Source organism: Carettochelys insculpta, chromosome 1, assembly GCF_033958435.1.
Source record: "Carettochelys insculpta isolate YL-2023 chromosome 1, ASM3395843v1, whole genome shotgun sequence".
Lineage (NCBI taxonomy): Eukaryota > Metazoa > Chordata > Testudines > Carettochelyidae > Carettochelys > Carettochelys insculpta.
The window spans coordinates 125,165,004-125,236,859 of record NC_134137.1 but is presented as its reverse complement, the minus strand read 5'-3'; the positions used below and the strand labels follow the sequence as shown (position 1 = coordinate 125,236,859).

General features: G+C 46.7%; 1 protein-coding gene and 1 long non-coding RNA gene across 5 annotated transcripts; both read left to right on the top strand.

The window, feature by feature from the left end:
• Positions 1-912: 912 nt before the first annotated feature.
• POU3F3 (POU class 3 homeobox 3) lies at positions 913-5,834 on the top strand. The gene is made up of 2 exons (XM_074991332.1): positions 913-2,891; positions 4,132-5,834. Exons 1-2 carry the CDS (start codon positions 1,851-1,853, stop codon positions 4,192-4,194), a joined length of 1,104 nt encoding a protein of 367 aa, XP_074847433.1. The 5' UTR covers positions 913-1,850; the 3' UTR covers positions 4,195-5,834.
• Positions 5,835-18,439: 12,605 nt separating this feature from the next.
• LOC142011579 (uncharacterized) lies at positions 18,440-30,459 on the top strand. Of its 4 annotated transcripts, XR_012645134.1 has the most exons (4): positions 18,632-19,075; positions 20,109-20,213; positions 29,122-29,350; positions 29,956-30,459. It is a non-coding gene; the product is annotated as an uncharacterized LOC142011579 (long non-coding RNA). The 4 variants fall into 4 exon arrangements; XR_012645135.1 differs by lacking the exons at positions 18,632-19,075; positions 20,109-20,213 and adding an exon at positions 18,440-18,502 and having other exon boundaries at positions 29,061-29,350; XR_012645138.1 differs by lacking the exon at positions 20,109-20,213 and having other exon boundaries at positions 29,061-29,350.
• Positions 30,460-71,856: the final 41,397 nt, after the last annotated feature.

Sequence of the window (71,856 nt, the reverse complement as noted above, 5' to 3'; positions counted from 1 at the left end):
GCCTGTAATTAAGGGAATAACTTGCCACGTTAGCTTCCAGTCTAAGATCTGGTAAGGGATCATAACGGTGGAGATTGGGCAAAAACCTTGGTCCGTTTTAAAAGAGATCAGCTCACCCCCTTTGCCTTTCTGACATATGCAGAGCGAGAGAAATGGAACCCAAAACTTTGAAACCGAACAGGACGCTTCCCTCTCTGGGTGCTGACTATTTGATTTATGTAGCCTGTAGCCTGTGTACAATGGCTGCTTACTGATGATGGGAATTATTCGCCCATCAGGAGCCTCGTGCGCATGCAAGTAAAATAAATGCATTATTAGATCGTGTTTTTGTCTCTTCCCCTCATCTTTCTTTTCATGCATCCCCCCTCTTCACTTGCCCCCCCCCCAGTTTTTATTCTCCCACCCCCCACCCCTCCAAGCCGAGTTGCTCTGCGCTGGGAGCATGCAAAGATCCATCCGCTGGGCGTTAAGAGTTAAGCTGTGGAGGGGAGAAGAAGGGGCGGGGCCGGGAGGAGAGCTGAGCCGGGGAGGGGACACGCGCGGGGAGGGCGGAGGGAGGGGGGCAGATTTCCAGCTTCTACGCCACTTTGCCTAAATTAAAAAGCAACCAATCGGAACGGCCGGAAGGGGGGGCCTCGCGCCCAGAGCCCGTCCTTCTGCCTGTGTCAATCACGCAGCGGGTCTCCAATCAGCGGGGGCGCCGGCGCTCGACTTCCTCGTACTTGGGCAAGTGTGGTGGTGGTGGTGCGCGCGCTCGGCGGAGGGTAAACATTCGGCAGTCCCCGCGCGGCGAGGGAGGGACGGGGAGCGCGAGCTGTCAGGGCGAGCGAGCGCCGCGGTGGGGAGGAGGAGGAGGAGGAGGAGGAGAAGAAGGGGGGGGGAGGGGACGAGCCGCGCCGCTCTCCTCCCAGCACCACCAGGGCACGCTCTGCCCGCCGCCAACTTCCCCCGCCGGAGTTAGTGCACCCAGGAGCCCCTGGATGCGCACACACAGCCGCACGCCGCTCTGCCCGGGCGCGCCTCCTCCCGCAGCCGGCGGCTGGAATTAAGCACCACGCTTGCCGGGGAAGGAGGCCGGCGTTGCAACCTCTCTCTAGCGCTTTTTTCCCCCGCTCCTCGTTTTATTTCTTTTTTCCTACCCGCCGCCTGAGCGAGGGGCGGCGGGGAGGGGGGGGGCGGGAAGATGTCTCCTCCAGCCCGCCACTCCTGCCAGCAGGCTCCGGAGGGACCGGCGTTACAAAGTGCAGCTCCGGCGGGAGCCCAACTTTGAGACATGCGGCAGCCGCAGCAGCAGCAGCAGCAGCTTCCCCAGCCGCGCCGCCACCGTCCTCAGCCCGGGAAGTTTTCCTAGGACCCCGATCCAACTTGGCGAGAGAGGAGGAGGAGGAGGAGGAGGCGGCGGCGAGCCGGAGCGAGCGAGGAGAGGGCGAGAGAGGGGAGAGCCGCCCGCCCGCCCGCGCGCACAAAGCCTCGGCAGGCAAAAGTTTCCCTCTCGCCGGAGAAGGCAACGAGGGCGCAATGTGCTCCTAGGGAGCCGCCGGGAGACGGGGGCTGGTTCTCGTGCCCCCCCGCACCCACCCACCCACCCACCCCACCCCAGTCGCCGAGTTGGAGCTTTGATTGTGCCCCACCCCCGCTCCCCGCCTGCCCAGAGCGGCAGAAGAGGCGGTAACAGGTGAAGGGAGCTCCCGGGAGATCGGGGCCGCCGGGCAGAGCCCGGGGAGGAGCCGAGCCCCGGGTGCGGCGGAGCAGCGCGACTCCCCGAGAGAGGGGGCTTGACAAAGGGAGCCGAGGAGCCCCCGGTGGTGCGGCTTGGTGGCACGCCAGCCGGCAGGGGGTGGGGGAGCGCCATGGCCACCGCGGCTTCTAACCCTTACCTCCCCGGCAACAGCATCCTGGCGGCCGGCTCCATCGTGCACTCGGACTCGGGCGGCGGGGGCATGCAGCCGGGCAGCGTGGCCGTCACCTCGGTGTCCGGCGGCTACCGGGGCGACCCCTCGGTCAAAATGGTCCAAAGTGACTTCATGCAGGGAGCCATGGCTGCGAGCAACGGCGGCCATATGCTGAGCCATGCCCACCAGTGGGTGACAGCCCTGCCTCACGCCGCCGCCGCCGCCGCCGCAGCCGCCGCCGCCGCCGCGGAAGCCGGCTCGCCCTGGTCCAGCAGCCCGGTGGGGATGACCGGCAGCCCCCAGCAGCAGCAGGCGCAGCAGCAGCCCGACGTGAAAGGCAACGCCGGCCGAGACGACCTGCACGCCGGCACGGCGCTGCATCACAGGCCACCCCACCTGGGGCCCCCGCACCAGGGCCACCCGGGCGCGTGGGGAGCCACCACCGCCGCCCACCTCCCGTCCATGGCCGGGGGACAGCAGCAGCAGTCGCTCATCTATTCCCAGCCGGGGGGGTTCACGGTGAACGGCATGCTGAGCCCTCCCCCTGGCAGCCAGAGCCTAGTGCACCCGGGACTGGTGAGGGGAGACACGCCGGAGCTGGGCGACCACCCCAGCCACCACCACCACCATCACCACCAGCATCAGCACCACCAGCAGCACCACGGCGGGGTCAACAGCCACGACCCCCACTCGGACGAGGACACGCCGACCTCGGATGACCTGGAGCAGTTCGCCAAGCAGTTCAAGCAGCGGCGGATAAAGCTGGGCTTCACGCAGGCAGATGTGGGCTTGGCCCTGGGCACCCTCTACGGGAACGTCTTCTCCCAGACCACCATCTGCAGGTTTGAGGCTCTGCAGCTCAGCTTCAAGAACATGTGCAAGCTCAAGCCTTTGTTGAACAAGTGGCTGGAGGAAGCCGACTCCTCCACGGGCAGCCCCACTAGCATCGACAAGATCGCAGCCCAGGGCAGGAAGAGGAAGAAGCGGACCTCCATCGAGGTGAGTGTCAAGGGGGCCTTGGAGAGTCACTTTCTGAAATGCCCCAAGCCCTCCGCCCAGGAGATTACGAACCTAGCGGACAGTCTGCAGCTGGAAAAGGAGGTGGTCAGGGTTTGGTTTTGCAATCGGAGGCAAAAAGAGAAAAGGATGACCCCCCCGGGGATCCAGCAGCAAACCCCCGATGATGTCTACTCCCAGGTCGGCAACGTGAACTCCGACACGCCGCCCCCACATCACGGACTGCAGACGAGCGTGCAGTGAGAGTCACAACAGTAAGGGAAAGGAAGAGAGGGGAGAAATGGAAAGGGGAAGGGGGGACCGACAATAACACCGCACACAAAAATCCATATATATATATGGACACTATATATATGTATGTGTGTGTATATATATATATAGTGTCCACATATATATATATATATATATATGGAAGGGAAAGGTCTATTCCAGCGCTAGCATGTATACTGTATGTGGGGAGGTGGTAGAGATGCATAATGCACCAAAACTGCAGATGTTTCCTTCCCCCCCCCCTTTTTTTTTTGGTAAACATTTCTGCATTATCCCCTCTTGCAGCGATGAACAGCACCCACCTCTTCTGCCCCCTTACACACCCGCCCCCTAAGTATGGCCCCCTCAAAGGGCTCTCTAGAACGAATCACGGAAACTTTTTTTCTCTCCCCCCTCCCCCCACTTTTTCCCCCCGAAAAACAACAACAACAAAAAAAAGGGCAGCAGACGCAAAATCATCTCCCCCTTAGAGGATGCCTGCTGTGTCCCAGGACCCTGTTTTTCTTGGTCAAACCACAGCATTTTGGTGCCAGATACTCATTCTGGGGAGAAAGCTATTTTGCAAGCTAAAAAGGGTCACTTTCTCATGGGGGAAAAAGGGAAATATGCACACTGCACTAAAAGAAGCAGAGTGGAGAGGGAAGCAGACAGGGATATGTATAGATAGAGAACAAAAATATGGGAATAAATACCCGCATACCGAAAGCTGACGCTGAAAAGGGAGGGGGGAAGACAGACGCCAGGAATAAAAAGAGGAGAGGTTGTTGGTCCCGAAAGTTGGAGCTCTATAGGACTTTGCATGAATTAAGGGAAACAACCAGAGAAAGGGAAATCATTTAGGCCTGTCAAAGTCGTGCTCCTGACGGCTGCCAATCATCCTGGAAGATTCCTTTAAAAATCCACTGCTAATATTTTTATTAATATTTTTATTTTTATTTCTGGACTGATTCAGATAAAGGGATTTAGAAGGACTGAGCATCTGCAGCTGCACTTATCTGAACTTCTCCTCTCCTAAATCCGTTGCCAACTTTGATTGAATGGGTGCTGTGGATGTGATTATATAATACTGCCATTTCCAAGCAGTGTTTTTGGTAGGTTTTAATAAACAGACTTTTCAAAAAGGCGGCAATATAGAATTGTTAGATCCGTTGTTGATCTAAAAAATATTTGCTTTATATTTTCATTAAATGACTTCTTTTAATATTTTATTCAGAATACCTATGAACTGCTGCAAAACGGTAATTTATTTTTCCCCAGATCTTGTATTACGTGTTTTTTTCAGACGAGCACAAATCAAAATGAAATGAAAATATGGACAGTTGTTAGGTAATAAGGGTATCTTTTGATGTGATAATTTGATTGTAATTTAATTTGAGTAGTGATTCCGTAAGAGCTGATTGAGAAAATAAATTTGTTAGAATGAAATAGTCTGTGTCTGATGCATAAACACTGTGTCGAAAAAGTTCTCTTGAGGAAATATTGCAAATATTTAAGTGATAGAATTAAGGATAACCTGCTTTTCTGTACGCTACTTCAGGTATCTGGAAATGCAGAGTTCCAGTATTCATTCTGTTAGCATTTTAGTACAGGACTCATTGCTTATAAATACGTATACAGAGCCAATTTCCATGGAGTTTTTCATAAATATCCCCGTGTAATGGGATAGTAAGGCAAGATTAAAGAATAAAAGGCCACATTCTTTAAAATGATTGTTTTATTTTACGATTAAACTTCAGTGCAGTAGATGTCTATGTGTATCAAGTGGTAATGGCTAATACTGAAAGCAGTTTTGTTTTTAAAAGTTTAGTCTCTTTTCTCTCTTTTCAAACTAAAAAAGCGAAGGCTAGGAGCTGTTTAAGTATAATTTATTTTGTCACATTTTATGTCTGTATAATATTGTATTTAATTTATCCGTATAATTTAAAGAAAGTTACTTTTTCAAAAAAATGTAGAGATGATGCTTTCGAAATCCTACCTACAGTCCGCATAGTTTACCATTGTTGTTGTTGTTGGTTGTTTGTTTGGTTGTTTGTTTTAGGCTTTTTTGTAGGAGGTGTGAAGTGGTGTAGTGCAGTTTTTCCTTCCTTCCTTCAACACACAACAAATGTGTGTGCAAGAATTTTAAAGATGCCAATAGGTGCAGTAGGTAGGCTGTCATATTTATCTGCTAAACATATTGCAATATACAAACACGTGAATGAATATTTCAACTCTTAATTTTGACCTGGTAATGTCGTGGAAGCTACAGATCTAAATTTAACCCTTGTAGGTACCCCTTGCAAACGTATTCTGGAGAAATATTTTATTTTTGTATTGATATAAGCTTTCAATAGTCTCTGGGTTCCCCGGTTCCCTTCTTCCCTCCCTTCTTTCTCGCTGTGTGATATTGATGCAGGGGTTAAACTCCCAGAAAACTACTGTAGAAATTACATACCTTTATTTCTTTCGGTTAGGCCTTGTGTCATTTTCATAAATCAAATCCAACCAAATAGCCGTGCACTGAGGTGCATTATTTTAGCACCAGATCGAAGTAAATATTCCACTCGTTTTGATTTGTGAAATCCGAAAAGGCCATGTGAGAAAAAGGAAAAAATGAAAGGATAAGAGACAATTTCATGTCTTCTCTTTGTTTAGTTTAAGAGCTTCCCAGTATTTTTTTGGGAGGGGGAGGGTCGGGGGGAAGAAGGAGGGAGGGAAGGAAGGAGAGGAGAAATCATGAATTTTGCTACGTACAAGGGAAATGAGAGAACGGACTTCCAGTTTGGAAGCGGTGGGTTTGTTTTTATGTGGTGGATACTATTAACACGTGAGGTGGAATCCTATTTTTCACACATGAAGGGTGGTGGCTTATTAGACATGGAGTAGGTCTATTTAAATTTCTTAGTGGTATTTGGTTACTGGATTTGGATGACAACAAAGAGCTAACGTTAGGCTTCACACTGGTTTCTATTAAAAGGCAACCTTTGCGGATTTCTGCATAAGAAGGGCTCATTTCTAGACTACAGGAATAACATTCGGTAGTAGGAACGTGCAAAATCCGTCCAGTCTATGCTCTTATTATCCGCAAAAAGTGAGGCCATGTTTCCCCTCCCCCCATAAGAAATGTAATCCTTTGAATGTACTTAGGAACTTCAGGGTTGTGACTCTAAAGGGTAATAACAGGTAGATAATAAGTGAGAGGTTTTGTGTTAAGGGTTATATTATTACTCATGTAAATAATGAAAATATTGTTATATATCGCCAGATCTCTGAATGAATTTAGTAATTGTATTCATTTATAATATCAGTGTTCTGTGTTTGGTAACTGAGTCTTCATCATTTTCATTATTATTATTATTATTATTATTACTATTATTATTACTATTATTTTTCTACCGAAAGGAAAGCCAAATGTTCTACAAGCTCTGTTTGATCAGTCTGGGTAATCCCGAGATGTGATTATTTTTAGTTTACATTTTCCTCTTCTGCAGTGCTCTACTGCGCTCTAGTTTTCTCACTGATATCCCATCTTTTCCCAGGCTAGTCTGTATACTATAAATCTTTTTCAGGTGTATTTAAAATAGTCAACTCACTGCTTTTGATCCACACATTTTCCGAGCGTAGCAAAGAACTATTCTTTGGTTTAAAAATAAAACGTTTCATATTTCTGAAATGATCTTTCAAGATTCCTTATGCTTTAATGTAGTGACTGGTGTTTGCACATTACAATGCTCAGAATTTGTTTTGTACGAATGGTTTGAAATGGAACTTTTAGAGAATAATGGGTTCTCATATGAAATGCAGTATATACTATTGATAATTTTATCAATAAGTGTAATATTTTAAATAATTTTAACAATTAAATTTGTTTTTAAATTATATATTTGTAAAATATTTATCCTGTTGAAAACAACAATATATTGTTGTATTTATTCGTTTATTTTTGTAATAAATGATCAACATCTTCAAGCTAAAGACAAAATGACACTTCTATATATTTATATAGGTATCCTTTTAAGATACAGCTCTACTTGTTCCAATTTGGATGTAACTATAGAAGAAAAAACATCTACAACTGGCAACTTTCAGGACCAAATTGTAGAGACTTTCTTGTCACATGCAGTTTAGTTTGCCAAAGTTCCACGGTAATTAATCAGACTCTAAAAGAGATGCAACAAGTATTGGCCTTGGATGCAGGCTTAAAATTTTGTAGGCTATCGACTGAGCTGTATAAACCCAGGAATACAGATACCGCAAGGAAATTGGTCTGCTTTACTATGATGGATGGTTAAAATGAACCGATGGGCTGGAGAGGTCATATGCGCACATATCCGCAGTTGTAGCCTGAAGTATTTGAGTGAGTAGTGTTTCCAGACCTTGCTAGCAGCGACAAACCAGTAGGAAGCTTCTCGGCTGGCAGCCTTTTTGCTAACTAAAAAGCTAGCATGAGCGAAGAATTATGAGAACCCCCCTTCTTCCTTAAAGCCTAAGTGACGCTAAGGGACTATATGTGGAGTGGCAGGATGGTCACGCTGAGGGGAGACAGAAAACGCCAGATACGACTCTGACAGAGCGGGCAAAACTCTCGTTGAAGTCAATGGGATCTTGGCCTAAGCGAAGCCTGCAGCGTTTGGCTCCAAGAGAGCGTGTAGCCTTGCGGGACACTTGGCCCTGTCTGCCCCTTGAGGCTGTTGTTAACCTGCGGCTGAAGGTCACTCCCGTGACGTCATGGCCAGCAGTTCTGCGCCAGGGGGCTGACCTTGGCTTTCCTAGGGAAATAAGGGGACTTCACCTGGCCTGTCGCCCTGGGGAAGGACAAGCCCTAGGGGGATAGGCTGCTTTCACCGGGCACTTCTGCTACGCTGAGCTCAGGGTAGGTCATGTGCAATAGGTTATTGTATGGATGAGCGCACGTGGTGTCTCCCAAACTCTCCGCGGAGTTCCCCGCTCCCCCAGCCAGCATTTCAGCGGCAGGCTGTCGGGGCTGGGTGTCTCGCACTAGGTCCGGTGTCTCAGCAGAAGTGAGGATCTGCACTGTCCCCCCGTGAGTTTGCTGCTAGAGCAGATGCCGTTCTGGGAGTGAGAGAGAAACACGAGGAATGTGTTGGATGGGGCGGCCGGGGGCGGGGGGGGCCAGAGGCGAGGGAACAACCTCGCCCAGTGCCCGGCCAGTTTGACTTCTGTGCGATCAGTTTCAGGGGCTCACGTGAAGTGCACGGCTCGGGCCGAGCTAGGCCTTCGCACGCGGTGACCCGAGCGGGGCGGCGGGCAGGAGGATGCAGCTGCCGAGTGTGTGGGCGCGCCAGCTGCGCGCTACGCAGGAGGGGTGTTTCAGAGCAGACTGAGCTACCTCAGGTCGTGGACGGCGAGACCTGCGGGGAGGATGGGCTCCTGCTCTGATCCCGGCTGTCGGCCAGGGCCGCTCCTCAGTGGCAGCTGCAGCGGATCCCACAAGTTGTTTTTCCTCGTGGCGACCATTCAGCAAAACACACGATCCTCTCTCAAAGATTTAAATTTCGCGGATGAATTACCATACACCGGTTGCTAAGCAACTAAATTCAAGCCGGGCTAAGAATATGCAAGCTTTTTGTATTCTCATTAATAAAAATGCCACTCTGACACAGCAACCTGACTTTGGATCACTGCAACTTCTGCAAAAGCCATGGGAGAATACAACCCGACTCCTCCATTTAATTACAGATCAGAGTGGCTTGAAATGGGATGTTTTCTTAATCTATCTTCCTAAAAGCGATGTAAAAAATAACGGCTTTTGAAGAGCAGTGGAAAACTACTCTTTTTTTTTTTAATGGAGCTGTCTGTTGGTGTTACTGATAGCTATAAACTGAAACCTTTTTGAGGCACATATTCAAGTTTTTTTCACCCATTTTTTTAGTTCCCTGGAATCAGAAAACATTAAGACATTTGCAACCACAGAAATTAAAGTGCAGTTGAGGCAGAGTTATGGGGAAGAAAACATCTCTCCCGAGATGGAAAAAAAAATCAGTTAAACGAAAATAATAAAAAAAATGAAACTCTACAAAGTTGGGGTTTTCTTTTTCTTTGAAAGTTGTGCTTTTTAGCATAAGTACCAAAGGAAAAAAATGGTCGTTATCGATCTTAATGGCACTTGGTTGAATGTTTGCCTCAAGAACTCCATTTCCACTCCTGTTAAAATTTAGGGTTTTTTTGTAATTTTTACAACTATGGCTGTGCAACAAGACGCGCGTGTGCCTCTATCTATAGCTAGGTGTGTATTTGTTTCGCATTGCCAAAAAGATTCCTGTCACACTCAGTTTTACCGTCCATGGAAACTACACAGCATCTTAGAACGGCCCCCTTTCCAGGGAAGGGCAGTCCAGGCCCTAATAATCTGTGACTAGTAGTTAGCATGCGAAGACATTGATGATAACTCGGACTTCCTCTTTTTTTTGGTTTTCTATTTTGTACATATGCATTGAGTCTCGTTGCGGGGGAAGGATAGTTGGGAACCAGAGTTGGTTGGTTGGTTCGGTTTTGTTCTTGTTGGTTTTGTTTTTGCTTTGCTTTGTGTTATTCAGCAAATTGTTGAATAAACTTTTTGCAATGGACGTGGCTACCATGAAGAATTAACAGGAAAAGAGGCAACGTAAAAACTGATGAGGGCTAGGACAGTATTTTTAGGTCAGGTGTGTTTAAGGAAAGGAAGGGAGACTTCGAATGCTTTCAGAATACCCCTCTGAGAACTCCCCAGTCATTCTTCACTGAAGAACCAGATATTTATGGTTGTTGTTGTTGTAATTTATTATTGTTGTTGTTATTATAGCGGGTACTTGTAATAGGGGAGTCACCTTAGTCAAAAACATTTCCACTGTGGATGTGAATGAAGAGATTTCTGTCCTTCAATACGACTTAGTTTCCCTTCACTTCAAAACAAACAGACAACGTATGAGAGGTGTCTGGGTAGGAGAAGCAGTGAGGTGAGAAGCTGAGTTTTATGTAAAGACTGTATCCTAATGAAACCCACAACCACCCAAGCCCTTGATCCATTGCTTTGCTTCTTTTTTTAGCCATAATAGGGTGAGCATCAGTTGAAATAATCACATTTCCTCCCAGTTTACACCGACGGCTAATAAAAACTGAAAGTAGAAGCCAGCATTCAGAAGCAGACCTTGCACGACCATTGAAAAGTGTGCCAGACTATATTGTCCTAGGTGCTGAAAACTCTTAACTCCAAAATAGGTTTGTTCAATGGGGGAATGGGCTATAGGTGTATGGGATGTTTAGTTTTTGTTTCTTTTTGCCAAAAGGGAAAGTTTAACAACTTTTCAGGACAGTTCTATGGCATGTTTTCAGTGAGAGGGAAAGATACCACCACGTCAATTCTTACATTTCAAACACAAAACCGGTAGCTTTAACAAGACAAGCTCACCGACAAGACAATAAACCAGCATAAATGTTTATTTCAGGTCCAGGTGATTTGAAATCAACTTCATTTTGGTACTGAATGCCTATATAAAGTATTAGGCCTGGAAATAATTTTCATTAGAGTATTATTAAAAACATTCATATTAGGAACATATTTCTGGATTGCTCAAGTGTCCACATGTCGTATTCTTAGGAGCTTTGTAATGCACATGCAATGGAGAAAGAGTTTCATTTACAGCTTGCATGGTTTGGGATCCTACTACCCCACCACGTTCGCAGAAGTCCAATCAGAGCTCACGCGCAGAGTTAATTCTCCCTTCTCCTTTCAAAGAATGCTGTTAAAAAGTAGCGAGCCGCCTTATAAAGATTGTTACACTGCTTTGACCATTTCTTTAAAACAACGGCAGGCTGTCAAGAAGCTGGTTCGAGACGACCTCGCCCAACGCTGTGTCTCTCTAAGGTGCATGTTTAGGGTTAGAAAGCTAAACGATTGTTGATTGTGACTTGTGTCTGGGGCCTTCCTTTTAAATTGAAATGAATTGATTAAAAAAGCGGGAACTGGGATGGGGGAACCGCATGGCTGCTATATTTATGTGCGCGAAACCGAAGTTTAAACAACTTGCGGCAGTTTGGGAGGTATAAACGTTTTATATATAGTAACCTTTTTGTTATTAGTTTTGGACGTGCTTGGTGGGGCTTTCCTGCCAGAGCGCCAGAGCTCACTCTATACAGCATTCAGTGTACATCACAGCAGAGAGCAAACTACGAGCTCCACAATCCCGAGCCTCTTTTCCAACTCAAGTACTAATGCAAACTGTGACTCAGCTGCCTCAATCCCGATAGCTTTCTGTAGACCGCTTCTTTAGCGAGCAAAGGTGCAAAACTCACGGTCCCCGTTTTCTGTGTGAATTACATGTAGAGCGGGCAAGAACCAGGGGACAGGAGGGGGATTAAATTGTACTTTCTGGGGGCTTTTTCGAGTTCCAGCCATAAAGAAAGTTTATAAAGTACGAAAGGAAGGAGAACTGCGGAGCATGTTTCATTACAGCCCTAAACCGCCAGAGAACAGGCCCAGAAAAAGCAGAGCTGAACTAATCTTTTTCAAAAGGGGGGAGGGGAGAAAGAGGGGGAAGAAAGGCTTGGTAGAGAATTGCGCTGGAATAACATACATTTGTTTTGTCCTCTAGGACTCTCATTCAAAAGAGAGGCCCATCCAAGCGCCTGGGACATTGCTCAAAGAACCCTAATAGATACGCGTTTCAGAGTGCACACTCACAGGCCCAGATGAAATGTAAGGTGGCAGACGCTTCCTCCCCCCCGTCTTGCACACGCACACAAGCGTGGATGCATACACTTCAGTTGATTTACAAGGAGTTAAAAGGTGCACACACAAATCCTGACGGCCTTCGATAGATAGTTTTTAAATCTAGCTAGCTAGCTAACCTCCACGTGCATGTATCTCCTACCAGGGACATTACATTAAGCATGCAGTTCTATGGAATGCTGAGGATCACCTACTATATCAGTACCTCCCAAGAAAATAAATAGGCATTCAGTTTCCGGATGCGCTCACCAACTTACACGGTTGTGCTTAAAACAGGTTGTTTGTTCATGTCTTTGTTTATTGGCTCAACCAAAGGGTACTTGAAAATATTGCCTTTGTCCTTTCTTCATCGGAAACTGAAAGCAGAGCGGATCTAATGATAATTCGTAGCTGAAATGGCGTTTTCACTGCTGTACCTGTCTTTGCGCGTTAGGCGAAAGGAGAACTGGCATTCGACGTAGAACACGGGACCCTTTCCCTGGAGTACATGTTGGTGGCTTTTATTTTTCATTTGTTTTTTAAATTGTCGAGTAACTCTAAGTCAGTGGAGGGGCCAACTCCTGCGGAGCAGAGTTCCATTAACGCCCCAAGGAGAAGCAAAACAGAGGGGCCATCATTTCCTTGCTAGTCTGTGCCCGCTTTGTTCCTGAGCCTTGAACTTTACCTGAGAGCCCACATTGGAAAGCGATGCCCTGGGGAATGAACAAGCCGCTCCGAACCGGGGTCAGGAGTCGTCCCCCCTCCCCCAGAAAACCCCGCGCTCTAAAGATGTCCTGAGTGATTGTGACCTGGCCTAGATTGTGGCGCCCGTATTTTAACCTGCCCTTTCCTAACCAGGGGATGTTTTAGCCGAGAGCTTCCCCGTTCCCGTTCCAGAGCTGAGCCCTTCTCAGCAGCGAGCCGGGGGACCCCTCTCTCACGCGGCGAGGGAAGAAAACGTGCGCCCGGCGGGGCGAGGGAGGGAGGCTTCTGCAGGGGTCGCGCGTCCTCGCTCTGAGACGCGCCCCCGCGGGTGGGCAGCAGGCGTGCGGAGCCCCCGCGAGCGCACGAGGGCGCCCTTGCAGCGGGGCAGGGCGCGGGCCAGCCTGCCGCTTCCTCTGAAGGCGTTCAGGAGGCCCGGCTTATCTGGGGCATCAGGCTGGATTTCAGTCAAGCCAGAGGTCCCCTCCCGCGTGCCTTTGCTGGCAGCCACCTCGCCAGGTAGCCTGGCACAATAGCCCCCCCCCCGCAGGAAATCGGTGCTCGCTCACACCTTCAGGCAGGGAGCCCAGGGCCCCGCTTCCTGCGTCTCTGGCAACCTCCTCCCGGAGCAGGATCTGGCGGGAGGCCGTGAAGGCTGGGCCACGGCCCGCGGCCTCGTGCAGTCTGACAATGGCCGAAAGGTGGGGCTGGGGGTTGCCCTCTGCTGGTCGCAGGCGAGCGGGGCTCCCGGCACCCAGACCCACCCAGGGCCAGGGCCGGTCCCTCCGGGGACACGACCCCGGGGTGATGGCGGGGGTCGCGCTTTTTCACGCGCTAGCTCTTCCTAAGACCTCTTCTCCGCCGCCCCCGCTTGTGCAGCCCCCCGAGCAAGACAGCGCACGGGTGTGAGCCCGGCGCTCAGTAAGAACGGGCCCCAAAGCCCCAGGCCGGGTGCAGCGCCGAGCACTGGGGGATGCTGGGCCCAGAATGGCACCTCCCCGGTGCGTGCCATGGACTTTGAGCACTCGGGGCCCAGTGCCCGCAGATAAACCACCCGCGGTTCTCCGCCCGCCCCCAGCCCCGGCAGCCTGCAGCGGATCGTTCACTTTTCCCAGCCAAAGCCTCCCGGTGGCTTCTGCGCCCCCTCGCTTCCCTGCCGTTGCCCGGCGGGGCTCGCCGCCCGAGAGCTCCCAGCTCGCAAGTTTCCCGGTCGCTCAGCTGGCTCCTTCCGCGCAAAGGGAGAGGCGCCCTGCAAAACAAAGCGGGACAAGGGGCCAACCTCGGCTCCTGGCCCGGCCGGACACCCAGCCTGAGCCAGCCGCCGGGCCCCAGCTCTGCCGACGATCGAGAGCCCACCTTGCTGGTTCCCCTGACCCTCGCCTGGGAGAGCGGCGAGGAGCTCCGGAGCACAGCCCCGGGGGCGGGCAGCGCCGGGTTGGGGCAGGGCGCGGTGGAGGAGGCGCTGGGAGCCCAGGCCCGGCAGCAGAGGTTCGGGGCTTGCTCCTCCCGCCTCGGCCGCGGCTCGCGAGGGCGGAGAGGAGAAGGCCCCAGCAAGGCCGGGCACCTGAACGCGCGGGCAGCGGCGAGCGTGGGGACCCGCCCCCTGGCGCTTTGCGCGGCAGATTTGCAGCAGGAGCCGCCGCGATGGGTTGTGTTGCCCTGGGGGGCACAGGCTCCCGAGCCGGCAGCGCCCCTCTGCCCCAGGGAGCCGACAGAAACGAGCGCCGCCTGCTTGCCGCAGAGCTCCGGGCCCCACACCTGCGGCAGGCTCAAGGTCCCACGCCGGACGCTGCAGCCCGCTGGGCGAGACCTCGCTCCTGGCTACAGAACCGTGGCCAAGCACCGACTGACCCCCGGGGGAAAGAGTGGGGGTCGCCCTGCCCCCCTTCCTCCCGCCCACAACCCCCCACTTGTGGGAGCAGCTTCCCTGGACCCCCGCTTTGAAGCGCTCTGCAGTTCCCACCCCGAGGTCAATAAGACTACCTGCGTGCCAAGGGGGGGGGGCTCCCTGTGGGGTGACCCACACACCAGGTGGGGGGTGCAGCTGTACACAGATCTTCGCCAGCTGCACAAGGTGCGTTGTCCAGGCGGGGTGGTGCCCCTCTGCCCATTGAACGGTATTTCCCCCGCAGCTCGGCTCCCGGGGTCTCGCACCTAGAAAGGACAAGCAGTCGGTTAAGAAGCATGTTTAACTAAAGCCCTTCGCACGTCATGGTTTGGTACCAGCCCAGCCAAGCCAGGCGGTCAATTTCTGTCCCGGGATCAGGACAAGACCACTGACGCCAAATGGCCTTGGCCAAAGGCGTTCCACGCGAGGTGGACAACATCCTGGTTCCTCCAAACAAACCAGCGGCCCTGTAGCACTTGAAAGAGCAGGACAATGATTGATTAGGTGATGAGCTTGGGTGGGGCAGACCCAGTTCTGAAGGTACATTAACTAGATAGAAAGAATCTTTAGATTCTGCAGACGGATCTGACGAAGTGGGTCTGGACCACCCAAGCTCATCACCTAATCAATTGCTTTACTGGGCTTCAAAGTGCTGCCTGGCTGCTGGGTTTTGTTAGGACACAGAATAACACGGCTACCCCTCTGGTACTATACGTGCTCCTCCTGTCCTTCGGGCCCCACCGACCTCTTTCTTCTACCTCCGCCCCCGCCCTCAAATGAAATTGAAACCCTCTGGCTTGCGGTCCCGCTGGGCTGCGACCCGCTCTGGCACAGATAGGGGTTTAACGGCGTACGGTATCTGCCTTTCCAGAGAAAAGTTCATTTTTACAGGGGGTCTTCGTCGTGCTCACAAGAAACCTCGCTCGCTTGGTTTTGCAGCAGTCCAGCCTCTTTCACCGAAATGAGCGTGCGAAGGGACAAACAGGGAACACACGCCCAAGCGAAAGGTGCTTCTCCCGGCAGGGGAAATGGGTACTTGGGGCCTCACCTGCTTGGTTATAGCGGAAGGACGAAGTCTATCGCAGAGGGAAAAGGCTTTGGGCTTCTCACCTGCCGAAGAGTAACGCGTTCAAACTAGCAGCCCTTCAAACACGCGAAGCCCCCTGTCCTTTTCCCACCGCTTAGCGCAGGGGGTTGATTACCGGGGACATACCGGCCCTATGCACGCAGAGAGAGGGCATGCAATGGTGACCGCAGCATTACTGGACTCCAGGGTCCCTACGATTTCATGCATCACAAGCGAGTGGCCAGGCCGGGCGCTGGGTGAGCCAAGCAACAGCCGTAAAAGGAGACCCCGCGCTCCCCGCCGTCTCCATTTGGGATTACATTTCCAGCCCCCGCGTTTCCAGAAATGGGGTGGCCTGGGGCCAATTTGTTCCCGACGTTGGGGGGCGCGGGGGCGGGAGGCTCTCCGGAGGGCACCGCACTCTGCAACCCAGAAAAGGGAGAAAGCACTAGAGTTGAAGACTTTTTTTTAAACCAAATCCCCAAAGAGCCCAGTGTGCCCCCACGTGGAGTGTGATTCTCACACCTTGCTGGAAGAGTAACGGCTGTTATTTTGGCTGAGGGCTGGCTCTTTGCTCCACGGGTAGAAACCCGGCGTGTGGACGCACACCGGCGCTCTACCAAGTGCGCCAGAGGACAATGGTTAGCTCGATTTTCACACCCAAAAGTGACTTTGGTGGTAAGTGAGAACATTCAGGAGTACACAGCTCACCCTCGCCCTGGAGACGTTCTCATGTGGTGCTGGCATTTTACTGTCCCAAGTACACAGGCCACTGCGTGTTAATAGCCCTTCTGGACATCATCACAGCCCCGTCGCTGCAGCTTTGGCCGTGGGAGAATTTCCCAGAGTTTGGCCAACTTTTCCCAGTGCTTGCCAAGTCTCTGGGGTTGCGCCCTGGCCTCGTGCGTTTTTACGTGTCAGCCTGGCCCGCCGCGGCCCGGTAAACACCCAAACGACAATCAGACGCCCCGCGGTGTCTGTCTCTGGTGCAGAAGAGCCGGAAAGAGCAGAACTGTGAACGCGGAACTGCCCCTCCCGCGGCCGGGGCCCTGAGAAGCCCGTTGGGAAGTGCTAAAATATAGGATGAGGTGCAGAGGTGACCTCCCCCCCGCCCCGGATCTTTCGGCTTCTTGTCTGATCGCGCGTTTCGCCCAGTGCTTGTTTCCGAGTGACTTACTGCAGGCCTCTGGGAGCGGCCTCTCTCGCTGGCTGGCACTCCAGAGTCCAGCACTAACCCAGCTCCTGCTCTGATACACACACCCCACTTCCCGCCGCCAGGTCTGGACTTCAGCCTGGGGACGAGGGAGGGGAGTCAGCTCTGCTCAGATCAGGCTGCAAAGCACACTTGGGCGAAGTTCCCACTGATGCCTCTTTGTCTTTCGAAGACAACGCACCGCCAAACTCAGCTGGGCCGTTCCCAGGAGCGAAAAAAATGCATTGCCAAGCCAGCTCCTCAGGGCTCCCAGGTGGACAGAGGCAAGACTGGTTTACTGAAAGCCTGAAGTTCGCAGAGTAGGAAGGAGAAACACAAGTTGGGTCACTGACAGCTTTGTGTGACCCGACACCGGCCCGGCAGCAGATAAGTTTCGTGGCTTTATGCAGAGTAACCGCAAACTTCTCGAAAACTTGACAGTCCCGGCTATTCCGAGCAGTGACTCGGAACACCTCTGGGAATTCATCTCCTCCCCTTCACCCCCGGATCTAAAACATCCGCTGGAAAGAAACTAATTGCCCCCGACCCAGAAGCCCCCAAAACACTTTCCCTCACTCCAGCATCCCTATTAAGAGTGAATACGTCAATCAGTAAAAGGGAAGCTGCCTCACCGGTTCCTTGGACAGCTGTGGTGAAAATTACCATGCGGGCAGTGTTAAAAATAAAGCCGTGTGCATGCAACTTTGCACCCGCAGGGAGAGCACTTAGCTTCTGTTGGGGGACAGGTCTCCCCCGCCCCGCCCCTTTTTCCAACTAGAATAAGCCTTGCAGCTCTAGGCTTTTATTTTGCCCAGATGGAATCTCAAAGTACCCCCCCCCCGTGCTATAAAGTTGCCCCCCCATAAAGTTGGGGACACGCGTCTGCTATCCCCATCTAGGACCGCAGAGCCACAGAGGAGGAAGGCAGAACTACTGACCCGCATTTCAAACCGCACCCTCCAGCCAGCAAGAACTTTAGAGCCAGGGAGCCGCTAAGAGCACGGCGGAAGTTTCTCCCTCCCACGTGCAGATCTACGAGCGAAGGCTTCAGGTCTCTCCCCCCACGCAGGAGCACTTCGCCAAGTCGCTGAGTTTTACAACCCCCTCGTGCTCCAGTCCGAGCCTCGCTTTACAGCATCTTTACATTCAACACGCTCTGCCAGACCCTAGCACAAGCGGGGCCAAGGGGCCTTCTGATGAAAAGCTGATGATGTTCCCCTTATCATCCCCCCACCGCACCCCGCCCCGCCACCATTCACTTACCCGGCGGTGCTCCTCCTCTCCACGCGGCACACACAGGAAATCGGCCCCCTCTAAAAGAAAATCTGAAGCCAACGTGTTATCAGCACAAGATAAAAGAGCCCCCCCCCGCCCCCGCGCAGCTCGGAGCCCTGAGTCTGGATGGAGCCGAGGTGGGGGGAGAAAGGCACAAGAACCCCGCGGGCAGCTGCATTAGCAGGGCGGGCGTGGAGAGCCCCGCGCATCCCCGCGCCCAGGCGCCACCCCCCATTTGATTTACGCGCCCTTTTCAGTAGCAGCAAGTGACTCACACCCCGGCGGCGGGGGAGGGGGGTGGTGGTGGTTTGCTCCACCACCACCATTCAGGTCCTGCAGGCGAACGTCCAGCCCAGCGTCAGGCGGCTCCTGCAGGCCAACGGCGGTAATTATGCCCCGGGAAGCGTCACGCTCTTAAAGGAGAACTCCCCCCGCTGGAGCGTTCGCTGCATTTCCACCTGCGCAGCGCCGAGCCCCCGCGCGGGAGCTCCTGGAAAGAGGCGCACCCCGAGCGGTAGGGCTCCCCTTCCTTTCTGCCGCTCATTCATGGAGCCCGAGTTGGGGGGGGGGGAACCCAATCAGAATGAAATTAGGATTTTCATTTCATTTAATGTAGCGACAGGGAGCCCCTGGGATACTGAGAATGGCCTGAGAGGGGCCTGGGACTAGCCAGCTAAACTGCTGCTGTGCCGTTAATTGTTTGCACATACCAGGTTTCCAAAACGTCGGATCCGAAAGGAGAGCAACAGGGCACGTTACAGGGGGCGGGGGGATCCGCACATGTGCACGCTTTGCTTTGCAGCTTCTGGAAAGGCCACCTCACGGATGAATCGGGCTTGACTGTTTGTTGGGCCCAGCTTTGGAGCGTGGTGCGCTCTCTCTCTCTCTCTCTCTCTCACACACACACACACGTTAATATTAGCCAAGCCATACTTCAAAAAAAACAAAGAAAGGCGAAAGGAAATGGAGGGGCAGCACCTCTAGGACAGCCGGAAGTTTCTTCCGCGAGGAGCAGGTTTGCATTCATCTGGAGCCCCATATTCACACGTGCGTCGACTCGGAGCACGATCCAGGAGTCCTTACTCAGGTTCGGAAGTCAGTAGCGGGGTTGGCTGAATAAGGAGGGTGGGTGCACGCTTCCCGTTTGGTCCTCACGCCCCATGTTGCAAACCCACTGCCATAAAGTGACCTCGCTAGACAATTTCAACCGAAAAGGTGCTGATATGAGCAAGTCCCTCCACCAGCCATGAAGGCTGCTTGAGAGAGGTCCGATCATCCCTCCCACTCATGTTCATGTCTAAGAGGGGTAGCCGTGTTAATAGGCTGTTATCCGCAAAAACAAGGAGGCAGGACCTTTGGGAAGGTAGAGCCTAACACGGCTATTCCTCAGAGACCACTAGCACCTGAAAGCCTAACAGATTTATTTGAGCATAAGCTTTCCTGTGTTAAAACCACTGCCTCAGATGCATGGGCTCGTGTTCATCTTTTTCTTCAGCCCTCCCAAGCTACTTTGTATGGTGGGATATTTTTTTCTGTCTTTTTAGGTGTCCTGTCTTTTTGTTTCGGACAATAACCCATTTTTACAAGTGGTTGTAAAGTCTTTAGCGCCATCTAACGGGAGCAACAAGTCTTTCTGCTCCGCAGAGACTAAACGGCTAATTAATAAACAGTTTCTTCCTTTCTCCCCCCACCCCCCAATTCTCGAATTGTCAACTGCAGCTTTGTTTAACTAAAAATGATGGTGTGCTGTCAGAATGCCCTGTATGGAATTGCAAACTGCTCCAGAGACAGCCGACAGGAGTCGAGTGTTCCAAACTCCACCTGTTCCAGTCGATTTTTTTGAGCTTCTCTCCCTTTGCCTAAAAGACACCTGCTTCTACTTTTAGAGAGCTCTGAGTGCAGAAAATTAGCTACAATCTTCCACCTCTCTGGAAGAAAAACATAGGCGCAAGTCTTAATGATAGCCTGATTTCTTTAAAGCATTTGGGGGCGTGGGATGTGATCAACATTTGTTATGAACATGGTACATCTGTTTTTCTTAAATTCAACAGGTATATTATAAAGTCATTAAGTGTAAAACTTTCTTCTTTTTCTTCCCTCCCCCTTTTAATCTGACTCAGAAGCAGAAAATTGAGCTGTGTGGTACAATAGTGAGACGTATGTAGGGAAGAGGTGTTAGATTTTCTAACTGCAAGAAATGGCTTTCAGGATCCTTTTGGGACCAGGTAAACATGTTGGAATCACTGTTACTTGAAAAGATTTTATAGCAACATTCTCAACACGGAACGGGGGTATCTGTAGGAACAGAAAGGGATTTAAGCCTCTGTACAATATCTACTCCCAGGTCCAACTGTGTTTTGTAACCTATCAGGGGCTTTAAACCCCAGGCATTACCAGCAGACTATACAGGAACTTCAGCTTTTTTTCCTCCTCCCAACTGCAGCTGTGAGGAGCTGGCTGATTAGCTTCTTAGCTAAGGAATAAAAAAGAGGAATGAACAAGTACCACAATGGGCTGAATGACTGCTGGTGTTTCTGGTCAAGTGATATGTTGGACACAGAAAAAGACAACCACAGGGCCTTTTGGTTTTAGATGTGAGTCAGCCCCAGACATTTTCAACCAATAATAAGTAGCAGAGATTGAGCATGGGAGTTTCCCAAGCATTCACTGTTAGCCTAACTTGGTTCCCAGTGGAGTGAACAGTTAGGTCAATACTAAACATCCCTGAAAATCCCACCTTTAACGTAGACAAAGATCTAATGTCACCCATCATGGAAGACAGACTAACTGCAGCATTCCCTCTATCTGCTGCACATGTGCATAGAGTCCCAAAGGAAGGCAGAAAGTAGTCAGTTTCTACATCGGGGTATTTTACTCCATGACCCATAACAGTACCATAACAAGTATCAAGACTTGTACTTACATCAGTTAATTCTTCGCGTCCTATTTAGAGTCCATCCCTGAACTTTTGAGATAGTTGGCAGCAGATCTCTGTGAAATTCTTGTCTGTTATGTCATGTAAAGTGAAAACATTTCACATCCACATTATTGAACTGATACAGGAAAGTATAACAGAATGCTCCTTTAGATAAGCTACTAAAAAGGGAAATGATCAACAGTGCATCTCTTCTGGTGTTAACCCTCCATGCTGCACTGTATTAGGCAGACTGTTCTTCATCCTCACAAATGCTCAACCAAACCATTTTGTGTTCCACTGCCAAATTTTATGCAAGGTTTTGCATTGTCAGTGGCATAGGAGTGATTTATAACAACCGTGCCTCTGTGGGGACTTCTGATATTTTATGAACATTACTGACTAATAATGAAGCATATACCCTACCCCTCTCCTCCCACCATCTTGGTGAACCTTGCAAAAATAAGTGATGTTTCTGAGCCCGAAATTAAGGTCGGGGTTATTATTTACTCCAATTTTATACATGGAAAATTTGACCCAGAGCCCTACATTTGAAAAGTGACTAGTGACTTTTATGCTAGGGTTTGTAGATACCCTAGCTGAGATTCCTTAAAGAAGCCTGATTTTCAAAAAGCACTCAAGAGCCACCCTCTGAAAGTCAAGATGTCCCAAGGTGTCTTTGAGTAGGCACCAAAAAATGAGACTCCCCAAAATTACAGTTTCAGTGAAAAGTTAAGCCAAAGGTTAGTAACCAATCCAAAGCCACATAGTGAATCTATGCAGAATGAGGACTAGAAGGCGGTCCAGGCTTTTACCTATGCATTATAACCTATGCATTAGACAACAGGTGATGTTCCTGGTATTTTATATGGTGATTGAATTATCATAAGCTAAACCACAATTCACCTTTATTTTGAAATGAGCATGCTACTTTTTTATCCTTTATCATGGGCTTAAAAGTTCATGTCTTGGCAGAATCCAATATTAGGAAACAAAAGTTTACTCCCAAAGATCCAGGCCAGTCTTTAAAAAGGTATCAACTTTACTATGAAATATACAGTGTATAACATCTCTCAACTGATGTTATCTTTTACATGGTAGAAACAAAACCACCATTTGATTTCTTAAATGAGGAATATATATGAGAAAATCTGTCTGGAAATATTCTACCCACATATTGTTTAAATCAAATATTTCTGAGGATTATCTTTCAATTGTCCCCATTTCAAGAGTCCAAATCCAGGAGGATGGCTATTGGCATGGACCTCTGTCATAGTTTCCAGTTTACTAAGAACTTAGTGCAGGAGAGATACTTTTAGTTGGAAAGCAGCCATCCAGGGAGAATTTTGTTTTAATCAGATAGGATGTAAAAACTGCAGCTTGACCTAAAGTATTTGATCCCATAATCTGATGTACTTTAGGGTTTTCTTTTTTATTTTACAAATATAAGTGGCAGCTCTGAAATTCTTTCAGCATACCCAGAAGGTAAGTGCAACTCCTAAGGAAAACTGGAGGCAGAGTCACAGTCTGTCGAAGAAGGGGCACAAACAGGATGAGCTGTGGGAAGTGAAAGACACCTTACATTGTTATGATCCTCCAGTTAGACCATCTGAAAGCTCTGATCCTGAATCCACTGATGTTGAGGATATCAGACTTATATTCTAAGTTCTTTTACTGAGCCCATAACTGAAGTATCTAATTGACCCTTATGCTTTTTTTTTTTTTCCCCTGGAGCTCATTTAATATTTGGGTGAAGAAATAAAATGTCAACCTCCACAGACTTTCTTTATCCCTTTTGCCTGCCTGCCTGCTTGTGAAAAGATTAGGGGTCAGGTTCTCCTCAGTTTAATTTCTTGGTAACACCCTTGGAGACAAAGGAGACTCTGAATTCCATGGCTACTATTGCTAAACCTAGGTCCACGCAGTTAGGCAATCAGAACGTGGGCAACTGAATAACAATTTTCAGGGGTCTTAAAGATGCGCAGCAGCAAGTGATGCAACAAGAGTGGTGGGTGCGTTAGTGCCTCTGAAAATCAGGCTCTTTTTATTCAGATCTCAATGTATGGATTTAACTGAGTAACAAATGCTACATACAGAAGTTTGAAAATTTTGGCCCATGTGGTCTGTTTCCTGAGGGCACTCTAAATCCCAAACCTTTACCATAGAAAAATCTTAATGATTTCAGTGCTCCACCTTGCTAGCAATATGGTTTGAATCAGATACACTGCACAAAGACTGTCCTGGTTTTATAAAAGAACAACCTTCTGTTTTTTTTTCCCCCTTTGGGTATGAAAACGAAAACTGGTGGAGCCTGCCTTTAGAGCTTGTCTACCTTGATAGTCGTTCAACAGACAGCATGTACATTGTGATATGGATGCACTGATGTCTGTTTTCCTTCATTTTAAATATAACCTGGCAGTTAAAACAGCCATGCTGAAGAATCACATTCATTTAGCAATCATATAATTTCACAGTAAATATTGATATCACATTTTAGAACTACCCATTTGGGAAAATACAGCAGTAAGCAATAGTAAAAGAAGGCTGAATAATAAGAGTTTGTGAAATTAGTTACAGAAGCAAAGGTTGCTGTTTTCTCTTAAAGCCTCTGTATTCATTTGGAAATTTTAACATCTTTCCACATGATCCAGTGCTGACTATGACTTTCCGGTCAATGTAGACAAGGACAAGTTGTGTTCAGCATGATGTCACATAGCTAGGGCAAGGTTCCATCATAACTAGCTGTCATGAAGTTGAACATGATTTGTCCTTGTCAACACTGAACGCAAATTTGTGGTCAGCATCATGTCAAGTAACTCAAATTTATTAAATGTACGGCACAGCCAATCCTGCGCCACCAAAAATCTCTAGTCAGCCCCACAACATTCTGAGATCAGATTAAAAAGCATTAGATTTAAAAATAATAAATTGGGGTTCTGTCATTTACTTTCTAGTTTCCAAACCTTCAAGGGGCAGTTGGAGTTTAGGCTTTTCTTCAAGATTGTGAGGGCTAGAAACTTCTTTTGTGTAAAAAATGAAAGTTGAGGTTTTTGCATATTCAAATGCAGAAGTGAAAAAAGTACTCAATGAGTTACTTGAATAAAAGTGTGGCTGCTTTCACTTTTGGATACTTGAGTGCAATGTAGATGTGACGTGTATGTGCACGTGCGTGTGTGTGTACTTTTTCTCTAGGGCTGGGTCTACATGCCCCCCTTCCTTTCAAAAGGGGCATGTTAATGAGCAGGTTTGAAATATGCTAATGAGGCGCTGCAATGAATATGCAGCGCCTCATTAGCATAATGATGGCCACGGTGATTCGAAAGTGCGGCTTGTTGAATCGTGCGCCGCCCGTGGAGACGGGACCTTCTGAAAGGACCCCCCCCCAGTTTCTGAAAGCCCTTCTTCCAATCACAGATAGGAAATTCACCCTGTCCAGAGGGGCCAGAACAAAGCTTATGGAGAAATGTATTTGCACAAGTTCAGAGAAAACCAGAATAACCAGTCATTAGATTGGTTAACAATACCTGTCTTAGAACTTTGTCACCTCTGTACTTTGCAGCAAATTTTCCTTCATGGTATTTCAGCATCCTATGGAAAAAGCAAAGGGAACCGGATTCCATGAACCAAAGGGAAGCTAGTTGATTATTGCTCAAGAAAATGCCCACCTACTCAGCTTTGAGGAAGATCTGGGTCAGTGTTCAGTCTAATTTTTTCTACCCATGGGCAGAATTAACTTTGTAATGCGCACTAAAGCATATGCAGTTGTGCACCATCAGTAAAAACACATCCTGCTGGCTGTGGGCATTATGGGCCCTCTGCTAATCAGCTGAGCGGCACTTGAATCTCTCCAGGGCAGCTGCCCAAATGCTCAGCTTAAGGGAAGATGATCTTGGTCACGTCTATTCCCTATTAGATACACTTCTTTCCTGACTGTCAATGACAAATTTCCTATTGTTTTCCACAGAAACAGTTGCAAGGCCTTATCTCATGAATTAGAGTCGCAGCTCCAGTCATTGGCAGAAGTTAGCACTGCACTAGTACAAAATAATTTTTAAATACCTACAAATTAGTTATTTTCACTCTGCGTGTGTGTGTGTGCAGGGGAACGGGCCAGCGGGGGATTACTGGAAGAGCCTATTTCTCCAGGTATGGCTTCTTCAGTCTTAATATTTCAAATGATAAAGTACAGCTGCTATCAAGCTACGTGTGAGCAAAACAATGTGGTAAATTGTGTTTAAAAGTGGACCATCTTTGTCTTTCCATTACTCACAAACTGATGGATGGAGTTAGCTCAAACTTTAAAAGAAGTTCTCACCCTCTGGCTCCAAGATGGCAGTGGCTACACTAGCCGCTGCCTTTCGAAAGGAGTATGCTAATGAGCCACTTTGCCAGATGCTAATGAGGTGCTTCCATGAATGTGCAGTGCCTTATTAGCATAATGGCAGGTGTGTGCGTTTCAAAAGTGCCGCTTTCGAAATGCATGCTGCTCATGTAGACGGGCCTTTCGAAAGGACCCCTGGACTTCAAAAGCCCCTTCTTCCCGTTTGGTTCATGGCAGCGCCTCATTAGCATCTGCTGAAGTGGCTCATTAGCATCCCCCTTTCGAAAGGCGGTGGCTAGTGTAGCCACGGCCGAAGAGAAATTTCAACTGGAGAATATTTAGGAAAGTTCTGAGCACATGGAAGCAAGAGGAAGTTGTGGCCTCTTCTTACTTATTGCAAGAGCTAGAATATGCTCTTAGGCTACGTCTTCACTAGAAGCATCTGTCTACAGAAGTTACTGTCGGAAGAGATGTTCCGACAAAAGTTCTGTTGACAGATCGCATCTACACATAAAAGCGGATCGATCTTTTGATCCACTCTGTTAACAAAAGGACTCCCCCGCCCAGCATCTACACAGCTGTTTTGTTGACAGTTTCTGTCAACAAAATCCATTTTGTGTGCAGATGCTCTGTGAGTTTTGTTGACAAAATCCCAGTTTTGGCTACATAACTCTATAGTGTAAACATAGCATACAGGTATGTCTGCACTATGGGAAGATCGATGTGCTGGTGGTTGATGTTCCAGAGTTCGATTTAATGTGTGTAGTTAGGGCACACTAAATCTAACTGTAACAGCGCCACCATCAACCCCTGTACTCCTGGCAGTCACAAAGAGCAAAACCACTGCAACGCATTATTAAAGACCTACAACCTATCCTTAATCAGGATGCCAAACTCCAGAATGCCTTAGGTGACAGGCCTGTTCTCTCCTACAGACAACCTCCCAGCCTTATGAGCACTCTCACCAACAACCACAGGCTATACTGCAGGAACGCTCGTCCTGGAACTTTTCCTTGCAACCAAACCCATTGCCAACTTTGTCCACATATCTATTCTGGAGATACCATCACTGGACCTAACCAGGTTATTCACAAAATCACAGTCACATTCTCATGTTCCTCAACTAACATCATATATGCCATCATGTGCCAACAATGCCCAGATGCTTTGTATATTGGACAGACTTCAAACTCTCTTAGACAAAGAATTAATGGGCACAAAACAGACATAAAAACATTCCTGATCCACAAACTGATCAGTCAGCATTTTAATGGAGTGGGCCATTCTGTTAATGACCTAAAGGTCTGCATCTTACTGAAGAGGAATTTTCACAACAGATTGGAAAGAGAGGCTGCTGAACTCTCTTTTATATTCAAATTCGACATGTTAACATGTGGTTTGAACCGGGCTGGGAATTTTTTTAGGTCATTATAGGGGTTCTTTTGCAAACTTGGCTTAATCTAATTCTTGATCCCACCCCCCTTCTGCCCCTCTGCTCTCTGATTTGCTCCCCTTGATAATATTTTTCTGATTTGTCAACCTTGATTACTATTTTTGGTTCTCTGTGCCTTAAATATTGAGTCTGTTCTGGTATGGCTGTGGTCTGAAGAAGTGGGTCTGTCCCATGAAAGCTCATCACCTAATACATGATTTTGTTTGTCTTTAAAGTGCTACTGGACTGCTTTTTTGTTTTGATCTCCCACTGTGTGGGCAGTGGCAAAAATTGACTTTAGATGAGTTGACTCCAGGTATGCAATTCTTGTACCTGGATTTGCATATCTAAAATTGATTTTTTTCCTCCTAGTGTATGGCAGACCCTACTCTGTTTTCAGTTTCAAATCATAACAGAAACAGAGGCCAATATTTGGAAAGTGGCTACTGAAATTAGTTTGCCTCAGTCTTGAAATTCTGAGAGCCCACGGCTCAAATTAAATCTTTGGGAGCTGCAGGTATTCAGAACCTCTAGAAGTGAGGGGCAATGTGTTTCAGATTGGGAACTGTACTCCTCCCACATACTATCCTTTGTTGTTGTTGTTGTTGTTGTTATTGTGTTACCAGCGTGCCTATGAGCCCCAGTCATAGGTCTGGACCTCCACTGTACTAGGCCATGCACACGCACACAGAGGACAAAAAGACTGTATCTGAGCACACATTCAAAGATCAGGTCTACACTAATGGCAGTGTCAAACTAGGGCACACAACTTCAACTATGTGAATAGAGTAGCTGGAGTCAATGTATCTTAGACTGAGTTACTGGGACATCTCCACTTGGGGTTGTGGGGGCTGACAGGAGAAACTCTCCCACTGAGTCGTCTTATCTGTTCATTCTGGTGGAGTACTGAAGCTGATGAGAGTGCAATTAGTGACCAATTGAGACTGTCTTTACTAGACCCGCTGAATCAACCCCTGGGGGATCGATCCCCGGCAATACCAATTTCCTGGTAAGTGTAGACAAACCATCATTTTCATGTATCGGAGAGGTAGTCGTGTTAGTCTGCAGCTTTGAGAACAGCACGAAGTCTTGTGGCACCTTATAGACTAACAGATGTTTTGGAGCATAAGCTTTTGTGGGCAAAGACCTGCTTCATCAGATGCATGAGTGTGGGGGGGGGGGTTTCAGAGGGGTATTTAAAGAGTGGGGTCTCAGTAAAAGGGAGGACCAGAGCTGACAAGGTCTATTCAGCAAGGTGGAATTGGCCCAGTATCAACAGCACTTATCAAAAGAGTAAAAAACAAGTTAGATCAGACAGGGGATGTGAGCCTTTGTCAGAGTCTAATGGGGAGATATTAATGCCCAGGGCAGAGAAGCTGGTTTTGTAAGCTGCGAGCCACTCCCAGTCTCTGTTTAATCCTTGGTTAATGGAGTCAAATTTTCATGAGACAACCAGTGGATACAAGCAGACAGGAAAGTACAAGGAAATAAATTTGACTTCTGCCCTATCAAAAGCAAAAGCATATTTGGGGAAAATTTTCAAAGAATCAACCTGTGTATTTGCAAAATTCTTTACATGCTTACTCTTGTGAACCTGATGAGTTCAAAAATCATGAGCCAGAAGCCAGAACCCAAAATCAAGAGATGGGCCTAAAAATTAGGAGCTTTTTGAAGATAAATAATTTGTGCTTTTTCATTAATTTTCTTTCTCCAGGCCTTGCTTAGCTCACTCCTGGCATATGTGCGACACAATAGAGCCTGTTTCGAAATAGAGCCATTGGGCACATGATGACTAATTTTGAAATAGGTGCTATTCTCTGTCTACATAGCCTCTATTTCAAAATAGGTGCTATTATTCCACATGGATTGAGGTTTACCTATTTTGAAGTAAGTTGATCTCTATTTCAAAATTATTTCAAAATTGTGGTTGCATTGTGTAGAAGTCCACAAAATTATTTCAAAATCATAGCCATTATTTCAAATTAACTCGGCTGTGTAGACACATCCTTAGAGGGCAGAGGACAAGCAAACAGTTATGGCTGCCTGCAGCACCGCGCCTGTATTGGCCAAAGGGGAAAGTGCAGGTGATTCAGGCAAAACTCCCTTTGTTGTTCAGTGAGATTCCGAGCAACCCCCAAATTCAGATACAGTGATGGTATTGCAAATGCAGTGCTAGCAATATTGCATTCTCATCTGCCTTCTCAAATTGGAGCTCCTTCAGAAGGTGCCTATGTCACATCTGAAGTCAATGGAGTTACCCTATTATAAAGCTGGCATAAGTGAGAGGACAACCACCTTCTGGTTTCCAAACTTCCGTTGCCAACAAAAAATGATGCAAACAATGAACAGTTTAGAGCCATACCCTTCTATTCCTGATAACAATATGTGCTCTGTTTGTATTTCAGGACATGCCTTTTTTCTACGTGCAATTATGAAGATTATTATACCATTACATTATACTTGCAGGTGCCTGAACCTCTACTCATTCATACTAATTTACCTCAGAGTAACTCAGCTGACTCAAATGGAGTTACCTCTGAATTTGGCCATCATGAAAGGAGAATAAGTTTGTCTATTTACGCCCCTATTTGTGTGCTGAATGGAGAGTATTCATTTACAAACCTTGGGACTTCACACAATTAAAAGGAAATGTATTTGCTGATATCATTTGAACAGCATTTTGCTGCACTGTTTTGTAAGTAGTAAGCAAAATTTTTTCATAGGTTTAAAGGTTATTGCCAGGAATTGTTTTCTGCTATCTCTGGAAGAGTTAATGCATTTTTTAAGTAGATGCAGTGAAAGCTGAGATAGTGAGATAAGAACATTGCTGGGTGAAGGTGCAAGAGGACCTACTTGATATGGTAGTTTCCTGCCTCTTCTCCATCACTGCATTATTGTGATGGGAATGCAGAGGGAAAGAGATGAATAGATTTTATATTTGAGTACAAGGGTCTCTGCCAGATTCTCATGTGACTCATTCATATACGATGAACATGAGATGTCTGCAGAATCCCATTTATTGCTCTACTCAGGTAATTGTGTAAACTCCAACAATATAAGTTTATATATTTGCACAAAAATGGAAGGAAATAGTGAGAGAGGCATCAGACATCAATGGGCACTGAGCCCATGGTTGTTGGTGATGATGATGATTTGCACAAAGACACCAGTCATCTTTTTGGATGAATGTAAATAATCTGTAACTTGATTCACTAATTCCTGATGAAAAATAATCATACAAACATTTCCATTTGACCATTGCAAGACTTTTTTCATGACTCTACTTTCTGTTTCACACAGATATTTTTATTACAATTAGTGTTGGACAAGCTGGAAAAGCAGTGAAATTACCTACTCAGAAGTAGCTGAAAACACAGATGAAGAGCTGAAGTTGAATTTTGAAAGGAACTTTTGAGTCTCCCTCTCCTCATCAAACCTCTCCAGCAATATGTCCTATAAATATCCAGCCATATTGGACCATTTCCATCAAAATACATCTCAGGTCCTTAACTCTATTAAAGATTTTTTTAAATAAAATAAAATGTATGCGATATATTTTAATGATTGTACTGATTTAAAAAAACTGTGTTATTTTTATGATGATAATTTTTATTTTGGATTTCTCAAGGAGGAATTGTTAAAATTTGTCCATTTATTTTTTTTAGTAAATTTTAAAATGGGAATTTCATCAAGTGTATTTTTTCTTCATCTCTATAAACTCTTCTCATTTACTGTATTTAAACAAAAAAGGGCTCTTGTCAATTTTGTTTTCAATAACATTTTTTCCTATTTTTCAAACCTTATTCCTTGATTTAGCTGTGCCAAAACAGAGTACTACTTCAAATTTCTCTTTTTTATTTCTTTTCTGTAAGATTTATTGAGAAGCAATCCTATTACAGGTTCACCTACTTTTCTGGCTCAGTCTCTTTCAACATTCATTGAGTTATGTCAATTTTGAGGATTGCATTTGATTTGGCAATTCTGTTTCTTCTCTGTTTGGTTTTGTGCGAAGTAATACCATTCCAGGAACTTCCCATTTTCCTGGCTCAAATGCTTATACTGCTTTAAATTATGATAAGAGGAAGCTAGTGGTTTTAGCTCTTACCCTTTAGGAAGAGCTCTTGATCAAACAGATCTTGGCGTAGAACTTGTATGATTATCTTCTCTCTTTCACTGAATGCTATCAAAAAAAGCTCAGAAATAGCTGTCAGTATGGAGAATTTAAAAGTATGTGTCCCAAGCCTCCAGTGATGTAATTCCAATAGCATTTAATACTCTGCACAGAACTTGCTGAAAGAGACAACTAGGCCATTCCAATTATCAGAAATGTATCAGCAACACTTAGAAGTTTGAGGCATAGCCACATTGAATAGGCATGTGAAAAAATTAAATGTCGTCCATTACTATGCTGGCAAAGGACTTAGTGTAGGTGCAGCTTATATGGGGAAGAAAATCCATTTGTCACCATGGTTTATTTTGTTCAGGGAATAGGCACAAACTACACTAACGAAAGCATTCTTTTTCTGGTATATACTGTGTCTACACTAGGAGGCTATGCTGGCATAGACCTATGAGTATATCTATGTCAACAAACCCTTGCTAGAGAAAAAGGGCCTTAAAGAAGTAGCAGGCTACTTGTCCTTTCCATTCCATCAAAAAGCAGAGAGCTAGGACTTTCTTTCATAGAGAAAAGCAGAGATGATATAAAATGATGTAAGACATGCTGGGAACCATTCCACCATACTAGAATATGCTTTGGTGGGCTCCATCACGCATACCCTCCATTCAGAACACTTTTCTGGAATTCAGTGGGTGTTTGTCATTCAGCTGGTTTTCAGGACTGGGACCAGTACTAATTTGAAAACAGCTCATGCATCTGAGTACAGACAAATCTCAAGTTACACAGCGGTTGTATTTCTGCAACTCCCACATAACTCAAATTTTCCTGCAAGTTGAGGGGAGATGGGAACGAGGCTGCTGCCTGGTTCCCGGATCCCCTGGTCTTGCAGGAGCTGGTCAGTTTCCTGGCTCCCAGAGTGGCAGAGAGCCAGGAACCAGGGGGCTCCTGTCTCACTGCCACTTACAGCTTGCGAGACCCAGGAAACTGAATAACTGGTCAGTTTCCGGGTCCTGCAAGTGGTGGGAAGCTGGGAATCAGGCAGCAGCCTAGCTCCTGGCTCCCCTCCAGTTGCAGAGAGAGGAAACTGAGCAGGGCAGCAGCCTTGTTCAGTTTCCTGGCTCCAGCCAGTGGAGGGAAGCCAGGAATCAGGGGCAGCCTGGGTCCTGGCTCCTCTCTGCTCATTGGAGCCAGGAAACTAACCAGGGCTGCTGCCCTGCTCAGTTTCCCCTCTCTGGAAGTGGTGTGGAGCCGGGAGCCAGGCTGCCACCTGATTCCCAGCTCCCCACCACTGTGGAGACCGGGAACTGCTCCTCTCAGGGATCGCAGCCCGACTTGTGGGTGCAGCCCTTGACAGCAGAGGCTGCCACCCCTGACAGGGGCAGGAAACTGCTAACCCTGCCAGGAGTGGGAAACTTCTCCTGCCAGGTGCAGCAGTCATGTTAACCCGAGACACGCACAACTTGATTGCGCATCTCTCAAGGTTTTACTGTATTTCTAATGTAGCATCCAGAGATACTGAGACCTCATCTGCGGTGAGTGAAGTCTCTGCTCTACAGCTTTGGCTATGGGCCGGCTAGCCTTTAGCTTATTTGGTAGAGTGCAGGGCTTTAGACCCTCTGATCGCAGGTTCTATCCCTGGGGCCGGCAACCCAGGTCTGTTGGCTTTACACTAATACGATGACCTTTCACTAAGGTATTGTTGATTGGCATGCCTGGCTGAAGGATAACCAGTGTAGAGGAACATCCCCCTGCCCACATTTATCATCCGTGTTTGCTCTCAGCCCCTTAAAATGAAACTGAATGAAGTGTGGATGTCAACAAACAAGGCATTTATTAAACTATCAACAGTTGTAAAACAAGGTAAACCAAAAGTAGACCAGGAAATTAGGAACACAGGTGTAGCAAGGACGACCACAACCAAAGGTAAGTGACAAAACAGGTGATATGTTAACTGCAACATAGGTGAGTTTCACCCACCAGTATAGGACACAGGTAAGGGACTGGAGGATTGAATGAGCTCTTCAATGTCCTGCAGCTTGAGGACTCTAATGATGATGGGACATCTACAGACTGTCTTTAGCTGGTAGTAAAGGGTAAGGCATGGACCTTTGGATCAAGCAATGTCCCTTTGCCTCAGTTATGGACGTACCCATGTGCCCACCCCTTCTCAGCTATGCATCCACATCCCCATAGACTCCCCAGCACTTCTCCAGAGATAGTATGTCTCCTTTCTGCACCCATTTTCCACACCTGAATCCACCAGGTGTTCATCCCCTCCATGCACAGAGGCAGAATGGGTGATTTGGCTTTACGTGGATTTATAAATATCCTAGCCCCATTTCTCAGAGCCACACCTGGATGAAGGTGCATACACCCAGCACAGCTGCTTCAGCCTGTTCGTTAATATTTTGGAATAAGTACACAATAAAAATGATGCAGGCTCTTGCCTTCAGCTTAGCTACTTACAGAAAATGTTATAATGATATTAAACCAAACAATGGCTTGTTCTCATCTGGCTCTCCAGATGTTTATGACAACTCTTTATTTTCTATCAATCAGTTAACCATGGTTATCTCTTTTCCTTAGCAACATAGTTTCCAAACAGGATCACAGAAACTGAAGGCAAATAAAGAGGACTAGATAGCATGTGATCAGTGCCAGTTGTTTTGGGGAAAGGCAACTGCACTAAGCACTAGGCTAGGCCCAAGGTCAGTCCTCCCCGTGACCCCCTGAACACTCCTCCAAAGCTGACCCTGCAACAGTAAGTAGCCGCTCTATTGATGGGCACTGAATCCTGCTGGGCGACGGGGACCGAGCCATTTGCAAATCTGCCCCATGTCATGTAAATGGAATAGGAAACAGAGAGTAGTAACTTCCTCTTACGAGCACTCCCGGGTGTCGTAGCTTTATAGCAGCCCCTCCTCCTGACCTTCAAGGGGCAGCATGTTACTGTGCCTTAGCATACGTACTCTCAGAGCTCCTGGAGGGACCGTGTCTCTCTGATGCCCATTGTCTGTTGATGCTCCAGTGAGGACAGGTGCTGCTCCTGGTGAGTCTTGATCCAGAGTAGAGACTGTCAGGCATGACTCAGCCCTTACAGCCCCATTTTCCAAAGAGCTCAATTCCCATTTAAGAATCAAAATAAGTGTCCAGAATCCCTCCAGAACTGGCTTGAAAAATCTCATCCTAAGGACCACAGTGGGAGTTACTGGTTACTGGGCACTTCTAAACATTTGGCCCTTATCTACTTGCCTAAATGGGAACTGAGGCCTGAAAATCTGACCCCAGTTGTGGCTTCTGAAAGCTCTAAATGGGTCTAGCCGCGTAGGAATTACATACCTTCGTCTGGCCCAGGTTTTTTGGTTTTGCCTGATTCACGGGTAGCATGGAAATATTTGCAATGTTCATGTCAAATATTATGCACAAGTCAAGTCAAAATAATACAGTACTTTTGGGTGAACTTTAAGGTTTCTTTAAATACCGTTCTAACAGCAGACCCCTAGGAAAATTCCTTGTTTATTTGTATTGCCTTTCTGTTTTAAAATATGGACGATATTTGTTAATTCTAATATCTTTTTTAAAAAGAGAGATTCTCTGTGGAATGAGCAGATTATGCTGGTCCACTTGGGATCAACATTATTTCTTACTGTTAAATTTCTCAGGGAATGGATGTTAATATCATGACAGGTATTTGACAGCAGTACTAGAAAAGAAAAGAGATGCATCAAGTCATTCGATTAGCGATAGAACGGAAGGGGGAAGATAGCATATAGTGATACCTGCAAATTCTCCTGTCAGAGTGAATCTTTTGTAAAACATAACAACCCTAGTGCTCGGTCTTGCCCAGATTTGGGACAATATGCATTTTGCCATTGATATGAATGGGAGCAGGATGGACGCTCCAAATTGTGCTTTCCTGTACATGCACAAAACTCCCATTAACTTCACTAGGTATTGCAAATTCATCTCAGGAGGCAGTATTTGGCTCTGTTAAAGATCTGCAAGCTATGTGAGCTGAGATTGTATGCAAGGTAAATCAGATATTATACAGAACAAGTACGAGATATACAACTCATAGAATTAACATATACTGTCACATTCTATTAAGGGCTTCTGTGGGGCTAGATCAGATTAAATGCATTGAGTCTCAGTCATCTTACAGCATATGAAAACATTGTCATGGGTAGAATTTTTCATTAATGAATGTAATGTAGAATGATGAACAATAGACAAAAAAAGAGCAAAGATATAAAGCCAATCAAAGGAAGGGCAGATGTTTAAAAAATCTTTTACTATTCAGAATTGTGATCCAACAAAAGCAATTATGATTCTGCTTTCTCAATTCCAAAACAGCAGCAAGAGCTTTGAGGTTTTCCAGTGCCTATCTGCACACCATTGACTGAACAGAAGGTAACATAATATCAAGCATAGCCAAAGGCAACTGATTCCACGCAATGCTCATAATTCGGGACATTCATGAATTAAAGGGGCCCATAATCAAGACGGTGAAATATATATTCTAAAATTGCCTAAGAAATCTATAAGGAGCCTAATTAAACCCTGCTATTCCACTGAATAAAGGAATAATTAAAACAAAACAAAAGCAATGTCTACAGGTAGAAATTGCACTTGGTATCTGCTCTATGAACTCATGTCATGGAAATATAATGTGGGATTTTGTCAAGAAATGGCTGATATATCGTACTAGAGAGAAATTTTCTTTTTTCTTTCAGTGGCTGATGTTTTGGTGAAATGTTGTCAGTGTTTTCTTGAATGGATAACTATTATGATATACTTAAAAATACAGCGGACCATATTCTGCACATAGAATCATTAGCCAGGCAAATTGATACAAGTCAATGGTGTTGAGAGGGTATAACTGAGGGAAGAATATGGCTCAGTGTGCACAGGGTAGAAGAGGGAACTGACAAGCAAATCAAAAATGCACACATGCTGATAAAAATCCACGATTTTATCAATATTTGTCATTGTACATCTGGGATTTGTTCCACAGTGTAATGTGAGAAAAGCAGTGCTCTAATACTGTAGTAATCTTGCCACAATTTTATCTGATTTCGTATTATCTGACTTAGCCACATTTTACTCAAAGCAAAGATCATTATGTGTAGCATTCATTGTGATGCAATAAAAATGGGCCGTATTCTGCCCTCAGTGTCAGCCATGCAACTTGATTGATATCCGTGGTGTTGAACTGATATATCAATGTAGAATATGGACAGACATGGAGACATAAAGCCATGAAGTGAATTCTTGACCTGACTGAAGTCAGTGAGAGGTTTACTGTTGACTTCTCCACGTCTGGATTATATCCTTATATTTTATCAACATCCTTACATTATCTTTTGTTTCCCACCCTGCTGTTCTTCTATCCTGCTCACTTGCACTGGCAGGGACTACTCTGCAAAAACAAACAAACGAATAACAAGCAGTCCTGTAGCACCTTAAAGACTAACAATTTTGCTTATTAGGAAATGTGCTTTCCAGAGCAAGACGCACTTCTAAGCCACACAGCCAGGCAAAGCTCCCCACTTCATTTGTTCCTTTCAGTTAGAGACTAGAAAACCCATTGGCTATGGTTACACTACAGCTCCCTGTCAACAGAAGTCACTGTCAGAAGGTATTTCCCAACAAACCTGTTGACAGAGTGCAGCCACACACAAAAGCCAATTGTGAGAGTGCTCTGCTTTGTCGACAAAGCAGCTGGACTGCCCAGCTGCTCTCTCTCAACAAAACAAGCACCAGGAAGCGTAGCAGACAGGGCTGCCCATTGTTGTGGATGCCCTGTCTGTCGAGAGAGGCCCCTGGGTGTGTTTACACAGCTGTTTTGTTGACAGAAATCTGTTGAGGAAGGCGCTATGCCTTAAAGTTTTGAGGCAGAATGCTGCCGTCGAAAGTGCTGAATTTTGTCATCACACTGGCAACAAAACCCATTTTGTGTATAAACTCATGGAGTGTTTTGTCAACAAAACTTTCTAGTGTAACCGTAGGCATTGTGTGCCTTTTTGAAAATAAGGAGCAAATAGCATTCTTCACTGAACTATGGGGACAAGGAACTGTCTGTGTAGCCTCTGGGAGCTGACCATCCAGTTTGTTAAGGAAACACTAGTTTATAACTGCATATTAAAACACGGGACTCTATTCTCAGCTACACCAAGCATGAGGGGATGCCAAAAAGCCATCTGGAAGGTCTCTAATTCTGGGGTCAGTTCTTTGCTAGCCCTGGTGTAGATTCGAGCAGCCTCAGGAAGCAGTAATCCACATCAGATGGCTATGCCTTCTAAGACAGCAGTTCTTGAACTTTTTTGGTACAGTGACCCACCAAATGCACTTTGTCTTTTTATTTTCACCCACAAATTTGTGGGCAGAAGGAATCAAAATCAAAGGTCAGCGCCCTTCTCCTCTTCCACTGCCTCATCCTGCTCACCCCACTGAAGGGGCACTAACAACCCCAAGCAGTACTCTCCACCCCAGCCATACAGCCCTACTCCTGGCCTGGTGCAGAGGGGAAGTTCTAAGGGAGTGGGGAGTTGGTAAGCAAATCCATCCTGTACTCTCCTCGCAGTGGCACCTCCTGTCCTGTGAGGCTGGGCCCAGCTCTGTTCTCCAAGCATTGCAAGGTGGCCATGTGATCATGACAAGGTACAGCCAGGCCAAATGTGGGTGAATGGAATTGGGCAGCCCAGCCAAACCTGAGAGGTTCTGCAATTCCTTGTGCCTGGGTTGTGAAGCCAGGCTGCCCCCCATGGGACAAGAGCCACCAACTGGGCTCAATGGGGATGGGCCCACTCTCTAACACCTCCCTCCAGGGACCTCTCCTCCACACCATGCCCACTACCCATCTGCAGCCTTCTCAAGGCCTACTACTTGGGAAACACAGCTCTTAGTGGCCATCGGCACAGACAAGAAATGCCTCAGCCATGCCCCTTCCTGCCTGCAACACACACGAGACAAGTGTGCTGAATAGGAATCAGCTGTGCCAGCTTTCCACTAGCTGGGGCCTGCTCCAAACCAAAGGAATCCTCAAACGGGGATATTCAGAAGCTCTCCAGTCTCTTTAAACTACCCAAGTGGTGCAAAGAGATCAAATTATTTAGAGAATCTGGCCCACAGCGTCCTTATTCCTTACATCAATCAACTCAGCTAGATGGAATCTTAAGGAGGAGGAGAACAAAATGAAAAGAGAATCAAAATATGTCATTTTAATTCTTGTGTGGATAAAAAAGCCTAATCTGATGTCTTGCTTAGACCTTTATTTAAAAAGAAGTTAAAATGAACAGAGGGGACTAGACAATAAATATGAATACAACACAGTAGAAGTTGACGGCACACAGCCTTCCGGACGATTTCTTTCAGTTGCTATCGAATATAATACAATTTTGGCTTTCCTTGGCAATTTTTCCATAACGTTTATGTTTGTTTTGGGTAGCATATTACCTATTTGTGACACTTTTTTTTCCCTCCAATTTCTTGTCACGTGGAGCAGACGTTCACTTTAGAAGGCAAATGAGAGTATCTGAGAGGAAAAAAAGACAAAGAGATTTTCTGTTTAAGCAGAAGAACACACCTGAATTGTGGATATAAATATTATCGATATTAAGCTCTGATTATTAAAATGCTGACAGTTCCAGCCCTCATTACCGTACTTTATCTCAGCCTTTTCCCCATTGCATGTTTTGCCTTTACCTCCATTGTCCTTCTGCTTAACTTGTAAAATGCTAAACAAGTTCTGATATTTACCTGTTTATGATTAAATTGCGAAATGATCTGCTTAGTTCTGTTCTAAATTAAGGTCTGCATTAAATGTCATAGCATTTATCTTTCATAAAACGAGACAGCCAGGACACTAATTTCCTAGGTATTCAATCACTGCCCTGGGCCACTTGAGAGACAGTTTGGGAATGAGCCGGCCCACAGTTCACAGCTCACTGACAGCGCTGAGATGGAATCATAAAAGTCAATTAATCATTAAAAGCTGTTACAAGCACATATCGAACCAGTCTGGCACAAAATGTTAATCAGTCCAATATCAATATCATAAATTCCTGCAAATTGGAGCGATCAATACCTTTAAGGCCTAATGAATCAATTGGAGGGCACTAGGCCGCTCCTTTGGGTCCCCGTAACATGGCTGCCATGCGACTGCTACATCTCTAGGCGTGCTGCCAACAGAGGTCACCTATCCCAACAGGCTGTTCACTTCAGCTGCAGTTACCACGGTGACAGCATGTCACTGTTGCCCCTAGTGTCCTTCTAGGTAAGGTGGAAACCAATGCATCACTGCCTTTGATGGATTTGTCAATAATACTTAGCAGGGGAGGGGAACTGCTCACATAACACTTGCAGTCTGCAGTCCCTGAGCAGTTTGGGGTGATTTAATTGTTTGAAAAGATGTGTGCTTCTGCATATATGCAGGGACTAAATAGTGGTCACAGGAAGCATGAGTTGGCAGTTAGAATTACTGCAGTCAGAAACCTTGGGAAAGCAGGAAACAGCAAGCGGCTGAGGTGGCCGGCTCAGTGTTACATTAACTAAGTCGCCGTTTAGGTAAGCAACAAGCTGGAGTTTCTCAGATGAAGAATTTATTATCTACGGAATTGTAATCTATTACTTATGAATAGCTATGGAGTGGTCTGTTTATTCCAAACTCCACCCCACAGGCCATCAACACCTTCCTCCCCTGACCCCCTACTATTTTTGATTCAATGGGATTCTGTTTTGTGGCCGGGATGGCACCTTTGTACACAGGAGTGGGCCTGCCCTGAGCCGTGACATTTTACACCTTTTTTTCTGCACATTTTTGTTGTCGTTGTTGTTGTTTGAGAAATTCAATTTCATGTTCATAGTAGCACCATGCTGGGTTGGACCCTCACCCTACACAGGTACACAGTGGGAGTCAGTCAGACCCATTCCCTCCTGTGCAGGCATGTTGCACCTATCTCCAACAAGGTGGCAGGCCTTGAAGGGTAAGCAAATGTGAGGGACAGGGTGTATGTAACAAGGCAGAAAGATGGAAGTGGATGGAGCTTTGATTTAACTCCCTCATCTGCCCCTGCCATGGAGCTGTCTGGCTGCAAGCTGCAGAACATGGATGTTTCAAGGCTGACATGGCTTCCCACATTACCTCCAGAGCAAAATGTGACCTATGGAGGAATTGTTCTTTAGAAGATTTGTCTCTGGTGTACAGTGAATTCCTGGTGTTCTTCCTAGGATGGGACACCTATGTGCCATGCCTTACTAAGGGCTTTATCTAAAGGCTCTGTAGAGCCCAATCCATTTTTCTATTGTTACCCTTATTAAATCTGGCCTGTAATGGGAAAAATCACGTTTTTAGAACTGCAGAAGATAATGAAACCTCTTTAGAGATGAAAGAAACGCTGGCTACTGTGACTCCAGGGAAGGATCGTATTCCAGGAGTTTCGTTGTCATTTAACATAAAACATAAAGGTTAATGCTGAATAACATAATACCCATGTTGGTTATTGCAATAGTCTCAAAGTATAACTTTCCCCCATATTGCAGCTATCTAATACATGGGCTCTGTGTGTGCCAGCATCATTTTGTACTCTTCCACAGCACAGATATGTTTCCATTAAGTTCAGAACGGAGAAGCTATTGTGCGTATCTCCTTTACAATCATTCCATACTGCCTGGAAAATGGAAAAATATTCCGATCCAAAGACATGCTAATTCCTGACGTTTGCACATTTTTAAAGATTAATAAAAAATCTTTTTTATTTTTATCTGACTTATAGGAAACATCAAAATAAATTAGGAATCCTACAGTAAAGAAATCTCCTATTCAACATATTGAGACAGGCTGATGTTATGAGTGTTCAGACAAAGGTAATACAGCACGTCTACTTAATTGCCCTGACACCTGGCTCAGTTCCTCCAGCTATACTCTGAGTGCTAAAAAAATCTCTCATTGTTATTAATTGTATTCCTTTTTAAATGTAATGTCATATTGCTCCAGGCTGAGCTAATGAAACATACCCATATTACAAAATAGGCGTATTTCTTTTTGTATAACACATTTTATCAAAACTGTCTGCTAAAGACATTGTGTTAAAGACCTTTCACAGAGCAATATAAAGAATATCTCAACGACTCCAACATTTCTATTACATGATTATTAAAATGCCCAGGAGGACTAAATAATATAGAGTGAATTCAGTTATCATATAAGACTTTAGAAATATTGTTAATTCCAGCTGCTGATTTATGTTAATGTTAATGCTAGATTACATGCTATAGCAACTAAACAGCTACTGCATACCAATTCACACAAAGAAAGGCTCCCTCCAATGTACTGGAGCTGCATTCCCCTGTTATAATGAGAATCTGAATTATTTATTGCTATTTATCCTACGGTAGTTCACTTGACCACACTCATGCGTTCTGTTTCTACTGCACATCAATGCATGTAAACATGACACAATAACAGCTGCAAGCTTCACATATTTCAGCCTCTTTACATCATATGAGCTCAGTAGCAGGCTGTAACCAGAAGTACTCCCCAGTAGTCTCCTGCTGAAAAATAGAGGAGAAACAAACTTCCTAACACCAAAGTGAACATCGAAATGTGAAGTCAGCGGTTAGAGCATTTTAAATGTAGGTACTGCTGTGAATATTAAAATTGATCATAAAGGTGGCTCTCCCTTGTGGATGCATCTTAAATTTGAAGGAACAACGTTCCTAGTGCTCAGTTTTTTTCCCAGAGCGTACAGAAAGCCATAAGGCCTGCAACTTTGTTGAAGCATCATTAAGAAACAAAGCCTTACTTAGAGACAGCAGTATAGACTAGTAGAAATTAGCAGTGGAAAGATCTGTTAGATCAGAGTTCAGCAGCCAAAATAGCAAGAAGAAACATTTTTTTTGAATTTGTTAAAAAATCTGAAAAATTCAAGAGCTGCAATGTATGTTAATAAGACTTTATTAGCAACACAGTCAAAACACTGATACAGTATCATATCTCACAATGCACTGCACATATTAAAGGGGAAGTTATCCAGCATTTTGCAATCACATATTGTTGCTATTTTAGATATGAGTTGTTCATTGGTGGGCTTTTAGATGATCACTGTTTATGAAAAATAATCAGGAGGGTTTCTTTTATTTTGCAATTATAGTGTCGGGAGATCCTGAGAATAGGATGGCTGCAGAAGGTTGCTAATGAGGAATTACATAGGAAGATAGATCCGAAAGAGAGCCTACTGCAGAAGGTTATACAACACAAGTTACAGCTACTTGGGCATATTTGCACAATGAACAACAAACAAAAAATCAAGACCCTGGTACTCAGCATAAATGGAAGGTTTGAATAGGAGAGACAAACCCCACAGAGAATGGGTAGATGATACAGTAGATTGGTGCAGAGCTAGTCTACAGAAACTAAGCACTCCTCACTGTACAGGGGAAGATGGAAGAAAATAGTGAGAGAGGCATCTGATACCAACAGGCTCTGAGTCCATGGCTGTTGATGATGATGAGCCACAAAGAAGTCCTTAAATTGCCACACGCAGCTCCGGAGCGGCAGGTTGCAGACCTTTGCATTAGATGGTCTAATCCATCTCCCTTTCTGCAGGCCAGCCTATAGAGGGCAGGTACTACTGGGATTCCACAGGGTCTGTCCCAGTGACATTGATAGAAGGCCACCCATTTGATCTTCCCACCACTCCCCTCCTGGTGGTGGGGCTATGCTCAGGGCACACAGGATTAGTGAACTGGAAGCCTCAGCAGGGCAGCCATTTGGCAGAAAGAAGTCTATTTCCTTCTCCTCACGAGTGCCCTACCCTCCCATCTCAGTGGCTCGGTTTGAGGATTCGACCCTTCCTTTGTGTGGTCACCCTTTACAGGCAGCTGATAAACTACTGGAGTAAATATGTTGTTCGGTTTTTTAAACATTCTTTTACTGGCAGCTTTAAAGCCAATGCCACAATGTGACGTCTGACCTCCTTGCCCTGCAAAGTCTGCCTCCACAAATAAGGATTAGTCAGATGAGGCAGCTATGCAGGATTACACTAGCTGGAATACAGCAATATATAAGGAGAGGTACAATGAAACCAGAGCTCTCTGGAAGCTGAGTGCTTGGGCAGCTACACAGGAGAGATTCAGATGCCACCCAGCTGTTTAGTGGAGCGTCCACAGTGCCCACAGAAACAGCATGTGTTTCTGTTAGTTGCGCGCACACACACACACCTCAGTGTGCAGAGCAAAAGTTATTCTGCCTGTGGATGGAAAAAAATAGAGGAAACACTTAATTAAACCTACATATCCCATCAAATAAATCAATGTAGGGCTAATGCGGGTACATAGTACCACATACACCAATATGTTCCAGTGTTGGCTGTACAAAACAGCCAGGAACCCAACTTAACTGGCCAAGTAAACTAAATTTATGGATGTTTTGCCTCACTGGAGTCACAAAGAGAAGCTGGAAACCACCAGTGAATCCGGTCCATAGATAAAATATTGTAAAAATTTTAGTTGAACTCCCATCAGTTTATGATTAATAAAGTTCAGTGAAAGCTCATGGGAGGATATTTTTAATCCAGGAAAAAAAATATGGCCCAGTGCACCACAATGGAAATTGGCAAAACTTCACCAACTTCATCGGCATGGATAATTTACATCAACTGTGGATCTGGCCCATTGTTTTTAGCTATATCAACTAATGTGTCAAACAACTTTTCTTTAGAGCAGTAGAAATTTAGGGCCAGATTCTCATCTGTGTAAATCCAGAGTAACTCCATAGCAAATTAGATCGGATTCTGGCCCCCAATCAAGAAGCCATTTGGCATCTATCATAATCAGTAAAAATTTACCCTGTACTATTTAAAATGACTCATATTTTAGGCAGACAGAAAATTGCTACCTCAGCTTCCAATTTAACAAAATCTAATTTCAAAGACTGAAACCTAGTTCTCCTAATCTGAATGACTTTAGATACACCTGGGAATTTCAAAACACAATTACCCTGAAACTCAATCCTCTTCCTTTTAATTAAAAAAGAATCCTATCTCAGCCACCTGAGGATCTGAAAGATACTATAAGTATTTGACACTCAAAAGAAGTCTTAACAGATACATTTTAAGGGTTGTGTAAGCAAAAGACAATCGTAACCATTAATAGATTAAACTTAAAATCAAAAAATTAAAAATGCTCTTATAAATCAGAAAATACAACTAATCAATCTTGACCTTCAGGACTTGCTCTCCAGCCAAAAATAAGTATATTACAGGATTAACTTACATTTAAAAAATTCAGGGCTATATCTTCACTGACTTCAGTGGAGCCAAGCCAATTTATATGAGTTGAGGATCTGGCCCTCAATTTTTCTTCAATGTTTTCCCAAATCAACATATCAGGTATCATTTTAAAGCCATTAAAATGTGTCTTAAACCTGTCTCAGTCCTCAAACATAATCTGATTATTCTTGAACAACAAGACATCTGATTTCTCTGTTTTAAATTTTTTGGACTAATGCTATTATTTCGGGAATCACATTTTATACGAAATCTTATAAAACTGATAAAGCAATGTTACAGGTTGGCTAGCCTTTTAATGGGAACTGGGTTTTGATCCCTCCTGTGACCTCCCTAGTTGGGGGATACGAAGATAAATCATGTGAGTCAATCAGACCTTTGGGAGAAATAAGGGAGAGAGAGGTGAGTAGAATGTGAGACAAACTTTAACAACAGGTCTGCACTGACAAGCAAGACTCCTGCAGGAGATTATGAGTGTCTATGGGAGACCCAGCAGCGCAGCACAGGGCTTTTCCTGTTGAGCTTACTGGACCTGAAAGAAGGTAATTCGAGGAGTTTTGGATTCTCTCCTGGAGTGAAGGAAGGATTCCAGTGACAAAAAAGCCAGGAGTGGCTTCTTAACAAAAAGTAGGCTTGAGACTGAAGAAGAAATCCAGGATGGGCAGAACATGCAGGAGCCGAGGATGAACTTTTGTGCTGTGGTTGTGGGCTTTACTGTGGGAACCTGAGAAGCGTCTTGACCTTTCTGCTATAAAACCAGCCCCAAGAAGGTGTGTTATTACGCATAGGAAGCCTTTGTGGATTATGTTTGGAAACCTCAGGGAAAAATGGAGGCAGGGCTTCTCCGGAACCACCCTGTCATGAAAGGATACTCTGGAGGTGGTAACCCTGTTATTGGTATCTTCCTTAATATCAACCCCTTTAGCGCCTGCTTCCTAAAGGCCTACCTGGTATGAATGAGAAGACGTAGGCGCTCTTCAATTCTAGCCTATATAACATTAAAGAACACACTATATTTTGTGGCAAGGCTTTCCCTGACATTCATTTTTGAATTTTTAAAATGTGCCCCTCGCAAAGTACATTGTGGGCCACATGCATATGAAAAGCAGATAATGTAATGTAACTGAATTCAGTATGTCCAACTCATAAAACTCCTCTCCAGATTCACAGGCAGACACCAAAATGTACAGACAGCCTCCAGCTGAGTGTACAAGGACTAACAACTCAGCCTGTATTGGGCCAAAGGGGAAGCACATGCCACAGTGGAGGACATTGCACTGAGAATGCCTTCAAGTTTCCAGATGTTGATGGAGTGTTAGCATGAGCTTATTTGGCCAATCTTGGTTTCAGAGCCAGAATATGGGGACAGAAGCACTTTTGGGTAGCTAGGATCCAAACCATATGAGAGATTGACTTCAACACCCTGAATTGCAGGCCAGAAGGAAACAAAAAGCCGGAGCAGTCCATAGAAATCTGGTGTAACGTCACCCTAACTGTACAATCAGCTAGGCTGATATATTTTGTACCGTCTGAAGTTTTCAAAGTATAGCTCCATATGGAGCACTTTGCAGCAGTCCAATTTAGAGATACCAAATGCATAGACAAGTGAGACAAGGCCAATAGTCAAAAGAAAAAAATCTCAGTATGTATTTTGCTGCAGCTTCTAATAACTTCTATGTGCCATTGGACTCCCACGTACCTTTGAAGGCAAAAAAGGAAACATAAACTTTTCTAAAGCAGAAGGATATCTGATGGTATAGCATTATGTAGAAGATGCTTGAGAATCATTTAAGCACCCTAAAATTTATGGGCCTGAGCCAAAACCCATTGAAGACAAAGGAAAGACTCCTATGGATTTCAAGGGACTTTGGATCAAGTTGTGTCTAGTGCATAGGGAAAGTTATATTAGTGAGTAGAAGTCTTAAAAGATACAGTTTTCAATTAAATGCCCACAAGCACATCTCAGCAAAACCTCTGGAGTGCTGTTGCTTAAGTCATTTTGCCACCTTTAGGGAATATCCTCAATGTGTACATGGCACCACTGAAGTAAGTGAAGATATGTTGATCTGTGCGAATTAATGGGGCTAATGCAATCTTTGGATGCATAAAGAAGGGGATATGAGTAAGAAAAGAGCAATCATTTTACCTCTGTATTTAGCACTGGTACAGCCATTGCTGTAATATTGTGCCCAGTTCTGGTGTCCACAAATCACAAGGACATTGGTAAATTGGAGAGGGTTTAGAGAAGAGACACAAGAATGACTAGAGGATTAGAAACATGCTGAATAGAAACTGAGCTTCAAGCCATCTACATAGCTTGTCAAGGAGAAGGTCAAGCGGAAACTTGATCACAGGTTATCGGTAACTACATGGGCAATAAGTATTTGGGAGTGGGCTTCATTCTAGCAGATAAAGGTATATCAGGATATGCTGGCTGGAAGTTGAAGCTAGACAAATTCACACTGGAAATAAGGCACAAGATTCATTAGCAGTGAGAGGAATTGACCACTGGAACCATTTTCTAAGGGTCATAGTAAAAGCAGAGTCCCTGTCGGGGACAGTTTTTAAATCAAGATTGTGTGTGTCTCTAAAAGATGTGCTCTAGGAATTATTTTGGAGAAGTTATATATGCCAATGTATCAGAGGAGGTCAGGCTGGATCATCACAATGGTCCCTTCAGGCCTTGGAATCCATGAACAGTTGAGAATTTGGCAAGATGGATAATTTATTAATACTTTGCAATGCAAGTTTGGCAAAATATACACACACAATGGGCAGATCATCAACTGGTGTAAACTGTCATACACAAGCTGACAATTTACCCCAAAATACATACAACAAAGATCATAACTTTTCCCAGCTCATATATTATACATTCATCAAGAGGTTAAATCATGTTTAGTGTGAAAGGTACTATCCATCTGTATATACACAGTTAGTCTTGCTCATGAATTCAAGAATAAGGCAGACAAAGAGAGCGATTTCTTTTCTAACATCTGATTTAATAGTGGCAGTGTATAGCACACTTACACTTCTGGTCTGGTTCCAGGGAGGTAATCTTTTGCCAAAATGGGAGCAAAATCAACTAGAAAGAAAATTTTCTTGAATGGAATACAGGAAGCGGGGGTGGGGGCGGAGTACATTGCCTAGGTACAAGGGGAGGTAAATTTTCCTTCAGATTTTTTCCTAAAATAGCCTAACTAGATTTTCATTCTCAGTTTTATAGCTATGAAAGTCACTGTATCATATTCTAACACTTCTAGTAGAAATGCTACAAAAATGATACCCACATATTTTCCCCCTCTTTACCCTAACTTTTAAGATCCTGGGGTTCAAAGATACATCACTATTTTTGACATCTGGTTTTCCATTTTTAATGATTACATAAATAGCCGTGAAAAGAAGGATAGAATTAGCCTTCTTATCTGTTAACCCTTAGGCTGCCGTTGTGGCTTTACATGGGTTTCTCTACCATTCATTAGACTTTCAAAATAAAAACATGAGCCAATATTTAACATAATGCAATTATAGGGAAAGTCTGGAATTGTCTAATTCATTCACCTTAATCATATCAACTTAGTCAGAGCCATTGGCTAAAGCCTGCTGGGACCTTGTTACTTTTCCAGCTGGCATGTACTGTGTTCTGCCATGATTCTTTCCTGTATAGGAAGAAGTGCAAGAGTTCCAAAAACATTAAGAGAAATGAGAAAATGGTCAGAGACAGCTGGAGAATTCTGAGAACAAACTAATACAAATTCCATTCCACTGGTATAAGCACTAAAAAAGATATTAAAGGCTACGTCTACACGTGCAGCCAACATCGAAATAGCTTATTTCGATGTTGCGACATCGAAATAGTCTATTTCGATGAATAACGTCTACACGTCCTCCAGGGCCGGCAACGTCGATGTTCAACTTCGACGTTGCTCAGCCCAACATCGAAATAGGCGCAGCGAGGGAACGTCTACACGTCAAAGTAGCACACATCAAAATAGGGATGCCAGGCACAGCTGCAGACAGGGTCACAGGGTGGACTCAACAGCCAGCCACTCCCTTAAAGGGCCCCTCCCAGACACAGTTGCACTAAACAACACAAGATACACAGAACTGACAACTGGTTGCAGACCCTGTGCCTGCAGCATAGATCCCCAGCTGCCGCAGAAGCAGCCAGAAGCCCTGGGCTAAGGGCTGCTGCCCACGGTGACCATAGAGCCCCGCAGGGGCTGGAGAGAGAGCATCTCTCAACCCCCCAGCTGATGGCCGCCATGGAGGACCCAGCAATTTCGAAGTTGCGGGACGCGGATCGTCTACACGGTCCCTACTTTGACGTTGAACGTCGAAGTAGGGCGCTATTCCTATCTCCTCATGAGGTTAGCGACTTCAACGTCTCGCCACCTAACGTCGAAGTTGGTGCCGCTACTTCGAAGTAGCGTGCACGTGTAGACGCAGCTAAAGAGTGTTATACATGAGGTGATGTTTATTTTTGGTAATATTATTTGGGAGTCATAGCTTTACTTTTATATGCACTATGATTTTCTTTTTAAAAATTAAAAAATCATGCCAAGTAGAGAATGAAGAAGTCCAGCTTCAGGAGATTATTTAAGCACATACTTATATACTTTTGTAGGGTTGCTTTCCTAGACAAAAGGATTTTAGACTTTAATTACAGTCATCATCATCATCAATCATCAACAACCATGGACCCAGCACCCGTTCGAGTCTGATGCCTCTCCCACTATTTCCTTCCATCTTTCCCAGTCCAGTGGCTTAGTTTCTGTAGACTCATGCTGTATCAATCTAATATATCATCTACCAAGTCTCTGTGAGGCCTGCCTCTCCTGTTCAAACCATACATTATGCCAGATGCCAGGGTCTTGATTTTTCATTCATCATTCATTCTGCAAATATGCGCAAATAGCTGTAACTTCCATTGTGACTGCAATAAGTTCTCTTTCAGCTGTATCTTCCTTTATAATTCCTCATTGGTGACCTTCTGTGTACACCATATTCACAGGATCTTTCTATAACAACTCCTCTTGAAAGCATATATCCTTCTCTTTGAATCTTTCGTTATCACTCATGTCTCACTTCCATACAACATGCTTCTGAATACACACTTTCAAGATACTCAGCTTTGTTCCTAAGCTAATTGCTTTGCTTTTCCAGATCTTATCCATTGCCTTCAAACTTGCTCTTGCTTTCACTATTCTAGTTGCTATTTTCTTCTTACAATCTAGATTATATGTTATGTTGCTCCCCAGATACGTGAACATCTCTACGTTCTCTAGTTCGATTCCATCTATGCTGATTTTCCTTCCTATCCAAATACCATTGTTTTTGTTTTATCAATGTTCATAACCAGTCCGTACCACTTCCCTTCCTCGTACAGCACCTGCACAGTTCTCGCAACTTCTCTTCATCTTCTTCAATGTTATCTATCTCATCTGTGAACCACAAGTTGCTGATTCTCATCCCATACACAGATATCTCTTCCATGATCTTGTCCATTGCTCTCTCTAGGTGCATGATGAAGATACTTGGTGATATCGGATCTCCTTGTCTCATACCTCTACTCATTCTAAACCAACTTCCAATCTCTCTGCATGTTCTCACTGCTGCCTCCTCATTGTCACTGATGTATTTCAACAGCCATATAAGTCTGCTAACCACTCCATACAACTCCAACACTGCTCAAGTCACTTCCTGTTCTGAACTGTCAAATGTCTTCTGAAAATCAATGAAGCAATTGTAGATGTTCTTGTTTTTTCATTGTGCTTTCTCCCTTATCAGTCTTAGTGCCAAGCTCTGCCGTATGGTACTTCTATCTTTCCTCAGTCCCACTTGCTTATCCACTAGATGTTCTTCTATCTGCGAGTTTAGTCTCTCCATCAGTATCATCATCAGCACCTTGCCTAGATGACTTCTTAGGGTAATCAGTCTGTAGTTCTTGCACTCCAGTGCACTTCCTTTCTTGTGTATTGTCACTAGCACAGATCTTGTCCATTTCTTAGGTGCCTTCCCTTCCTTCCATGCTATATAGCATAGTTGGTGTATTTTCTGAATCATGCTTTTTCCTCCATATTTGATCATCTCTCCCATGATCTTATCATTTCCAGGGCTTTTGTTGTTCTTTGGTCATTCTCCGGCTCTTTCTACTTCCTCCTTCAAAATATCTGTCTTGCTCTCAATGCTCAGTGGAGATATCTCTTTCAGTTCTTCGATCAGTCCTTCTGAGATATTCGGGTTCAACTGTGCTTTGTACAGATCGGTGCAATATCTTATCCATCACTGCACAACCTTCTCCTTGTTCACATGCACCTTGTTGTTCTCTTCTTTGATCGCCATCTGCTTCGGCTGCCACTTCCTATTAATATTCATGGTCATCTTATACATGATCATGTATTACAGTCATGACACATTAAAAGTGGCACTCTCTAGCAAAAAAAAGAGAACATTCCTGATTTATATAGTCTCATAGCTGCTAGGGAACTTGCAAAGGAGGTCTCCAGAAACAAGTCAGTGTAATGTCTGATTTTAGGCATGAAATTATTTTATCACAACAAACCACATTACTGACATTAGTCAAGCTATTGTGACTTGAACCTGTCCTATGATCCTGGCTCATTCTAGTAGTACTTGATCTGAAGAAGTGGGTCTGTCCCACAAAAGCTAATCACCTAATAAATTATTTTGTTAGTCTTTAAAGTGCTGCATAAGTGCTTTTTTGTTTTGATAGAATACAGACTAACACGGCTACCTCTCTGTCTCTAGTAATAACTGTGAGTAGTTCCATTGATTACAGGGAGGAGTAAGGCATGGATCAGGCTCTCAAGAAGTCCCTTCTCTCCCTCTTTTAAAGATTATAATGCAATTCTCAAATACAATGCATTTTTCCAGTTTCCACTGGAGAAGACTGGTATGCAGAAATAAGGGCACATCGACTGTAGAGGATGAAGGTTTTGGTTCTCAGAGCTCTGTGCTTCACCTGTGATATCACTTTTAGAAGTAGCATCTGCTGGGCAAATATTTTTGGGAAGGATGTTACATTCTAGTGAAGTGGTGGGTCTGCAAGAACATGGCCCAAAAATGATACCTTGGCTCACTGTGTAGTTACATGGAACAAAGATAAAGCAGCAGAAATGTAGCACTTTAAAGACTAACAAAATGATTTATTCGGGTACGAGCTTTCGTGGACAGACCCACTTCTTCTGATCTGAATAATTTTGTTAGAGTTGCAAGTGCTACATTTCTGCTGCTTTTTTTGTTGGAGTACAGACTAACATGGCTACCTCTGTTACTTTGGAACAAAGATGACATTATGGCAGCTTGCCATTATAACTAGGGCATTCCCACAACAGTAGACAGCAGTACCTATACGTATCTCATAGAACTGGGAGGGACCTTGAGAGGTTATCCAGTCCAGTCCCCTGCACTCACACCAGGACCTGTCACCATCCCTGACAGATTTTTTTTTAGTCTATTTGCCCCATATCCCTAACAGCCTCCTCAAGGATTGAACTCACTACCCTGCATATAGCAGCTCAAACCACTGAATAGTGACACCACACAATGATAATACAAAATAATACAATTCATGCAACTGAGCATTTACAATCTCAAATTAAGTTAAATTGATGTGCTAACCTGCTGCTTTCTTCTCAGTCCTTGTTTTTCTTGTGCCCAGCCTGTCTGTAAAGCGTGCCCCTGTCCAACTTGCTTTAGTGGTAGACCGATAAACCAGCAGTTATTTCACTTAGCATCCCAGTAAACTGTAAAAGAAAATTCACCTGGAAAACTTCAGTAAAAACAACCTCTTGCCATTCAGGCCCAGAGTTTAGGAGTCAGAGTACATCACCTGACCTGCTGATGCATGGGAAGAGAAGTCAACTTGCACACAGTTAGGACCCTCGTTGCCATGTACTTCTTGCAAATTCCTTCTTAGCAAGGTACACGTGGGATCTGTTCAGTGTAACATCCTTTATGGAAAGTCTACACAGCAAAGTTGTTTTGAAATAACAACCATTTTTCTAGCTCCTACACAAGGCAACCGCTACTTCAAAATGATTTTGAAATAGCAGTTGGGCTTATTTCAAAATTGGTAAACCTCATTCTATGAGGAATCGCACCTATTTTGAAACAGCTATTTCAAAATAAGAGCTGTTAAGACAGGATGCACCTACACTAACAAGTTCTTTTGGAAAATCAGGCCTTTTTTCAAAAGAACATGCAGAGCGTCCACACACAAAATGCTCTCCTTCGATCCGAAATCAAAAGAATGTGGCTCTTCCTCTGGAAGCCCGCTTCTGCTCCCGGATCAGGAAGAGCGCCTTCTTTTGAAAGCTTCTTTCAAAAAAAAAGCAAGCAGAGGTGCTCCGCAGGCCCTTTTTTCAAAAGAGTGGTCCGCATGGTGCCAGAATTTTTGATCTCTGGCCTGTTCTTTTGGAAGAACTGGGGCTGTGTGGCCGCTTTCTATCAAAAGACCGAATCGATCTTTCGATTTGCTTTTTTGTGTGTGGACGCATTCTTTCAAAAGAAGATCTTTTGGAAGAGATCTTCTGGAAGATCATCTTTCAAGAGATCGCTGTAATATAGATGCCGCCGCAGGGAAGACTGCCTATTTTGATATGCCATAGTGCGTCCAATGGATCTATTTCGTAATAGGGTATAAGACTGCAGCTACACTGCATTCTGCTTTCAGTAGTGGAATACAAATAAGCGACATTGAAAATGTAAATGAAGCATGGATTTACATATCTCACACCTCATATGCATATTCTCACGCAATCATGCTTCTGGAAGAGGCTTTTCCAGAAGCAAAATCAGCTGTGTAGACAGGGTTTCTTTGAAGACAAACTCCATGTTCCAAAGAACTCTTCTTCCTATTTTGTTTCAGGAAGAAGGGCTCTTTCGAAAACAGGGTTTGTTTTCAAAGGAACCTCATCTAGCTTTTCCGGAATAGCTTATTTTTAAATTAGGCTGCTGTGTACACATATCCTTAATGGTATTGCTATGGTGAACTTAAATGAGGTATTTTAGGCACAGTACCACCTAGTGGCTGAGTAGTATAACATAGTCATGCATTGCATTTACATGTTCCCCTTCTTAGTGCTACATTCCTAGAGTTTACAAAATGTACAATACCCTGCTATCTTTGTAGGTAAGTACAAATCAGTCTGTTCAGTGTGTCTGAATTGTATTGGTTTTCCAATTACACACCTAAATGTGAAACAATTTGGTCATCTGGTGGTCCATTAGTTGCAATGACTGGTTGCGGTTGGTTTGGAATTTCAGAGACCCCTATTTCTTGCTCTGAATCTTCCATCTGTAATGTTTGCTTTGCTGATTGTTCTTGCTGAGAAACAAACTATAGATACTGACAGTTTCTGCTGAACTTTCTACTGTCAGCCTCTCAATCATATATAATCCAGGGACTGAATTCCTTTTCTTTATCACAGCTGGAATTGCCAGTCCTTTCTCTCTCTCCAATTTGACACAAAAACAGTCATCTGGTTCTTGACCCACCAGTTCTTTAACTGAGTGACCTCTGTTGTTCAAGCGTACGTGGGAAATTTTTTTTCCTTTTTTTCCAAGTTGACTACCTTCTTCCTGTCTGGCCAGTCTTCCAAAGTGGGAACCATAGTTCTGTGTTGTCTTCCCTTCAGGAGCTGTGCTGCACAAAATCCAGCAGCTGCTATTGGTATTTATTTTCAACTCAGAAGAACCAGGAACAGATCTTCCCACTGTACAAATCTCTTGGCTATCTACACAGCTTTTTCAGCCTCTCCATTTGCAGGTGGGTAATGTGCACTGCAATAACATGAGAAAAACTGTATTTTGTATGGAATGATTCACATTCAGCAGCAGTGACGCATGGTCCGTCAGTAGTTGTTCCGGAACACCAATGGGAGCACAAATAAACTTCACTTTCTCTTTCTTACATGGTATGACTTTCCAGTGCATCAGTTCTCTCTATTTGCAAAACCAGCCCACAACAACCACGTACGGCTGTCCTCTGATTCACAAAAATCTGCAGTTAGTTTCTTTCAAGGTCTGCCCACTACAGGTGGTCTTATCAAAGGTTCTTTGAGTTGTGTTGGTCTGTGGTTTCTGCAATGTTCATCTGGAGATGCTTCATTATGTTCTTGCTGATGCCACCCCACCTCACTGCCTGGTTGGCCTGTTCATGGCATTTGGTTAATCCTTGGTTTCTTTAATTTACAAGATTTAGGATTTCTCCTCTCACTTCGTGTGGAACTATGATACAATTGCTTTTAACTACGAGGCCATTTGACTTACTTCCTTGTCCACGCACTGCGAAGTCTTTGTTTGTCACTTCCGTACTAACCTTCAGATTCTTGGGCCAGCCGCGCCTAATATAACTTAGAATTTACTGAAATTTCATGTCTGTAGAGGTTACTTTTTTGTAGCTGGTGTAGTTTCTCTTCTGACACAGATCAAACATCCATGTCTGTCTTTAGCCACGTCTACACGCGCCGGCTACTTCGAAGTAGCCGCGCCAACTTTGAAATAGCGCCCGCCACGTCTACACGTGGTGAGCGCTATTTCGAAGTTGAAATCGACGTAAGGCGGCGAGACGTTGAAGTCGCTATCCCCATCAGGAGATGGGAATAGCGCCCTACTTCGACGTTGAACGTCGAAGTAGGGCACGTGTAGCCGATCCGCGTCCCACAACATTGAAAGAGCGGGGTCCGCCATGGCGGCCATCAGCTGAGGGGTTGAGAGACGCTCTCTCCAGCCCCTGAGCTCTATGGTCGCTGCGTGCAGCGGCCACTTAAAGCTCCCTGCCCCCTGCGTTCCTGTGCAGGAAGCTAAGAGCGCGTGCAGGTGGCAGCACTGCCACGCGGCCAGCCTGCACGCCCCTCTGCAGACCCATTTCAGCACCCCCACAGTGATGGCCGCTAGGCAGCCCCCAACGGCCCCCAGGGTGCCCCCCCCAAAGGGATCCAGGGCTCCCAGCCTGGCAGCCAGCCTGGGAAAAGGCAGCGGGGCCCCTCTTGGACGGAGGCCGAGATCCGGGACCTGCTGGGGCTCTGGAGCGAGGAGGAGGTGCTCCAGGTAATGGGGAGCAAGAGGTGGAACGCAGATGCGTTTGCTCAGCTACCCAAGGGGCTGGCTGCCCGGCGTCACCCTGCCCGCACTCCTGATCACGTCGGGAGTAAGGTTAAGGAGCTGCGGCAGGGTTACGCCCAGGCCCAGGATGTGGCCAGCCGATCTGGGGCCACTCCCGCCACTTGCCCCTTTTACAGGGAGCTCAGGTCCATCCTGGGCCCCCGGTACACCTCCTTCCCGCCCGGCCACTCTTGACACCTTGGCCGATGAGCCCCAGCAGGCCCCAGAGACAGAGTCCGCCCCGGAGGCAAGCCTGGCACCCCAGGGCCCCCCCCAGTAGCCCACCCCTGGGATGCCGGAGGAGAAGGAGGCGGAATCCTCCTCCAGCGACGGGGTGCTTCACATCGCTATACCATCCCGGAGCTCCAGCAGGGTGTCCGCCCAGAGGGTGTCCCCCGACCATGGGAGCAGACCGTCAGGTACTTACCCCCCTGGTGCACACCCCCGGGGTTAAGGGGCGGGGACAACAGACATGACCAGGGCCCTCCACATGCCCAGATGATCATGGCCCCAAGGACAGCAGTGGCATACCCCTCAGAAGAGTGCATCAGCCCCTGCCCCCCACAGCAGGACAGTGCCATGCCCCATCCCTGGGGATGGGGGGAGCGGAATCTAGGGTCCCCCGTGGGGGGGACACCCATCATCATCAGCAGCATCTCCCAGGGACAGGGATGGGGAACGAGCAGCAGAGGGGTGGGGGGTACAAGGGCCACGGGTCGGGGCCCACACTAACGGCTGTCTCCACTCTTCTTCCCCCCTGCGTTCCGCAGCTGCACCATCGGAGGGCCCGGAGAGCGCCGGCGAGGTCTCCGTGGTCCCGGAGAGCCCACCGGGGCCATCCCAGCAGGCCAGCCCCTTGGCGGAGCACCAACCAGCCCCAGGACAAGGCCAACAGAGGAGGAGCCACCAGAGGACGGCGACGGACCCCCAGCTGCTCGCGACCCTCTGGCGTCAGCTGGAGGTGTCGGAGTGGTGCTTGCGGGTGGAGAAGCGGTGGCTGGAGCTCCAGTAGCGAGCGCTGGCCTGGCGCCAGGAGGCATGGGGGGCCTTCATGCGCACATTCGAACGCATAGCGGAATACCTGGCCCCCCATGTTGTGCCTCCTGCCGCTCTGCTTGCCACTTCACCCGCTGCTCCGACCGCCGTCCCACCACCGTCCACCACCCTGTGGCCTTCCGCCAAGAGGGACCTGGGGCCTGCAGACACCTGCCGGCCGTATCTGCCGGTTCGCCCGGCCCCCACCCAGCGTCGGCCACAGCTCAGGCCGAGGCGAGGGTCGCGGCCTCCAACCCCAGGCACCGGACAGTAGAGGGGTGCGGGGCCGAGGACGTGGCCCCCCCCTTTGTACATATCCCCCATTATTTGTATATAGTTTGTGTTGGACCCCTGTTCTTTTATAGTACCTGCCGCCCCATGTAAATAGTTCCCCACTTTTGTTCTGATACATATATATATATATATATATATATATAGTATTAATAAGAGAATTCACTGTTTTTTGGTTTCAAAAACAACAGGTCCATTTTTATTTGCAAGAAAAGTGGGGGGGGGTGCTTTTGGGTGCTCTGTGGTGTGGGCGTGGGGGCAGGGAGTGTTGTGGAGGATGGGGGGGTGCAGTGGGTGGCCTGCCAGCGTTCACCCCGCGGCCTGGTCGAAATGGGCCCGCAGGGTGTCCCGGACCCGGATCCCCTCGGGGTCCACCTGGTGACTGGGGGCAGCGGGTGGCTGCACGTCGGCCTTGCCAGCTTCCGCAGCCCAGCCCTGGAGGAAGGCCTCCTCCTTGCTCTCGACCAGGTTGGGGAGTGCGCTGCACGTGCCCACAACCTGGGGGATGTTGGTGGGGCCTGCATCAAGGTGGGTGAGAAGACACCTCCAGCGCCCTTTGAGGTGGCCAAAAGTGCGCTCGACCACCTGGCGCGCATGGTTCAGGTGGCGTTGAATCGCTCCTGGTTGGCTGAGAGGTGGCCTGTGTAAGGGTGCATGAGCCAGGGCTGGAGGGGGTACACCGCGTCTGCGACGACACAGAGGGGCATGGTGGTGTCCCCCACAGGGATCTCCCACTGGGGGATGTAGGTCCCTGCCTCCAGCTGGCGGCACAGGCCTGAATTCCTGAACACCCGGGCGTCGTGGGTGCTGCCAGGCCAGCCAACATAAATGTCCAGGAAGTGGCCCTGGCTGTCCACCAAGGCCTGGAGGACCACAGAATGGTAGCCCTTCCTGTTTAGGAAGCGTCCTCCGCTGCGCTCCAGAGCACGGATGGAGATATGGGTCCCATCCAGAGCCCCAAAGCAATTTGGGAAGCCCAGGCTGGCAAACCCCGTGATGGTGGCATCTGGGTCCCCAAGCCGCACAAGCCTGTGGAGGAGCAGGGCATTGATGGCACGGACGACATGCAGGGGAAGGACATGGGAGAGCACCAGTGAGGGGTGTGCTGGGTGTGTCTGGCCCTCCACCCCAGGGCTCTCTCCCCCAGGCCCTCCCCCGGGTCCTCTTACCTCCATGAGGACAGCCCCGACGGTGGCCTTGCCAACGCCAAACTGCTGCCCCACGGATCAGTAGCTGTCTGGAGTGGCCAGCTTCCAGACAGCGATGCCGACCCATTTCTCAACCATGAGGGCACATTGCATGGCGGTGTCCTGGTGCCTCAGTGCGGGGGTGAGCCACTGGCAGAGCTCCAGGAATGTCTGCCGGCTCATGCAAAAGTTCTGGAGCCAGCGCTCATTGTTCCACTCGCCGAGCACCAGCCACTCCCACCAGTCCGTGCTCGTGAGGTAGCTCCACAGCTGGCGGTGTGTGCAGCTGGGGGAGGGGCTCGGAGGGCAGCAAGGTCTGGGGTTGCTTCCTCCTCCCCTGGGGGCAGCTCCTCTTCCACAAATAAAAGGTGATCAGCTGCCTCCTGCATAGCACTGAGCAGGGCAAGCACTGCTCCTGCAGGGGTGGGTGTGCGGACCTCTGGCTGCTGCTGCTGCTGCTGCTGCTGCTGGGGGTCCATACTGCTTCGATGAGGTGTGCGTGCCTGTGGCTCTGCAGACTGCGTGCTGTACAGGCTGCGTGTGTCTGGGAGGGGCCCTTTAAGGGAGCGGCTAGCTGTTGCCCCGGAAGTGCTAGTCCACCCTGTGACCCTGTCTGCAGCTGTTCCTGGCACCCTTATTTCGATGTGGGCCGCTTTGGCATGTAGACACTCCCCTGCAGCGCCTACTTCGAAGTAGTGCTGCCCAACGTCGACGTTCAACGTCGACGGCACCAGCACTGGAGGAAATGTGGACGCTATTCATCGAAATAGCTTATTTTGATTTCACTACATCGAAATAAGCTATTTCGATGTAGCATACACGTGTAGACGTAATTTTTATGTCATTTTCAGGCTCCCAGGTAGCTGTGTGCAATGCAGCAGGCTTCATGACAGTGTTTGCAAGAACCATAAACATGTAGGCCGCGTCTACACTAGCCCCTTCCTTTTGGAAGGGGCATGGTTACGAGCCACCTCAAAAGATGTTAATGAGGTGCTGCCGTGAATATGCAGCACTTCGTTTGCATAATGCCAGCTGCACATGGTTCAAAAGTGCCGCTTTCAAATCATGCACTGCCCATGTCGACGGGCACCTTTTGAAAGGACCCCCTTGGACTTTGAAAGCCCCTTCTTCCTATTTAGTTTTTGAATCCTGGGAGTCCTTTCAAAAGGCCCACGTCTACATGGGCAGTGCGTGATTCCAAAGCAGCACTTGCAAACCGTGCGTGGCTGGCATTATGCTAATGAGGCACTGCATATTCATGGCAATGCCTCGTTAGCATCTGCTGCTGTAGCTCGTTACCATGCCCCTTTCAAAAGGAAGGGGCTAGTGTAGCCGTAGCCATATAGAATTTTATAAGTCAAGGTCAAAACCCAGAAATGCATGAGGAAGTGGTTACTGCAGACTTTAGAGCATTGCTCCATGAAACAAACAAGCTGCTGCTTTCTGCTCCCATTGCAGATTCCACCTGCTAATCTGTATAGAAATCATTACAGTAGTTGAACCTGGTGATGATGGACCTGGTATGGGTAACTGTGGCAAGATCTACAACGGAGAGGTAGGCATAATTTTTTTTTCCTCAAATACAGATGCAAAAAAGCATTTTCAGCCACTGAAATGATCCAACAGTACAAACTATTCAACGGAATAGATTAAATCTTTTCAGAAAAATAGAGATGGTATTACAAAAAGACTTCATAGTCGAAAATAAAAATGAAAGACAGCTAACTGAATGCAGTCCTTGTTTCTAGGTTGCAAGAATGTACAAAAACTACGATATTAAATATCAGTTAAAATCAAAGGTTAACAGATGATCATTTTAAGTATGGTTATGAGTATTTTTGCTCCACCCCCCATCTCAGACTGTCAGAAATTAATAGAATTATTCAGACTTATACCAGCCAAGAAATGGGGCTTCTATGTATTAGGCTATGCATACACTAGATGCATCTGTTGACAGAAGTTAGGCTGTGTCTAGGAATAAGGGGACTTCAATGTTTGCAGGGTCCTTTCAAAAAGGGCCCCATGTAGACGAGCAGTGCGTGATCGAAATACAGCGCTTCTGAAGTGCTGCAGCCGGCAGCATGCTAATGAGGCTCTGAATATTCATTTCAGCGCCTCATTAGTATTTTCTGATTTGGCCATTATCATGGCCCTTTCGAAATTTTGGCCAAGTGTAGACATGGCCTTACTGTCAATGGAGAAATATTGACAAAACTTCTGTCGACAGATTGCATCTACACACAAGTTGCTCTGTTGACAGAGAACTGCCAGACTGCACTGCCTTCTGGTGACAGAAAGTGGAATGGCAGCTCTGAAAACAGGGTACCACCAGGAAGTTGGGTGAGGCATGGGCGGATGGGGCCTGGCTGGACAGCCCAGATGGGATTTTGATAACGAGGCCCCCCCTCACTTGAGCCCTCATCATCACTGGTGGGTTCCAGTCGGCATACTATCCACGGGTGCCTGGTGCTGGCTGCCCGTCCCAGGCGCTCCTCAGTCTCCATTGCCATCTTCAGCTCAGTCTTGGGCTCAGTCTTGGGCTCAGCCATGTCCAGGGTGATAACCGGGGGTCTGGCCTCCTCCAGCCCCAGGAGGTGGTGGAGCTCCTTGTTGTAGGGGCAGCTTGTGCGAGCTGCTCCCGACCACTCGGCCGCATTCCGGGACTTGCAATAGCCCTGCCAGAATTCTTTTACTTTTGAACGGACCTCGTTCAGTGTGCGGGTGGAGAAACCCCAGCCAATCAGGACCTTCGACAGGTGCTCAAATGCCACAGTGTTGCAATGCCAGGCCCCTGTCTGGTGGAGGACCTCCTCATCCTCCGATAGGGAGAGGAGATCCTGGAACTTGGCCTCCATCCAGGAGGGGGCCTGGCACTTTGGGTCCTGGCTCATCTACTGGGAGGGTTTCCCGCTGTCCTTGGAGGGCCCCTGGGGTGGATGTGGGTCCGGGTGGTTGGCCGTGGGGCCTGGGATGGTGAGGACCTGACTGAGGTGTCACAGCAGGCAGTGTGCCGGTGAGCAGGATGGGCTCCCTGCTTCCTGCACGCTCTCAGCTTCCTGCGTCTTTAAACACAGCTGGATGCCAGAGCCACAGAGTTCCACTTAGGATGTGAGCCGCACCACCACCTCCCAACTGATTGCCACCATGCAGGACGCCCTCTTTCGAAATAGCTAACCGCCGAGTTTCTACACTCGCTGTCTTTCTAAATCATCATCCCAGGTAGCAACGGAGGACCAACTTCAGCGGAACGGCTCCGTTCTTTTGAAGTTAATTTTGAAAGATCGTGGAGTATGTGTAGATGCTCAGCAGGTTATTTTGAAAGAAGGCCGTCTTTTGACCTCACTTTCGAATGTACTTGCTAGTGTAGATGCAACCAGAGTGTTATGCCTCAAATTTTCAAGGGATAACTCTGTTGAGGCAAAAGCACAGTTCTGTTGAGACTCTGTCAACAGGAAGTTTTATGCATGTAGATGCTCCCTGAGTTCTGTCAACAGAACTTTCCAGTGTAGACACAGCCTTTGAGACTTTTGATGTGCATGTCGTCAAATCTGGCTTTTCCATTCTGATTTTCTTCATGCCTGAGAATCTGCTCTCGGGAAAGAAGTGGATGGAAAATCATTAATGATCCATTTAAAGTTCTAATTTTAATATAGTCACACATGTATAAGCTATTGAAGCTAGTATGAGTGTCCACTGAGTTTCACCGAGAAATCTAGTCCCCTTAACTAAATGTAAGTATTGTGTGTGTGAAGACATAGATCTGTCTCTGTACGCTATTTAGATCTGTTCTACTTGAGTCAGATAAAGATATATTAGACACACACACTGAAAGAATCTTTCTGAGGATAACCTTGTATTCTGACAAGTCTGTCTATGCCTGGAAGGAAGGAGAGCAAAGGCCGTTTTCACGGGTAGGGAAATGATATAGCTTGAGATAGTTCCTCTTCATTCTCATAATATGTCTATCCCTTCTCTTCCTCTTTCTCACCTCACACATTCAATTCCATCAGCTTCCCGTTACATTACTGTATAGTGGCTGCTTGGCATGATTTGTAGTATCCAGAAGTGTGCTAGGAACCTTGCAGAGGTAGCAATCACTAAATTTGCAGCATGGTTTCAATTCCAAAACTCTGTTTTCACGAGTTCACAACTTTCTGAAAGATGGATTTCCTGCTGCAGCGTTGCTGGGGATATTTTCACACCGTGAGGTTTGAACATCACAGTAAATGTCTGATTATACCAACATAGCTTCTGCATACTCCTGATGTGTGCTGAGGGAAGGCTGACCTCTCAGAAATCCCAGCCTTTAGGCCTCTTGCTGTGCCAAGACCACGTATGACAACGTGCCAGTTGCCTAGCAGCAATCACTGTCACAGTATATATGTTGATTTCTCAACATGCAGATATTGAGAGAAATGTAGTTAGAAACCCAATCCTGTTTCACTTGATTGTAGAACTGTGTGCTTGTCGACACCATTGCATGTTTTGTCACTCTGAGCAGCTGATCCAGATGTGGAGAATAGTTCTGTGAATCAAAAGAAAGATATGATTGCCAGGAGATGAATCCTGGCCTTCCATGGATGGCTGAGCTGTAGCAGTGACCATTTGTGATAGCATGAAAAAAACATGAAGCCCAGCCATTACTTTAATCATTCTCACTCACTAGTGAATAAGCAAAATAGCCTGTAGTTATATGGCAAGTTTTATTTGTCAACAGCGTTGCCAATGATTTTAAAGGAAACTTGCTGTTGCTTTATTCCAAGGGCATATGTGACATTTGGGAAGTATTAAATGTGCCATTATCTGTGTGAGAATGTTCGTATGGCTGTTGATGTGAATCACAGACATGTAGGACTGGAAGGAACCTTGAGAGGTCTAGTTCAGCCTTCCATGATGATGAATGACCAAATACGCTGAGGCCATCCTGAGAGGTGTTTGTCTCACCTGTTCTCAAACAATTCAATAATGTGGATTCTTCACATTTCTTAGAACCCTAGTCTAGAGCTTATTCATTGTTACAATTAGAAAGATATCACGTCTTATGCATGTGTTTTTTCACCATGTGTTTATATATTTGCTCAATGTTTTTAAAGGCTGGGGTGGGCGAGGTCATCCATCCTTTAGCCCAGTGGTTCTCAGACTGCACTTCCTGGTTGTTTGTGGGATGGTGGCTGGTCACATGGAAAACAGATTTGCGGAGGGAACTGTCACACCACATGGGTGCCAGAGTCATGGATGTTGCTACATGAGCTGTCAGCAGCCTCCTTGCCACTACTGTGAGGAGAGGCCTAACTACCTCCCCAAGGGGTCCCAGTTACCAGCAGAAAAAAAGCCGAAGAGCTCTTGTAACTGATAGGTGCTTGTGGAGGCCTCAGTCATGAATAAGTGTGTTGAGAGCCTGAGAGGGAGAGAGAGAAAGAAAGGTTAAAGGCTATGTGCTCAGCCACTTTCAGAATCAGGGTATGTTTATCTCATAAAGCTGGAAGGGACCTCAAGAGATCATTCAGTCTAGTCCCTTGTCCTCTTAGCAGGGCCAATCACCATCCCTAACACTTTTTTTTTAAGTCTATTTGTCCCAAATGGCTTCTCAAACACTGAGCTCACAACTGGGGGTTTACAGGGCCAATGCTCAAACCACTTAGCGAGCCCTCACACCAGCCTTGTAGCTTATTTTAATTAGAGATGCTCTGAGGCATTTTTGTTTTTGTAACATGAAGATTAGGTTCTGGTTAATGCAAACTCCAAGCATGAAACCCATAAGGCTATGTCAAGACAACAGGATTCTGTCAGCAAAATGTCTATGGACACAGAAGTTTTGTTGACAGAGGCCGTTTCTACATAGGCATGCTAATACACGGCCCAAAATATGCTGATGAGGAGCGGATGCAAATTCCCCACGCCTCATTAGCATAACATCACAGGATTTGGAGTCCGGAAGCCCGTTCTTCCAGACTCCAAAATGCCATTTAGAAGCGTGGCCCCTGGGGGCTTTTCTGGAAGGACTTCCCTCCAGAAGAGCCCCAGAGGGCCACGCTTCTAAATGGCATTTTGGAGTCTGGAAGAACGGGCTTCCGGACTCCAAATCCCGTGACGTTATGCTAATGAGGCGTGGGGAATTTGTATCTGCACCTCATTAGCATATTTCTGGCCATGTATTTGCATGCCACTTTCTTTGAAAGTGGCCTGTGTAGAAACGCCCAGAGAGTGCATCCAGACTGCAGATCTCTCGAAAGAGATCTACCAGTCAGGAGTGTTCTGCAGACATTCCTGTATACCTCCTTCCATGAGGAAAAAGGGAAGTCTTGACAAAGGGGTTTTTTTCTGACATTTGGCCCCATGTGAATGGGCCAAATGTTGGTAAAGCCTCTCCTGACGGAGCTGTTGGCCAAAGATTCTCAAAGGCATTGTGCAATTTGTGTATCTTTTGCCAACAGTTCTCGGCAATCTAGACACAGCTTTAGTTTCATTGAATCTAAGGGTGTGCAAAAAGTCAGAATGACGCGGGTAGGTAGATAGGTAAGTTAGATAGGGGAACTGACTTCATAATCCAGTCTTTGTCTGCCTATAATTCTCATCCATCACACTGACACCAGTGGTTCATATCCTAGTCTTGTAGACCTGGTTAGCTTTTAATTCGCTCAAGAGATGTTATCTGAAAGGAGATATTTACACTGTCCCAAAGCAAAATAACACTGCTAAAGAATACTAATTCCATATCATTTCTGAATGTGGTCAGATATAAATAGCAGCACAGACTTTTCAGAGCTAGTCTCATTGGAAAATGTAATTAATCGGTGTTACACACAAAGGTGGTTTTGTTTTGTTTTTGTAACCAGCACATCTTTAATTACAAGTCATTGTTCTCAAAATCATGCTGCTCATAAATTCTGCATTCTAGACAGTGATTATGCATCAATACACTATCTGTCACTTTCATTATTTTAGTCACCTGGGTGTGTTCATCAAACTTTTTTGTGTAATTCAAGCAACAGATCAGACAAACCTGTGCTTCCATTCTGTCAAAATCTGATTGTTTTAAAGAAAAAATTACTGCTGATCTAAATGAAGATACCTTTGTCTTACATAAAGACGTCAAATTAAACTTCCTTTTGCTTATTTTACAATAATCTAGTGGGAAGGATGGTTTTGTGAATAAAGCTCAGAACTAGGTGCTCAGATTGGGTGATATTCCACGTGTTACAGACTGTCTTTGGTTGCCATGGATAAGTGATTTCAAGCTCTTTATACTAGTTCCTTTTTTTTTTCTATAAAATGGGGATCATGCTTTCTTTTCCTACCTCACTGGGGTGTGAGGAGGCATAATTCATTAATGTTCGCAAAGTACTTTGAGCTAGAAGAGGAAAAGTGCTAAGTAAGTACACATTATTATTATTACTAGTAAATGAACACAGAGCTCAGTTTGTTACTGATCTAGGCCCATGTTCAGCAAACTAACCCTATTTGGGACTGAACTTAAGCACATGCGTAAATCAATGGGACTAAAGCATGTGGTGAAACTGATGTATGAGAGTAAGTGCTGTGTTGAATAAAGATATGCTTTAGTGTGTGTCTACCTGAATCAGAGCTTAAGCTGCTATTTTTCCAATGTCCTCTGGTTTTTTCTACTCGTTAGAATGAGAGGAAGCTTGCATAAATGCCTCAAATGAATACACAAGACTATCTGCCTGTCTCCCTTAGAATTCTGAATTCTTTTTCCTCTACCCCAAAAATTAACAAGTGCTGTCAACTGCATCAGTAAACACCAATACTCTACTTACCTCCAACAAGACCTCCACGTAGAACAGCTAACAGTATTTCAAAAATCAAGCTCAAACCTTCCTAGCATGACTGATGAGACTACATTAGGTACATCTGTCCACAGCAGTATTTTGCTTTCTGATCTTCTATGCGTTCATAAAGAGCTCTAAAGGACTGAATGTTTCTCAGTTGTGAGGCAAATTTTAATACCATGATCTCCTTCTCCGCTCTGGGTCCCATCTTCCATTCCTCTCCAAAATCTGCAAAGTAAGCAAACTTCAGAAATGTATCTATTTGAATTAAATCAAAATTGTGGTCCATAAAAGTAGCTTAAAATCACTGTTTAGTAGAAAATGTTAGGGACATTTGTCACTACGGGGCCTGAGTCTGCTCTCACAGAAATGGATGACGTAATTCCCACTGGCACCAGTGAAGCTGGAACAAGTCCATAGCATCTGTTGCTCTTGTCAAGATCTATAACTAAGACCATAGAAAATAAAGACTGTCGTGATCCAAAGACCTTGACCTGAACACTTTCCTCTTCTAGAAGATATAATTCTTCAAGCACCAGAATAGTCCTATAGACTTCAGTGCTGAATTAGGATCAGACGCCCAGATGCACCTTCAAACCTTACAACATATCAGTCCAGTTACCAGGACAAGCCTTTTCTTTCTTGAAATTATTCTTTTTATACAAAGCCCTTTTGTTAGGTGATAGCAATTTTGTATTTTCACCTCCTAGATCTTCATACTGCAAATTAATTTGGAGCAGGCTTTGGATGTCTCACTAGGAATGACACTCAGGTGTATGGCTTGTTTGTAGATTCTTTTACAGTTTACCTGAATTTTATCAGGCATTTTGGAAGAATCTGTGACACACATCTAAGGGCAGGGTAGGCCCAGTCCAGCTCCTTTTAAAATTAGCTGGTCGACTCCTTTTGACTAGTGGGGGAATTGTGTGAGCCCTTAATCATTCTGGAATACACCTGAATTAAGAAGTAATGGTTGGTGTAAATCATTGTAGTTCCATTAAGTTAGTAGAGCTATACCAAATGTCAGACCCTGATGAGGCAGACCTAAATGTATTCCTTCTCACCCCCTCTCTAATTTATTGTAGGTATAAGGAGTTACCGTGACATCCAATGTATTATTAGTTTTTCTGTTCTTTTGTGTGTGAAATAGAAAACACTGGCTCATGGTCTTTACAGTTTTAGAGTTGAAGTAGGTTTCCAGGGGGCTGGACTTGATGACCTCTCAAGGTTCCTTCCAGCCCTAGCATTCTATGATTCTATGTGAAAGGCTTATACAATGCGTATTTGCTACCTAATGTCCAATCACCCAACTTAAAATACCAAAGGAGGTTTTTTACAAAACACATTTTAACAATAACTGTGAGGCTCAATCTGCTATTCTGTTCCACTCAATTATAAATTGTTTGTGTTCTGTTTTTTAACCTGATTTAGACATGTTTGCAAGTTCTGCTTATGGATACTGTTAAAATACCTCACCAGAGTCCTGTGAATGTATCTTTTACGCTGTCTACACTAGAGGGTTTTGTTGACAAAATGGCCATTTTGTCAAAAAAACATTTTGGAGCGTCCAGATTCACATGCACATTCTGTAGACGACAAGTCAACAGAGCGCAGCGCTTTGTTAACAGCCACACTCTGCTCCCTATGAGGAAGAGTGCTGACAGATCTCTGTGGACAAAAGGTAGGTCTGGACATTCCAGGGAGCCTTATGGCAGTACAAAAGGCCTCCAGGGTGCTTCCCAGGTGTCCCAGTGGACACCCTGCCCTCAGCAATCAGGGCTCTATGCTTCCTGCCGCTTCCTCTTCTTAAAGCCACAGGGAGCCTGGGAAACCCTGTAGCAGGAAGCTGAGCATTGGAGGAGCAGTGTGGCTGCTTCCAACCTGCCCGTAGCTATACTAGCCAGCAGCATGGTGGATGCACAGGTGTCCCAAGAGCCCCATGGGCCCCTGAGGGACCAGCCTGAAGGGTTCCAGGAGCCACCCTGGGACTCAAGGAGGCAGGCCTCCTCCTGGACCAGAGCTGAGGCCCAGGGCCTCTTGGACCTGTGGCAGGAGGAGGAGATACTACAAGACCCCAAAGCAAAGAGCCACAATGCCTCCATTTATCTCCTTCTTGATGGTCATTTGGTAATGAGTAGGACATCTTCATGTCACTTTCCTGTTTGTGAGTCCCTTGACGGCTGATCAGCCCAGTTCTGGAGCCACAGACCTTATCACGGAAGAGGCAGGTGTTGGTAGCTGTTGGAGGGGTGCGGGACAGTTTTTGATTCTCTTTTCTTCTTCTCCGCCTGTCTTCATCTGCACTGTGGCAGGAGCTCTCAAATTATGCCACCTCCTCATAGACTACCATTCTCTACTGGAAATGGTCTTGGGCAAGGTTCTTCCATGTGTTGACACCAATGCTTCACTTTCTCATGCGTGCCTTCAGCATGCCCTTATATTGCTTCCGCTGGCCCCCGTCACTCCTCAGTCCTTCCTCCAATTCAGAAAACAAAATTTGTTTTGGGAGGTGCTGATCAGACATCTGAACCCTGTGACCAGTCTAATGAAGTTGTTGATGAATGATAATGGCTTCAGTGCTGGTCATGTTTGACTCTTCCAGGATGCCAGTGTTCGTGTGCCTATTCTCCCAAGAGATATTTAGGATTCTCATGAGGCAGCATTGATGATATTGTTCAAGTGCCTTCCGATGATGGAGAGAACTGAACACTCACTTCAGGAACTGAGGGAGGGAGTTCCTGGGCCCTGGGGAGGGGGGTGTCCCTGCCCCCCCAAGCTTGCTGGAAGCAACCCCCCATGAGGCCACACCCTGGCAGCAGGGTTGTGTGAGGGTGGGACAGCACAGTCCCCTGGGGATAGGGCTTCCCATCTCTAAACCAACCCCACCCTTACACCCCTAACCCCACTTCCTGAGGGTCCCCCTTTGGCAGGACACCCCCTCCCCCTGCAGGGACTGCAGCCCAAGAGTGCATTACCTTCATGAGGAGGGCCCCAGTGGTGGACTTCTCCACACCAAACTGGTTTCCCACAGAGTAGTAACTGTTGGGGATGGTGAGTTTCCACAGGGTGACTGCAACTCGCTTCTCCACATGGATGGTGGGCCACAGCCTGATGTCCTGTATCCGGGGAGGTGGGGGACAGGAAGAGGTTCTCAAAGGTGGTATCAGGCTTACCCTCCATGAGGAAGAGGAGGACGGCTGTCAGGAGGTGCAGCAGGTGCTGATGCCTCTATGTGTGGGGCCAGCACAAGTCTTGGGGCTGCTCTGGTGCCATGGCTCACTGGAAAGAACTGTGTCTCCCAGGAACGGTTGAAGTTCTTCTCTAGCAACTGTGCTGTCCCTTGAGGAGGTAGGCACGCCTCAGCATGGGCAGGGAATGGGTGTCGGGGCGGGGGGTCCCTTTAAGTGCTCATCTCAATAGGACTCCCAGAAGGAAATGCTGACCTGCGACCCTGTCTGCTGTGTGTCCAGGGGCCATTTTGTTGAGAGAGTGTCCAGGCAGCCCAGCTGCTCTCTGTCGATGGAGTGGATCAAAAGAGTAATCTGCTTTGAGGTCTGGCCATGATCTGTTGACAGAAGTTTTGTAGGAAGATGTTTGCTGACAAACACGTCTGTCGACTAATTTCTCTAATCTAGACATAGGCTTAGATGGGTGTATGTGTAACCACAGTAATGGTAGTCTGGGCTCTAATTCTTTCCCTCATTTTGAGTAAGAAGCAGTGAAACAAACAGCAACACAATGCTTTTTTGAGTGAAAGAATTTATCAGTATTGCTGTAAACACTGATTAAAAGAGCTTAAGTATAAATGCCAAGTACGCCATCACAGAAGTACTTACAATGCAAGTATACTGTGGAAATAATACATTTCTATTCACAAGTGTAAATGATAGTGCTTTCTGTATTCCCCAGTAACCACTACAAAATTGGAGTGTAGCCAGTGTCCAGGAGACATATCCTATACCCCACCCCTTGCAGGAGATGGAGCTCCTAGGCTTGTTCTCTCAATGTAGGACTCTGCCTATGGCTACACAGCAACGTTATTCCAAAATAACAGCCATTATTTCAAAATAATTTTGCTGTTGTCTACACTACGCACACACTATACCCAAGTAAATTCAAAATAGTGGTTGCATTATGTCAAAGTCTATAAACTTCATTAGCCGCGTCTACACGTGCCAGCTACTTCGAAGTAGCTGTGCCAACTTCGAAATAGCGCCCGCCACGTCTACACATGGCGAGCGCTATTTCGAAGTTGAAATCGACGTAAGGCAGCGAGACGTCGAAGTCGCTATCCCCATCAGGGAATGGGAATAGCGCCCTACTTCGACGTTGAACGTCGAAGTAGGGCACGTGTAGCCGATCCGCGTCCCACAACATCAAAAGAGCGGGGTCCGCCATGGCAGCCATCAGCTGAGGGGTTGAGAGACGCTCTCTCCAGCCCCTGAGCTCTATGGTGGCCACATGCAGCGGCCCCTTAAAGCTCCCCGCCCACTGCGTTCCTGTGCAGGAAGCTAAGAGCGTGTGCGGGTGGCAGCACTGACACGTGGCCTGCCTGCATGCCTCCCTGCAGCTCCAATCCACCACCCCCGCTGCAATGGCCACCCGCCAGCCCCCGAAGCACCCCCAGGGCACCCCCCCCCAAGGGGAGCCAGGGCTCCCAGCCTGGCAGCCAGCCTGGGAAAAGGCAGCGGGGCCCCTCCTGGACGGAGGCCGAGACCTGGGACCTGCTGGGGCTCTGGAGCAAGGAGGAGGTGCTCCAGGTAATGGGGAGCAAGAGGCGGAACGTGGATGCGTTCGCTCGGCTGGCCGAGGGCCTGGCTGCCCGGGGTCACCCTGCCTGCACTCCTGACCATGTCAGGAGTAAGGTTAAGGAGCTGCGGCAGGGTTACGCCCGGGCCCGGGATGCGGCCAGCCAATCTGGGGCCGCCCCTGCCACTTGCCCCTTTTACAGGGAGCTCAGGTCCATCCTGGGCCCCCGGCACACCTCCTCCCCACTGGCCACTCTTGACACCTCGGCTGACAAGCCCCAGCAGGGCCTGGAGATGGAGTCCGCCCCGGAGGCAAGCTCTGCACCCCAGGGGTCCACCCCAGGAGCCCACCCCTGGGATGCCAGAGGAGAAGGAGGAGGGGAAATCCTCCTCCAGTGAAGGGGGGCTCCACATCACTATACCATCCCAGAGCTCCAGCAGGGTGTCCACCCAGAGGGTGTCCCCCGACCATGGGAGCGGACCGTCAGGCATGTACCCCCCTGGTGCACACCCCCGGGGTTAAGGGGCGGGGACAACAGACATGACCAGGGCCCTCCACATGCCCAGATGATCATGGCCCCAAGGACAGCAGTGGCATGTCCCTCAGAAGAGTGCATCAGCCCCTGCCCCGCCAGCAGGACAGTGCCATGCCCCATCCCTGGGGATGTGGGGAGCGGAACCTAGGGTCCCCCATGGGGGGGGACACCCATCATCATCATCAGCATCTCCCAGGGACAGGGGTGGGGAACCAGCAGCAGAGGGGTGGGGGGACAAGGGCCACGGGTCGGGGCCCACACTAACGTCTGTCTCCACTCTTCTTCCCCCCCGTGTTCCGCAGCTGCACCATCAGAGGGCCCGGAGAGCGCCGGTGAGGTCCCCGTGGTCCCAGAGAGCCCACCGGGGCCATCATTGCAGGCCAGCCCCTCGGCGGAGCACCGACCAGCCCCAGGATGGGGCCAACGGCGGAACCACCACCAACAGAGGACGGCCACAGATCCCCAGCTGCACGCGACCCTCCGGCATCAGCTGGAGGTGTCAGAGTGTCACCTGCGGGTGGAGGAACGGCGGCTGGAGCTCCAGGAGCGAGCGCTGGCCTGGCGCCAGGAGGCTTGGGGGGCCTTCATGCGCACGTTTGAGCTTGTAGCGGAATACCTGGCCCCCGCATGCTGCGCCGCCCGCCACTCTGCCCACCCTGCCCTCCACTCCACCTGCTGCTCCGACCGCCGCTCTGACCGCCGTCCCACTGCCGTCCGCCACCCTGGGGCCTTCCTCCAAGGGGGACCTGCGGCCTGCTGACACCCACCGGACATACCTGCCTGTTCGCCCGGCCCCCAGCCAGCCTCGGCCAGGGCTCAGGCCGAGGCGAGGGTCCTGCCCGCAAACCCCGGGCGCCGGACAGTAGAGAGTTGCGGGGCCCAGGACGTGCCCCCCGCCTTTGTACATATCCCCCATCATATATATTTGTATATAGTTTGTGCTACACCTCTGTTCTGTTATATGGTACCTGCCCCCCCATGTAAATAGTTCCCCCCTTTTGTTCTGCTCCTCTCTCTCTATATATTTGTAGTATGAATAATAAGAGAAATCACTGGGTTTTGGTTTCAAAAACAACAG

Excerpts from the sequence above, each read along its gene's own strand:
- POU3F3 (XM_074991332.1), top strand. The coding sequence starts at position 1,851 with ATGGCCACCGCGGCTTCTAACCCTTACCTCCCCGGCAACAGCATCCTG. Across the intron at positions 2,892-4,131 it reads AGAAGCGGACCTCCATCGAG|ATAAAGGGATTTAGAAGGAC; the intron begins GTGAGTGTCAAG and ends GGACTGATTCAG.